We start from the raw sequence: 72,089 nt of genomic DNA, 5'->3' as shown, positions 1-72,089 counted from the left end.
CCATGCCCTCTACCTCGGAGGGGGTTTTGACGCAGCAGTCAACAGGTGGGACATTGCCGTGGGGGCAGCAGCCTTTCAGTCATTGGCCTGTTGGATCGCCTGCTGCCCAATGGGGCGAGTGGGGCTTGGCCCCGACGCCTAATGGCTCAGTACCCTTTCAGTCCCGACCTTTTGGGGACACTGCCATGCCACTGGGTGACCATTTGATGGTTTCTATCAGGGAAAAGATCTTGCGTGGAGAGTACATTGATGTTTATAGCCTTCTTTAGAGGGAGCTTGAGAAGAAGGATAAGGACGAGCTGGATGAGAAGGACAAGGAGAAACTCAAACGGAGGAAGGTTGATAGGAACTGGGCCAATTGGTTGCCCGGATTTTTGATATATGCAGGGGTAATAGCGCGGGCACAGCCTTTACGGGCTGCTCCGCTGTTTCAATACTGTGATATCATTTATAAGGCTTACACGGACTTCTCGGGTGCTGCACGGCTGCAGTATGACGAGGAGTTCCGTATGAGGGTGGCGTTGAATCCTGCAGTTCCTTGGGACCAGATTAATCAATAGCTGTGGCTACAGCTGATGTCCCTGGCTAAGCCCAATAGCAGGGATAGGTCAGACAGCGGTCATCTGGTGAGCAAACAGGCAGGTGTAGTTGGTCCCCGTGCTGCAGTGGGGCAGCCGGTTCAACCCCGGCTACTGTGCTGGGAGTACATGTCGCAGGGCATTTGTAACAGGAAAATCTGCAAGTATAAGCACGAGTGCCCGCTGTGTGGGGGTTCACATGCCTTGTCAGCGTGCAGTAAATCCAAGCCCAAGTCAGGGGGGAACCGGCCAGGCGGGGGTAGCGGTACCCAGTCAGCTAACAAAGGGACCCAGCCCCATCAGGCTGAGGGTACTTAATGAGCTTTTGGCTGATTACCCCAGGGCCTTGGATAGAAAGTATCTTGCAGATGGTTTTCTTTTTGGGTTTCATATTCCATTTCAGGGCCCTAGGGGCCCTTGTATGGCAAAGAATTTACATTCACTCCAAGGGATGGAGCAGGTGGTTCGAGACAAGATAGGTAGGGAGTGTGCGGAGGGCTGCATTTTGGGCCCTTTTGACAGTCCGCCTGTCCCTAACTTAAGGGTATCCTCTTTGGGCGTGGTGCCAAAGAAAGCGCCGGGGGAGTGCCTGCTTATTCACCACTTGTCTTTCCCAAAAGGGGGGTCGGTGAATGATGCCATTCCCGACTATTTATGTTCGGTTCGTTACACCTCCTTTGACCAGGTGGTCAAAGTGATTCAGAGTTGCGGAGTAGGGGCCGAAATGGTGAAATGTGACATCAAGTCAGCATTTTGCCTTCTTCTGGTGCACCCTGATGACTTTGAGCTTTTGGGGTTTATGTTTGAGGGCAAATATTACATGGATAGGGCTTTGCCTATGAGTAGCTCTATATTGTGTTCTGCCTTCGAGCGTTTTAGCTCCTTTCTGGAATGGGCCCTGTGTAGGAGGGCTGGGTCCGCCAATTCAGTGCACTATCTGGATGATTTTTTGTTTGTGGGCGCGTGAGGATCTGGCCAGTGTGCCCAGATGCTCCATTCTTTTTTGCAGCTGGCAGAGGACCTGGGGGTCCTGTTGGCTCACAAGAAGACCGAAGGCCCTTTGTGGGTTTTGACCTTTTTAGGTATCGAGTTGGACACCGTGAGGCAAACTTCACGGCTTCCTTCAGAGAAGGTCCAGGGCCTTTGGTTGAAACTGGCGGCTTTGAGGGGTAAGCATAAGATTTCATTACTGGAGCTTCAGCAGATTGTGGGCCATCTTAACTTTGCATGCAAAGTTGTAGGTCCTGGCAGGGCATTTTTACGGTGACTTTGTGATGCCATGGGCGGGTTAGGTTTGCCCCATCACTGGATTAGGATTAGCCAAGGCATGTGTCAAGATTTGGAGGTCTGGGAGCAGTTTTTGTCCTCATTTAACGGCGTTTCATTTTGGCGTGAAGATATGAGGATTGAGGCAGATCTTCAAATTACTTCTGATGCAGCCGGTTCCGTGGGGTTTGGGGTTTACTTCCATGGCCACTGGTGCGCGGAGAGTTGGCCTAGCGAGTGGTTGAGGAGCGAACTTTGTCGCAACCTTACATTTTTGGAGTTTTTTCCAATAGTGGTTGCGGTTCAGCTATGGGGGGCCAAGTTGGCCAATCATATTGTGCATTTTTGGTGCGACAACATGGCTGTGGTTCACGTTATCAACACTCTGACTTCCAAATCTGTTCCTGTTATGGGCCTTGTTAGGGCCTTCACTTTACGTTGTCTGCGACTGAACATTTTATTTCTTGCTAAGCATGTGCCAGGTGTTTGCAACTGAGTGGCGGACGCTCTGTCTCGCTGGCAGATGGAGCGGTTTCGACAGCTGGCACCAGAAGCTGACCTCCGGCCGGCACGGATGCCTCCGGAAATGTGGCGGCTTGGAGAGTTGAGGCCGATTGGGCAATGCAGTTAGCACTGGCGCCCAGTACCAGAAGGGCTTATACTCAGGCCATCAAGCAGTTTCAAGTTTTTAGGGAGCAGCTCAGCACCTCATGCAGTTCTGCGTTCAGTTAAAAGGTAAGGGACTTGTGGTTAAATCCATAAGGGCAAAGTTGGCAGCATTGTCATTTGACAGCAAAATTAAAGGTTTTGTAGATACCACGAACGATTTTCGGCTGCGCAAGATGTTAGAGGGTTGCGCTCGTGAGCAAAGCCCCCAGCCAGATACTAGGTGCCCCCTTTCTCCTTCAGTTTTAAGGGGCTTGCATGCGTTTTGGAAGGTAGTGTGTAAGTCTACTTTCGAGGCTTTATTGTTTCATGCTGCGGCTTTAATGGCCTTCTTTGGGGTGCTCAGAGTCAGAGAGCTAGTGCTTAGCTTGTGCCACAATTCCTCCGGTCGTGCCCTTCAGTCAGGGGATGTAAAATTTGAGGGTGACCAGGTATCCATAAGGGTACGGAGGTCCAACACTGATCAAAAGCAGAAAGGTATTGTGATCACCTTGGGCCAGTGCCATGAGCAGGGCATTTGCCAGGTGCTTGCATTAAAACAGTACGTGGCGGTGCGGGGTGATGAGTTGGGCTCCCTTTTTTGTCATGTTAACAGGTCACCGTTGACCAAGTTCCAGTTTTGGACGATCACCTCCAGGACCTTAGAGAAACTGGGGTTGGGAGGGGTCAGATTCGGTATCCATTCTTTTCGGATTGGAGCGGCTTCTACTGCTGCTGCTATGGGGTATCCGAGACCAATTATTCAGCGGGTTGGCCATTGGAGGTCCGCAGCTTATAAAAGTCATGTTCACTATTGGACGCTTGATTGGGGCTGATATGGGTGATCTTGTTACCATTGTTTCGTTCAATTGGTTGTTTTTTCTGTTTCTTAGGTGCTGTGGTGCAGCCTGAAAGGCACAGGATTTTGATCGCTGGCCACAGCATGGTGGTTTGGGCAGTCCACCAGGGTCGATGTTCGCCAATTAGATCTTAGTTGGGGCTCAGCGAGTGGGCTGTGGTCAAGTGGCAGGGCCGCCGTGGCCTCCGGTGGGCCGGGCTCCTGCCACTCTTATTCCTCTGCCACATATTTTGGTTATCCACCTAGGTGGCAATGACTTTGGTTTGCTGAAGAGGAGGGTCCTTTCGCTGCAGGCCATTGAGGACCTGCGGGTCATACGGAGCAGGTGGCCTGAGGTGCTGATTGTGTGGTCCACCATTCTTCCTCGCAGGGTCTGGAGGGCTGCATGGGATCCAGCTGGGATCCAAAGGGCCAGGCGCAAGGCTAACAGGGCGATTAAGAAGGCGCTTTGTCTAGGCCTGGGCATTTATTTGCTACACCCTGCGGTAAGGGCTGAGCTGGCGGACCTGTATCGGCAGGACGGTGTTCACCTGTCCGTGAGGGATAACAGGGCCTTTTTGCATGAACTGTGGCTGGGGCTTCAGTTGGCTTTAGGCCAACTGGTGGGAGCAATTGCCTAAGCTGAGGCTTGGCATTGTGGTGGCAGGAGTTTTATTGGCTAGTTAGGTAACCGGTGAGCACCCTCGGTTTATTCCCTGTTTGAGGAAATGTGGCGGGATAGAACGGCAGATGGGCTATAAGGCTCTTTGCTGGGATGCCTGCTATAGGGTTCCTTTCTCTGGCAGGCTGCTCTGGAATACGGCGTCTGGCCGGTGGAGGGTATACCTGGCCTTTGCCGGCCTGGCATTAACCGGTATTATTCGGCTACTGCCGGGGGCTGGGTGGCTCACCCCACTGGACAGGGAAGGGTCAGAGGTTCCCCTTGGCCTGTCCGGCTATTTAGGTTGCCCCATGCCGTGTTATGTTCAATAAAGTTGCCCTGTTTGTTTACCCATACACTTTCTTTGTCTCGTTCTTCCATCTGGAGGGGCAAAAGGAAATCTCTTTATATAGCAAGTGACTCAAATGTGGATTTCACTGCCAGAAGATATAGCCACAGACATAGACAATATTACAAAGCAATTAGACAAATCTATGGAGGATATGTTCCCCTCAGTCACCAGAGGCAATAAACCTCTGATTACCAGTTCTAGGAGGCAATGATTGGCCGCTGTGCAGGCCCATACACACAGGGGTGCCAATGATTGCCCAGCCCCCCTCCAAACAACCCAGCATTTGCCACATTGTTGCCTACTCATCCAGTTTATAGAGATCCTTCTGGAACTCTTCACAGTCATCCTTGCTTTTCAGCATCCTGAATAATTTTGTGTCATCTGCAAACTCGGCCACTACATTACTCACTTCTAGTTCCAGATCATTTATGAACTAATTAGATAGTACTGGTTCCAATGCTGATCATTGTGGGACCTCACTGCATACTTCCCTCCATTATAACAACCTTAAATTTGTTCCTACTCATTGCTTCCTGTAATTTAACAAATTTTTAATCTATCAGAATACCTGTCCCATGTCCTACCCCCAGAAAACGCTTTCTTAGGGGTACCTTCTTTTGGGAGGTCAAAGCTTTACCCTGTAAGTTCAATCGTCACCAAACTTGGAGTGCTAATAGAGGAGAGTCAGTCAGAGATCCCCTGTGAGTTTGATGGCTCTAGCAGACCGGGGGACTGCTAACTGAACCCATTTGTGACACAGCAAAAAGTATGTGATGGTCCCTGGTTTGTGAATGGGGCATGCCACTAACCACAACCCAAATTAAACTGCATTTTTTATGTTTCATGCCCATCTCTAAGTCTAGAATTTCATTTTTATCACCTCACTTTCACTCAGATCATTGGACTTCCTTCCTGAAAATAGGGTATGTGGTGTGGGTATGTACCCCATACTGTCAACAGTAAACACAGAACCAGAAAATTTATTGAGTTTCTCTGCCATCTTTCCATTTTCCTTTAGCAATCCCTTTATTCATCAGTCACCAAAAGGTATAATTACTTCTCTGACAGGTTTCTTGATCAGGATATAGTTGAAGAAATTGTTATTGTTTGTCTATGCTTTTAGCAACCTGCACCTCAAATTCTCTTTTTGGAAGTCAAATTCTGACCCTTCTGTTCAATTCATTGGGGCTGACCTTTAACTTTTTAAAAGAAGACATTTTGCTTTTTATATCTTCCTTGACTTGTGTTTTTAACTATGCAGACATTCTTTTAGACTTGGCAAATCCTTCCTAACCTATAGCATGCATTCTATCTGGGCTTCAATAAGTGTGGTTTTAATTAGCTACCAGGCATCCTCGAGCTATTTGGCTCTCTTGTATTCCCTTTCAGCTTTCTTTTAACTACTCTCCTTATTTTGGTAAAGTTTTGGATTTTAGGGGTAACTTTCCATTGACTTGAATGCCGAACTTAATAGCATTGTGATCACTGTTCTCAATTGGTCCAACAACATCTAACCTCACCAAGTCTTTAGCCCTGCTCAGAATCAAGTCCAAGATCACTACCTCTCTTGTTTCAGTTCTCAGTTTCAGTTTATATCCTGCCCTTCCCACCGAAGCGGCTCAGGGCAGCTTACAACATATAAAATCTAACATAGAGTTTGGTTTTAAAATACATCAGTTTGCAACAATTTAAAACAATAAAATAGTAAAACATATAGAACAAATGATCTGCTAAAGTGCTACACTACAGCCTTCCATAAAGTTTCCAGTGTCAGTTAATTATAGGCCAGCCGGAAGAGGGCTGTCTTACAGGCCCTGCGGAACTGCCCAAGGTCCCGCAGGGCCCTCACCTCCCACCAGCAAAGAGCCGTTACTGAAAAGGCCTTGTCCCTGGTGGATTTCTGATGGGCCTCCTTTGGCCCGGGGATTACAAGCAGATTTTGAGAGCTCGATCTCAGTACTCTCTGGGGAACAAGTGGGGAGAGACGGTCCCTAAGGTAGGCAGGTTCTAGGCCATTGTTGGCTCTGTGACCAGCTATTCCAGTGTGCAATAATTTATGATGACTTCATTTGTCAGTATACACATGCTCAAGGGCACCTGTGTAAGCCTACTTGCCTGGAAGCACTTGGGCTTAGTGTTGCCAACCTCCAGGAGCTATGTCATCCCTCTTTTTTCCAGTGGTGGCAAAGATGGGGATTTCTATGATGGGAAGAGGCAAGGTGTAGGCTGGGTCAGGTTAGCCCTGAGTCACTCCAGGTATATCCCCTCAGCTAGTGGTATTGCTCTCCATGCAACTTGTGAGGATTCCATATTGGAGATGGGAAGAGGAATTCAATTACAAAGCTGTGCTTCATAGAAAGACTGTGTCAGTACAATATAGCATTTCCAGTGTGGCGGACCATTAGGAGGAGAGAAGGGATTCAACTAAAACACTCTTGGGCAGAATCTTCTTCCTCCAATAATCTCACATGTTACTTAGCAGCCTGTGGCTTATGCCCCCTCCTGGTGCCAGTTTGGTGTAGTGGTTAAGAGTGGCAGGTTTGAGTCCCCATTCCTCTACATTCAGCTGCTGGTGTGAGCTTGGGTCAGTCACAGTTTTTTCAGAGCTGTTCTCTCAAGAGTGGTTCTCTATGAGCTCTCTCAGACCCACCTACCTCGCAGGATGTCTGGTTGCAGGAAGAGGAAGGGAAGGCGATTCTAAGACACTGGGTGAAGGGTGGGGTATAAATCCAATCTCCTCCTCCTCCTTCTCCTTGAAATTAATATGACAAGAATCTCAGTACATGAAAGCCAACCAACCAACCATGGATCTGTCAATACCAAGTCAAACTCCTACATGGAGTATATGACCGACCCTGGCTTCCTACCTTGAAGGAGCCAGTTTGGTGTAGTGGTTAAGTGTGAGGACTCTTGTCTGGGAGAACCGGGTTTGATTCCCCACTCCTCCACTTGCACCTGCTGGAATGGCCTTGGGACAACCATAGCTCTTGCAGGAGTTGTCCTTGAAAGGGCAGCTGCTGTGAGAGCCCTCTCAGCCCCACTCACCTCACAGGGTATCTGTTGTGGGGGAAGAAGATATAGGAGATTGTAAGCTGCTCTGGGACTCTGATTCAGAGAGAAGGGCGGGGTATAAATTTATGGTCTTCTTCTTGATTACTACTGACCAAGATTTCTGATGTCATTCAGCATGAGTCCTCTCTTTCACAGTAATGCCAGGAACTGTTCTCTGCCCCAAACTCTTTTTCTGTCAATGTCCACCATCTTCTCTCTTGCCTTTTCTTTTATTTACTATCCCAGCCCCTTTCTTTTTAAAGCTCTCCAACTCCTAACACTAAGACCCTTCTTCCATGTCATAAATTTAATTTTTATTAAATCTATACCCAAGTCTGAAGATCCCCTCCTCTATGCTGATTTCAAAATGACCAAGCTCCCCATGAAGGCTAATTTTGCTTATTAATTCTTGCTTTTTTGTGTTAATTGCTAGCTAGCATAATTGCTGATTAAAATGCAGCCTGCACCAAGCTATCAAGGACTAATTATTGATATTGTGTAAGAACTGGCTCATAATAGATGAGAAGGAGGCATTTATACTTCCAGTGTTGGATTGGTGTCCCCTCGCCAACTAGGTCTTTTTCTTTCTTTTTTAAAAAAGAAACAAAGGCACAATCAAAGTGAGAGATGTATTTTATCTAGCTCAATTTTTCTCTCTATTAGCCAAGAGGCAGCTTATATTCATTAGAACTACTAGAAATACTTTTATTAAAGTCTAATAGCATAACATGGCAATATTGATTTACTATCCCACTTTGGTTGAGAGACTTTTCAAGCAGGATGCATGAACCTTAAAATTAAACCTAACTGCCAACTTTTCAAAATGTTTATTTAAAAAAAAACCCTTAAGAGTGGATTGGAAAAATAAATGACCTGTTGATTCTGTCAGCATGTCCAGATGAAATTTTCCATTCTTTTGCTTCCATGTTAGCCACTTTCCTGAGATTCACTGCATCTGGCTAATGCTTACAGGCCCAGCACTAAGGGTTCCAGTGCACCAGGCCAAAACCTGCACCCCATCCCCCCAATTGGTTTTTTCACGCCTGCTTTGCATGCACAGCTTGATGATGTCACTGGAAGTGACGTCATTGGCCATGCATGCTTAGCCATCCCTGTGCTCGGCCCTCTCCCGCTGCCATGTCCCCGACCGCCAAGGCTTGGAAAGCCTCGGTGAGGTCAGAAAGACAGCAGGTGCGCTCAGAACTGGCTCTGAGTGCACCCACTGTCTTCCTGACTTCGCTGAGGCTTTCCAAGCCTTGGCGAGGTTGGAAAGTTAGTGGGTGCAGTGGGTGAGGAGAGGGGGTGCCTCATAGTGCCCCTAGGCCAGGTGGTGCCCCTAGGCAGCCATCTACTTGGTCTACTCCCATGCTCTGGCCCTGAATGCTTAACATCTATAAGTATTCTGTTCTGGCTAGGGTTGCCAATCCCCAGGTGGGGGCAGGGGATTCCCTGGTTTGGAGGTCCTCCCCCCACTTCAGTGTCATCAGAAAGTGGGGGAGGGAAGGGAAATGTTTGCTGGGCACTCCACTATCCCCTGTAGAGACTAATTCCCATAGGGTACAATGGAGAATTGATATGTGGGTATCTGGGGCTCTGGGGGGGGCCCTGTTTTTTGAGGTAGAGGCACCAAAGTTTCAGCATAGCATCCAGTGCCTCTCCTCAAAACACCCTCCAAGTTTCAAATGAATTGGACCAAGGGGTTTAAATCTATGAGCCCCAAAAGAAAGTGCCCTTATCCTTTATGTCCAATGTCTCACCTATTCTTGGCCCCTTGCCTGCATCTGCCCACTCTGAGGAGTTAATGTGTTTGTGCCACTGTACAGAGTACATTGTTCTGGATGACTCTGATCAGGTCTGATTCAGGCACGCACTTAAGAAACTGTAGGCATCAAGTTAGCTTTCCTATACCACATCATGTAACTCCTAGCTAGAGGTATGCCTCAGTAATGCTATAGGTTCATTCTGGGTATATGACACAAGTAAATATTATTACAGAATCTCTACTTCCATTCTAAGCTTTTTGTTAATGCGTAACTATTGCTTTCTTATTACAGAGAAAACCCATAAGGTATCATATCATCCATCCTTCATTGTTACATAGATAATTAAAGGAGAGCAATTACATGAATCTATACAAATCTGTTAGTCCAAAATTAAGCAGATCACAAGCAAGGAGTCCCATCTGAGAAGAAGTTCTTGATTAGTACAGCTTCTCATATTCATGGGATTTTAAAATAATCTCCTAACAATAGCTGACTTTCCCACTTGATAAAGGTGCATATTCTTGGCTAACTCATTATCTTATAACTTCAAACACCATGCAGAGTTATCTATACTTAAAATGTTTTCTTAGAATTATCTTTAAAATGTTAGTTCATTCTTGCTACTTTTTATCCTAGCAAAGTCTATTTAAAAATAATTATTACAAGTTTCTCATACACATGAATATCTTTTGGATCACAATTAATACACCCATTCTTGAATAATATATTTATTTCTATGAAGCTGGGCATCCTTGCAGTTCTCAGATGCTTTTGGACCTGGGTCTAAACAGATTACATTTATTGATAATTGGTTAGTTGGCTTCAAGTCTACACAAAGCCATATGATTATTTTCACTTTGTCTTCTTCTTACTGATCTTCAAGGCTATTCTGTTCTGGGTATCGATACTCCCTTCATGGTATGCTTCCATGAGATGCCGAGTTTATTCTATTTATGTGTGCCACAACATCTTCTATGCAACTGTTCCACTATATTTCTGAAAACCATGTTTAGTTCAGTTTCCTTTTTATTAGTGCTTGAAGGGGCAAAAAAGAAGATGTTACCATTTATGGTAGTGCATTTACAATGAATATTCATGCCTTCTCAGAAAAGCACAGTTCAATGTTTGTTTATACTTTTCCGCAAGAGTGTTCCACAAGTGTTTTCTTTCAACAAGGTGAGCTGAACAATGTGTTAAAAGAGATTCTTCAGCTGAACCAAAATGAATATTTCAAATTCTTGTGCTTTGACTAACCTTCACAATTAATTTGTTAGGCTCAGGGAGACAACCACCCACTCCTAGCATCAAAGAAATAATGGTTTCATGTAATCACAAGTATCCACAGAAGCTTATGACTGCAGGAAATCAGTGACTTCTCTTTTAATTACAGTATCCTCTAGATCTGGGGTTTCAAACATGCAACCCGGGGGCAAAATCAGGCCCCTGGAGGGCTCCTATCAGGCCCTGAAGCAACCGGCTGTCACCTGCTTCCTTTTCCCTCTCTCTTGCTTCCTTCTGCATCACAGCTTGCTTTGCAAGGTTTGCTGAACTGCACAGAAGCTACAGAGTAAAACCTCTATTTTCCCCATTGGCTGAGTCTCCTCCCTTGGGAAAGAAGTGGGAAGGGAGAGCTTGCTTTGCCAGGCTTTCTCAATTGCACAGCAGAGCTACTGAGCCAAGCCTCTCTTCCTTCAGTTAGCTGAGGCTCCTCCCCCTCCTGGTCCCCTGGGGAAGGAAAGAAAGAACCAGACCTTCCTTTGTCCAGCTCCCTGGATCCCATGGGACAGTTACAAAGACCAATGAGTGCTAATGTTTTAAGCTGGTTCTATTTTACATTTTTTTTTAAAAAAAATCTGTAATTGTGTTGGTCTGTGTCCTTTATAAAGTTTATATCTTTGCTACCTAATCTCAAATAGGTATACACACGGCCTGGCCTGACATGGCCTGGCCCAACAAGGTCCCATTTATGTGAGATCTGGCCCACATAACAAATGAGTTTGACACCCCTGCTCTATACTACATTAAAAGTTTTATAATGAAACTGAGTGTGACACCTATTTAGATTTTTAAAAAATAAGCCCACAAATCTATGGGAGGACAGAAGAGTGATATTCATGGAATTGTATACTACCCAAAGTGTTTTTTGCTAATCTATCTTTCCATTTTTTATTTCAGTAGTAGATAAGATGTTTCAAATGTAATGTGACAATCCTCTAGCAATTACAGCTGTGATTGGAAAGACACTTTCCTACGAATAACACATGACTTACTTCTGAGAAAAATTCTTTAGGATCTACCTGTAACAGTGCAATCCTAAAGAGAGTTACACCAGTCTAAACCTATTCATTTTAATGGGCTTAGACTGGAGTAAGTCTCTTTAGGATTGTACTGTTAGAGACCTAAATTACCAACTGCTGGCTGTTTAAAAAAACTAGACTTCCAAATAATATGGAAGTATGCGTATCTGCTGCTTTCACGTTCAAACTCCAGCCAACGGCTGGCAGGTTTTTATCCCTACAGAAAAGAAACCGGTTACTGTTCTTGAAATTTAAAGGAAGCTCTTGGGGAAGGGCCATAACTCAGTGGCAGAGTGTCTGCTTTGTATTCAGAAGGTCCCAGGCTTAATTTCCAGTTTTGCCAGTTAAAAGGATCAGGTAATAGCTAATGTGAAAAACCTCTGTCCGAGACTTTGCAAAGATGTTTCAGGTTAGAGAAGACAATACTGACCATGATGGTTTAACACAGTATAAGGCAGCTTCGTGTGTCCAGGTGTCTCTAAGTTCTCCTACCTTCAGGTGTTTAACCCCATCCCCCCAGTAGTAAGAAGCTGACCCTGCTTCTATAGATGGGGAGGTCTCTGTGTGAAATAGTCCTTTCCATATGTCAGGAATTGACAGAGCTGACTGCTAAGATAGAAAGGGGGAAAAGGTATCTTTCCTTGCTGGGAGTTCCCAATTTCTGGAGTTTGCAAATGGTCTGCACAGACCTGTTAATTTCTATTGTTCAAAGTCTGGAATCTAGTTGGTAGCAGTGGCAATTTGTTTCACACTGATGGACCAGAGTTTTGGCTGATCTAACATATAAATAAGCTTCCTTGGCTATGCAGCAAACTTTCCTGCTGGTGTGCACAACTGGTTGCTCAGGACTGCAGTTTAATTTTGCATTGCTTGCCATTGTTTCTTCTGAGGTTTTACTAAAATCTTGCTCTGCAAAGCTTAGGCCTTCAAGTTTACATATAATGCCTAGGCCTTGATTCTTAGTGGCAAGGCTAATTCAGGCAGACAAGCTTATTGCTCTCACTTCTTCACACTTCAGCTCTTGCTTGTTATTTAAAGTGAAGATATCATGAACACTTTCAATGGATGCAATCAAAGATCTCTTGTGAGTATGTCCCCATTGTATTCCTGTGTGTGGACATGTACCTCCATCTATCCTTGTAAAAAAAACCAAAAAACCACAGGATCATGATGAACTATATTTGAATTTAGTTTTGATTATTTTTTGGCTTCTTGGATTAATCTTTCTGGACATTTTTTTTAAACAGCATGTTTATTCATTTTAAATAACCCATTTCATCTTCACCTTATATTGGGCCTCTGCTCCTGATTCCCTCCCCCCCCCCCAGGTTCACTTGCTTTGAAGAGAATTTGGGTCTTGTCCACCTACAATGGAGAGAGAAAGAGGAGGGTTTTTTGAAAGCAAGGAAAAATGAACAAAAGGGCAGCACCCATCTTGAACTTGGGTGAACTAGACAAGATGCTGGAAGATCCCTTAATGCGGGGGTGTCAAACTCATTTGTTATGAGGGCCGGGTCTGACATAAATGAGACCTTGTTGGGCCAGGCCATGTCAGGCTGGGCCATGTGTGTACCTATTTAAGATTAGGTAGCAGGGATATAAACTTTATAAAGGACACAGAAAAACACAATTGAATATTTTTTCAAAAAAAAGAAACTTAAAGAACATGCTTAAAATGTTAGCATTTCATTTTAAATGTACTTTCTTTGTATCTCTCCCATGGGATCCAGGGAACTGGGCAAAGGAAGCTCTGGCTCTTTCCTTCCTTCCTCAGGGGACTAGTGGGGGAGGAGCCTCAGCCAGTGGAAGGAAGAGAGGCTCGGCTCAGTACCTCTGCTGTGTGATTGAGAGTACCTGGAAGAACAAGCTCTCCCTTCCCACTTCTTTCCCAAGGGAAGAGCCTCAGCTGATGGAGAAAATAGAGGTTTTGCTCTGTACCTCCTGTGCGGTTCAGCAAGCCTTGCAAAGCAAGCTGTGATACAGAAGGAAGCAAGTGAGAAGGAGATTATTTTGATTATTTTTTTTTTGGCTTCTTGGATTAATCTTTCTGGACATGTTTTTTTAAACAGCATGTTTATTCATTTTAAATAACCCATTTCATCTTCACCTTATATTGGGCCTCTGCTCCTGATTCCCCCCCCCCCCCGCCCAGGTTCACTTGCTTTGAAGAGAATTTGGGTCTTGTCCACCTACAATGGAGAGAGAAAGAGAAGGGTTTTTTGAAAGCAAGGAAAAATGAACAAAAGGGCAGCACCCATCGTGAACTTGGGTCCAAACTAGACAAGATGCTGGAAGTTCCCTTAATGTAGGGGTGTCGAACTCATTTGTTATGAGGGCCGGGTCTGACATAAATGAGACCTTGTTGCGCCAGGCCATGTCAGGCTGGGCCATATGTGTACCTATTTAAGATTAGGTAGCAGGGATATAAACTTTATAAAGGACACAGAAAAACACAATTGAATATTTTTTTTAAAAAAAATAAACTTAAAGAACATGCTTAAAATGTTAGCATTTTAACAGCTGGTTGCTTCAGGGCCTGATAGGAGCCCTCTGGGGGCCTGATTTGGTCCCTGAACTGCATGTTTGACATCCCTGCCTTAATGGATCTCCCAGGAATTTTCCCAATATGGACAGGAGCTATGGCATGAAGAACAAATGACAACCTTTTCCCACACTCTTGTCCTTCAACGACTGCTATTTATCCCATTGGGGATGACACACAGGTCACTCCATACATAGGGCTTCCAACTTTGGGTTTGGAAATACCTGGAAATTTGGAGGGTAGAATCTGGGGGATGACAGGGTTTGGGGAGATATATAATTGGTATATAATTCCAAAACAGCAATTTTCTTCAAGGGAATTGTTCTGTCATCTGGAGATCAGCTGTAATTTTGGGACATGTCCAGGCTGTGTTCAGTGACTGACAACACTATAGGAGACAATGGTTTCCCCCCCTTTGGTAATTTTTCAGAAGGAAAGGCAAATCTTCACACAGGGAACAAGAAGTGACCACTAAGTAATGAAGAAAAAGAAGCTGGTGGTGGTTAGAAATATAATGTACTTGAAACGCATTAAGTCTTATAATAATGGTTTGAAGTATATCTTCAAATAGGTAAAATCTTGCTTGTTTCTAGCTAATTCTGAGGTTTCAGACTACCCAGAGCCCATCCTTTTTATTCTAAGCCAAAAATATTGGGTGGATGTCACTTAGTTTTGCAGTTCTTCCTCTGAGCAAGATCTTGCTGGTGGATTAGTTGGGAAAGGGTGACAAACAGAACAGATGCAAGGGTGAGCGGCGGAATGGCCAGATGCTGGCTGGAGAGCCAGTGATTGGTGGGATGGATTGGTTGTAATGCATTATTTTGTTTAAAAACAGTTACTAAAATCAATCCCTCAATACTACAAACTATTAGTGGTCAGCAAAAAAGCATGATTTCAAGAGAATATTGAGACATAAGGCACTTTTTCTTATTTTGCAAATCTCTCATACACATAGACACAAAATGTAAAGATGCCACATTTACTTAAAACGAATGTTACCACTTTACTTCCACATGAAGAGTGGATTTCTGTCATGACAAAATATTTTTTTCACAAGGCAGGCATTACATATAATTTAACAACAAAGCAACCATGGAAATGCAGTGCTAAAAACTTTAAAAAGGGAAAACAATGAAAATGCATTTATTTACGTTATACACAAATTCATCAAAGTGCTTTTTGCTTTCTGGGTAATTGTTGGCCATTTAATTACAGAGCATATGCTGAACAGCAAGTAGAAAATGAGATATAACTACAAATTACCTTTACGATTATTACTGTTGCTTATGCCAGAGACAAGATAGCTGTTATTTTGACAGAATATACTTTTGAAAGCTGTTAATTATATTAGCTACTTGAAGGCATTTGTTAAATGGAACAGAAACCTTATATAGAATGACTTATATAAATAAAACTTTACATTAATTGTCAAAGAAATTTTTAATCTCTTGCTGAAGTAGTAAATAGTTTTCTAAATAAACTTAGTAATGCTTAATTATTTTACAGATGATATTACAAAAGCCCCCCGCAACATACTGACACAAATTATTGTACATCTGTGACCAGTGAAATAATATATAAATGTAGGTTATCGCCTATTATCTAAATATACAAAAAAGCTTTCAAAACCAAAAAAGCTGTTTGAGTTACAAAGCATATAGGCAAGTTTAATGAATATACTTATTTAAAAATACATCACCATACATTTTGCTTCCATATTGTTAACACTGTACAGATATTTACAATGACTTTTACAAAACTTAACTGTTATTCTCTGCTTTTGATGCAGAAAATCAGAAATAGCATCAAAACCTTGCCAGCTGATTCTACAGCTACCCAAAAGGAACATTCCATTGTTTTATTGTTCAAATATTTTGAAACTATGTTGAGAAGGAGGAGACATTAACTCAGCATAGAATATGGATGAAGAGTACCCTTCTATTCACATCTTTTTGTGAATGAAGCCTTGATCCTAGTGAAATGGATCTCTTCAGCAAATGAGGATTTCAGTCTCAGCTAAGATAATATACTGATTTTTCTATCTCAGAGGTAGCTTGGAAATGTGGTTACTGCAGCCAGGTTTTTTGCACTGTTTTTTCTTCTGAGAAAGATGTGCTGGCAATATTTTTATGGAAAATAATCCTGCTTAACAAAATAACTTTACATAAAAAGGATTACTGAAACCCTTTTGCACTGGATATACTACTGCTCTTTTTCATTAAGTGGTAACTGCTGTCAGGGTAGCATTTTCCTGTATCTTGAATATTTGCTTTTTATGAAATTTTGTTCTGTAAGCTGGATATTGTATAGGGCAGTCCCAGTAACTGTACATATCTTGTGGCTATCTTTTAATTTACTAGAGTATGAGTGTAACATTTCCATGACCATATTGTGTGTTACTTGCTTTTGAGGTGAATCATGGAAATTTGCCATTTAGGCAAATCATTCTGATGGATCTTAAAAGCAGGCACTTGCCTTTGGTTGGGAAAGGGAGAGGAAAATCAGTTTCCTAAACATTCCCACTGCAAACAGTGTGGCCACTCAGTGGCACTGGCTTGTGGCTGCTACATGGCAGGAGGCCCTATCACGGCAGTAGTGTGGTTTTCAGCTTCCAGAAGTTCCAACTGAAAGGAAAGAAATACAATGAGAAATGAGCTAATTCCCCCAGCCAGTTGTCTTCAAACCATGTGTGGTGAATTTGGTTAGTATTTACTTCTCCTGTCTCAGTCAACAAAGTGGAATAAAGTAGTTCTGCATAGGCAAGAATACTCATTCGCATTACATTTGGAGCTGACAAAGTCTGAAAACACTGGGGCAGTTCCAACATAAACATGGATGTTTCATCACCATGGAAAATGAGCAGCACCAGAAGTGACTGATTTACTTTCTTAATATTTATGAAGACATTTTCATCCTGCCTTTATCACCATAAATATGAATAAATATCATCCAATGGATGGCTTATTGGATGACCTTAGATTAAATCCCCACAAACCCCAGTGTTAGTTACTCCACTGAAACAGGGCTGTTTGTGATGCTGAATGAGCTAAAATTGCAAAGCAGTCTGCCTGATTAAATTGTTATATGAATGTTAAGTAGCAGTAGCAGAAGGAACCAAGTAATTGAGTTGAGCTTACTTCCTTATCCCAGATTCCAGTAATATATGACCCACCTTTCACATCAGGTTTGAAGGCACCCACAGATCATTTACAGCCAATATAATATCAGTGATATGGATGTAACATGGATGAGGACATGGCAACATGAATAGCATGGAATATAAGTATGGTTCACATGTTGCAGTGGAAGTATAGACAACTTCCATGTACATGCATACACTTGTTTGTAAGAAAGATCCAACACACGTTCATTTTAAAAATGAAGTTGGATAAATGTAGGGTTTCAGCCACACATTCAGCTGAATATGTGTTGAATATAACATGATAGTCACTCAACACGTATATAAAGAACAATCAAGTGTACACAGTATATGGATTGTTCATGCATTCACTGTTAATTGTGATATATTACTCATGTACACTTGGAATAAAATATGTTTCAAAAAGAAAATTAGATATGAAATTATTACTGGAATTGAGTCATTATCACAGAAAAAGTTGACATCTCACAGGCAATTCCCTTTTTTCAAAACTGCACTGATTCTACAGTAGACCTTCAGTGTTTCTGAACCCATCTGAAGGGATTGTCAAGAAACCAGAACATTACTCCCTTTCTAATGTTCAACAAGCCTCAAGTGCTCTGCTGTTTAACCCAACTTCCCCCATCTAACTCATCCTTCCATTTTCATCAACTCCACTGAGCTTTCCATAAAAACTTTCCAACACTTCCTTTTTCTGGCTACATGCTATCTTACCTTGAATTATCAGACTCTGGTTGGAAAAACTCACTCATACAAACTCACTGAATGGTGTGACTGAGACCTTTGACTGTTCAGCATTTGGTTCTAGGGTTCATCTCAACACATGTACTTCTATCACTCTTGAGACCTTTAGAAGGTTCTCACAAACAAATAGCAAAAACATAGGTGGGACTATCCACCCAAAGCCTGAATGGGATAGATCCAATTCATATAAACCAGCATACTTCTACTGGGTGTGGGGGTTGTTTTATATTGGCAGAGTCCTAGTGCCACCATGGAGGACACATGTTTTGTGGCAAACATGAGCCTTATTGCTGAAGAAACTTTTCCTCAGCTTTGATAAATCTTTAGAGAAATAGTATATGCTATTTTAATAGTAAGGTGAAATATATTACTTCAGATTTCATTCTTGGATGGAAAATGCCAGCTTCAAAGGTGCATAGTCTTCAAAAAGGCAACTCCTCATTTTCTGTTTATTATCTGCCTTCGGTTTCCATAATGAAGAAGCCACACACTATTTATCTTTTCTTCACAAAATAATCAAATAATCAACTGGTCATCCCCCCCTCCCCAAGTACAATAGTTTGAAAGCTAAAGAGAATAAAATGGTACTAATGGCCTATTTTATTTGATATCCATAGTATCCATAGTAGGTTGCTCTTCTACTAATAAAATCAAGAAGACTGTCTTTTTAAATAAATAAATGACAGAAGCATGTAATAGAATTCTTTATGAGCTTTCCTGGAGTTCTCATGTAATTTAGGTCTAAATTAGACCTAATTAATTAGATAGCATTTGGTCTACAGAAATTACATGACCAGAATTTATATGGATTTTGGGCCACATGAATGATGCTCCCACCATTAAAAAAGGAAAGCATTCTAGAGCAGGGGTGGCCAACGGTCGCTCTCCAGATGTTTTTTGCCTGCAACTCCCATCAGCCCCAGCCAGCATGGCCAATGGCTGGGACTGATGGGAGTTGTAGGCAAAAAACATCTGGAGAGCTACCGTTGGCCACCCCTGTTCTAGAGAGAATGCAACATACTGGAACACATGTAAACTTGTAGTACACTGATGCTCTTTTGGGGGTTCCATACCAAACAGGTGGCAAAGGTGTCTCTTTTGGTATTGGGGGTGCCATACCAAACAGTGAACCCTTGGCAAGTTTGTTTCTTTGGGTAGACCTCTAAGCCTGAATCTCAAGACCACTTTCAGTACTATTTTAATGAACACTGTTTCTACAGGTCTCCAGTTTATGGGAGCAGTTAGTGATTGGGTTTTTAAATCTGCATTTACATTCTCTCTCTCCAGAAAATCAGGCACATGACTTAACCCCTTTCATATTGCTTTTTATTCAGGAATGATTTTCAGGAGCATTTCTCTAATATAATATTGTAAGCAATCATCAGACAATGAAGGTTTCATTTTGTCCTCCATGATGTTTAGCATTCACATGCATGAAGCCAATGGTAGAGATCACCAGGAGATCTGGAGCGGTGTGTTATCGATTTACTGATGATCAGGGGTCATTTTGTCAAAAAATAGGTGGCGGAGCTCATCCAGGGATTGTTATGCAGCTGCAATACTATTAAATGGACAGGGAAGTGGAACTCTCAGAAGGAGGAGGTGGTACTTTCAGAAACGTTCAGGAGCTGCGCTCCTGTAAGCTCCCACTGAATCTGAGGCCTGCTGATGATACATTGTTCTGTCTCTCAAACTAATTCCAATGAAGTGGAGAAAATGCTGAGCTGGTGCCAAGAGACAACCAAGGATTAAATGAAGGTATATTAACTGAAACTTAATCCAGATAAAATGGATTTTTTTTTTTTGGGTCAGGAATAATGATGTCATGGATACTGGTGTACAGCTTGTTCTGGAAGGGGTTGTACATGCTACAAAGATCAGGCTTATAATTTGAAGGTGCTGACAGGTGGCAAAGGTGTCTATGGATGCTTTTTATCAGGTGTGGCCATTCCTGGAGTTGTAATGTGTTCTATGTGGAACTGATTTTGAAGAGGTTATATTTGGACACCTCAATTGTTATAAAATGCAATGGCCAAAATGACACCAGAGGACCACCACAGTATGTATACAAACTACTATTATACAACCAGCTATGCTAATTTTTAGCTTGTTTCTAGGCCTAATTGCTTTTTAAAAAAATCTTTAAAGCCCAATTACTTTGACCCAAAGGACCTGAAAGAACATTTCCATCTGTCTGAATTTAGAGGAACCTAAGATCACCAAGAGGGACTTGCTGCTTTTGGAAGTTCATCTAGTGGGGCCTCATAGGAAGGCCTTCTTGGCTGCCACCCTTAAACTGTGGAATTCCTACCTGAATGAAGTATGGTCACTAGTGTTATTGTTATAGATCACGTGAAGGTATCACCTGAAGACAGATCCATCCAGATATGACTTTTAATTGTTCCTAGGATTTTAATTATTTTAAATTAAGGTCCTATTTTTTATTTCTTTTGTGTTTCATTCTGAGAATCACTTTGGGTGTTCCTGAATGGAAAGGCACCATAGAAATATAGGAACCAAATACAGTTATAAACAGGGGTCGTTTTGTAGAAAAATAGGTGGTGGAGCTCATCCAGGGATTGTTATGAAGCTGCAATACTATTCAATGGACAAGGAGGTGGAACTCTCAGAAGGAGAAGGAGGAACTCTCAGAAAGGTTCAGGAGCTGTGCTCCTGTGAGCTCCCACTGAATCTGAGGCCTGGTTATAAATAATACTAATATTCAAACACATGATTAAACATTAGATCATTGATAGGCCTTTAGAAGGTAGCTATATGTCCAGTTTTAGAGTGGTTTGAACTTGTTTGCCTCCTAGAATGGGCTTTTCAGTTCATTCACAATTCCAGACAGGGCAGTAGTTCTTCATTGCAGAAGATCATGGAAACAAGATTTTATGAGATCTTTCTTATCATAAATGATTATGGTTGCCAGGTCCTAGGGTGTCACTGGCAGGAGGTGATAAGGAGTTTTCTGTAAGGGGGTGGGGTGATATTGCCATGTGCAATGCCCCAATGTGATAATATCACACAGAAGTGACATTCTAATGCCAGGGATGTCATGTGGTGATGTCTGGCATTTTGCCAAACACCAGAGTATCACCATATGACATTCCCCAGTATGATGATGTCACTTCTGTGTGACATTATCACATTGGGGGACATCACGCTGGGTCATGGCTGTTGGGGTGGGGGGTTTTCTACTGCCAGCAGCTGCCAGCTGGCTGGCAGGGGGCATGAACCTACAAAACCAGGAGATCCCCCCACTGCCACCTGGGGGCTAGCAACCCTATAAAACGATCAGTTTCTGAGGGTAGTACTAAGACAATGCTATGCTTGTATAAAGGTTCTCTTGATATGCATCAGGATTTTAAAGTATAGGTTTCAATATATTTATATAGGGACAGACCCTATGAACTGTGAATGGAAGGTACTCACAGAAATGGACATTCTTCATCTTCTCCTTCAACCAACAGTCCCTTGTGATTCTAAAAAAAACTAATGCTGGTCAGGGGAGTCATGAAGGCAAAATACTTTCTTGAAGTCACAAGAGGCTGATGGGGAAAACAGGGAAGATCTGACTCTATAAACAGCTTCATCTTGTGATTTGCAGAATCCATCCCATTTGTATTAACATTCTTGTAGCTGAAAATTCTTGTACTGGCTTTCAAGGGAAATATATAACTTATTCTGTTTGTATCTGAATTTTTCTAAGATGTACTACCTACAATTGTACCTATATCTTAAATTGCATGAAAATATGTTGGATGGCAATACACATGACTAATCTGAAGAGGAGACATATGAAAATAGTGATAGAAACAAGTGCTGCATGTATTAAGGTTAAAGTTGTTGCCAGTTATGGATAATCCAGCTATTTGTGTAATCGGCGGGGTAATACTAGAGCGATCATGCCACAGCATCTGAATAATCAAACAAGGAGTAGGAATACAAGTCCTTAATTACTCATGGCTGCCATAGTTTCTTATTACCATAAGTACTAATTTCATTTGTCATCATTGGTATGACAAACAGGATAATACTATATTTCTACAAAACAATTTACCCTTTGGGGTTATTTTTACTATTTTAGAGCAGATTTGAAATTGTTCTATGCTGCCTTCAGAAGCCATCTAAAAATATTAGGCAAGACTGTCTCGGGTTTGTTTAGTTAAATAATTTTGCTTTTAAACACAAAGTGAACATAATGGAGAAATTGTATATTCAGCTCATGCAAGCTTCTTCACAAAAGCACTCACCAAAGTGTGTTTATATGAATAACTGCCAGCCAGATAGGTATCTCAGAGTAATTTTACTTCTTAATTACATTATCATGGACATCCTGAAGACACTGCTAAGAAAATGGATTATCAAAGCCTATCAAGGTGTCAAAAAGCAATCTAAGCAGCAGGACAGTCTGAGACCCAACAGAGCTGATCATGAGACTGGCTGAAGGTTAGAGCTTGATAGCTCATGTTTATATGGACCATGGTTCTGATTTGAAATGTCAATATATACAGTTCTAGAAAACTGAGCAGTAACAAACATTCTGTGAGTAAAAACTATCAAGGCATTTCCTTCCTTATCTAATTAGTCATTCTTGCACTTATATACACACCCAGGCCTGATCTTGTATCTGGGAGCTTCCAGGTTTCCAGAAGCTGATGGGAACTCAAGCTATCTAACAAGCTTCTTTCTCTCTATAAAAGCCCAGTTAAGGAAGATAAATCAAAAGGGCATTGCAAATATTTCAGAAGCTATATATCAGCAAAGACTGTAACTTCAGAATTCATGTCATCACCCGGAGGAATTCCTGAATCCAGAGATGACATCTCCACTGCTAGTCATACCTGATGGTTAGTCCTATCCACTGTGTTGGCAGTGGAGGCACGTTCATGAGTGTTTTGTCGAATGCGGGTGGAGTTTTGTTGTTCAATTGTTGAAGTAGTTGGGATGCAGAATTCTCTGAAACACCTTTTGAAGTTTTCATCTAGAAATGCATAAAGCACGGGATTAAGGCAGCTATTTGTGTACCCTAATGCAATGCAGAAGTGCCAGGATACAGTTTGGAAAGTTGTTTCTGGAATACGGACCAAGGCATTAATGATAACATAGATATGAATGGGAGTCCAGCACACTATAAAAACAGCTACTACCACAAGGACCATTCTGGTGATCCTTCGGAGATTTCTGTCTTTCTCCTTGGAGCCAGAAAGCATTCGGACACTCTTCAGGCGTAAAATCATGAGTCCATAGCATACTGTGATGATGAGGACTGGCATGACAAAGGCAAAAATGAAAACACAGATTTTCAGCAGATTATCCCAGTACCACGTTGGGTGAGAGAATGCAAGGGTGCAATCAATAGATCCTGTGAAAACAAAAACAAAGTGATTTTAGTGGATTATTGAATTTTCTCAAATGTCTGTCCTATATTCCATATCACATACAAGTTCCTAGTTGAATTATAATTCAAAATAAGTATGTTAAAAGGATTGCTAAAGTGAAGCGGTCATGCTGATATGTTATTTTGCATCAATATTATACTGGCTGAGGAAAAGATCTTCTGTCAAGGGATCTGTGAGTGACTCCAGTTGTCTAACTGTATAAACAATGAATGAAGTATACATGAATTCTTTTTGGTATTTTTTCTTTATAGATCAAATTGACCTTGAAAATACTCAGGGCTTTTTTTTAGCAGAAATGCACAGGAACACAGTTCCAGCTGGCTTGGCATCATGGGGTGTGGCCTAATATGCAAATGAGTTCCTGCTGGGCTTTTTCTACAGTCCTCCCCCCTCCGGGAAAATACTTAATGCAAACGTCTACTTGTTTTGCCTGGTTGTAGTCTATGACACAGGCTCTGGTGAGTTATTTTGAGTGGATTTTTTTTCCACATAGCAGCTATTTGTATAATAGTATTTACATGGTGATTTTTAAATTCTGTCAGGACAGGGCTGAGGAGGATTTCCCTGCTGGGTACTCAACCTCCACAGGAGCAAAGATTATGAGGAAAAGGAGGAAAAAGAGATAAATAAGCTCCCTTCTTTCTGGAGATGAGTCCCCCCCCCCCCCCAAAAAAAATTGATGATGAACTGGGAAAAGCAGCCTTCAGCATTCCTATACCATTTCCCCTTCAGAGAAGGGGAAGAAAGAAGTTTATAGTTTAGATTGTAATGTAATATAAAGAACAGTAGAATGCAATGTAATTTGGAATGGTAGACTGGAATATATTTCTCTGGTTTGGAGATACTCTACATAGCCAATTGCCCCACTTCAACTACCAACCCATCAAAGAAGAAGATGCTGTAAGGTCACCTCCATGCTTGAGAAGAGATGAGTGGAGCCTAATGGCGGGATCTCAGTCAATTACTCTCAGCATTCCACAGTTAAGGATACATCTGCCCATCAATCTCCAGTTTTTACATATTTATTTTGTTCACTATGTTTTCCTCCAGAATTAAACCCAAGCAAATGGCAACCCTATAACTAAGCTTGTTATTCCTGTTTGGTTCTTGAATCTGTTAAACATCTTCATTATGGTGCATGCTAATTTGCTGCTCACCCTCTACCTATATGTATGGGCTGGTAATTTCCATTTCATTGCATCTGAAGAAGCTTGAATAAAACTTTGTTGGTCTTAAAGGTTCCACTGGACTTAAACTGTGCTTTGGCTGAATCAGGGATGCTCTCTGCTTAGTCTAGGCCTTAGAAACCTTGCACAGGAAGAAGGACCACCTGTTCTTGAGCTCAAAATTGGAATATTGGGATTGAGGGGTACAACTTATTTAAAAGGGACAGACAAATAAGGAAGGATGGAAGCATAGCATTATATGTTAAGGAAGTATATACTTGTGAGGAAATTTGTCGATCTGAGCATGGCAATTCAGTTTAGAGTCTCTGGGTAAAAATAAAAGGGGTAAGAAATAACAGTGATATTATGCTGGGAGTCTGCTATAGACCACCAAGTCAGGCAGGGTCTCAGTCAATTACTGACTTAGATGAGATACTCCTACAACAGACTGCAAAGTTCTCAAAGAGAAAGAACACAGTGGTCATGGGAGATTTCACTTACCAGGACATCTGTTGGAAGTCCAACTCTGCTAAAAATGAAAGATCAAACAAATTCCTGACTTGTCTTGCTGACAACTTAATTTTCCAGAAAGTGGAGAAGGAAACAAGGGGATCTGCCATCTTGGACTTGATTCTCACCAACAGAGAAGAACTGGTTGATGAGGTGAAAGTGGACACCCTGGGTAGTAGTGACCATGTGAATTTGGAATCTACAGTGTTGGTGAAGGGAAAAGCTGTACATAGTCAGACATATAGGTTGAACTTCAGGAAAGCAAATTTTGACAAACTTAGAGTGATGCTGGGTAAAATCCCATGGTCAGAAATACTTGAGGAGAAGGGAGTTCAAGAAGGGTGGGAGTTTCTCAAAAGGGAAATACTGAAGGCACAATGAGAAGGAAAAATGGGAGAAGCCCAAAGATGCCAATGTGGCTCCATAAACAGTTCTCTAAAGACTTGAGAAATAATGACACATTTAGGAAATGGAAGGAGGGTCTTGTAACCAAGGATGAATATAAACAAATAACCAGTGCTTGTGGAGAGAGAACTAGGAAACTAACGTTCAGTATGAGCTTAGGCTAGCAAGAGATGTTAAAAACAAGGGGGAAATGTTCTTTTCTTATGTACAAAGTAAGAAAAAGAACAAGGACATGATAGGCCCCTTGATGGCATTTAACACACATCCACATCTTCATGCTCTTGCTTAAATCCCACTTTTCAAGCTCTCATAGTATCTAGAGGTCTATGTCCTAAATATCTGTACGGCAGGTGAATGCATTTGGCATGACAAACTGGAGTAGTAGCTCTAGCATACTAATTTTGTTGGGTAAGCTTGTACAGGTGCTCAATCATAATTCCTCTGGCTATAACTTCATCCCCTTCTGAAGTTCACATACTTGAAATTGCACTATGAGGTCATTACTGGTAAGACACTCCACTGACAGAAGGCTTGACTCTAGTTTGGGTGAAATTTTCACAAGGAGTTTTTTGTGTCCCCCTTAGATGGCATAGTGCACCTTAGAATTCATAGCCAATTGTTACCTCATCTAACCATCTCCAGTTTTTCATCTGCTTGAAGGTCCTTTCTGCTATTGCAGTCATCCAATAGTTTCCTTTAACCCATTCCAGTGCTAGATCTGCTTCTGGCTTGGTCTCAAAGACATTGATGGGGGGCGGGGGAATCACACAGTTTTGTGACACTACATATTAACAGGGCAGCTATGTGCCTGTCTTTTGTTTCTTCCAGAAATCCACATAGTTGTTCCACAGTTTCTAGCATGGCATTTACATGTTCACACATACACTGCTCTCTGGTTTGTTGCATTTAACTTGCATAGTCTCATCTAACTTCCTGTTTAGGTTTGAACATGCATGCAGTTTCTGAAGTGCATTCCATAAACCTTTAACTATGCCTACTTCTTTTCTTATGTAGATCAAATGATCATCTTCCACTACAGGTCTATGATTGCCTTTGCTTGCCTGTTTTTCTGATCTCATGTGCTGGATTATCAACTGATCTGTCACTGCTTAAGACATCCCAGAGGTTATATTTGGATAGCAGCATTTTTGCTTTGAGTTTCCAGAACTGATAACTGTCATTATTCAGTGTGCTCACTGCACTGCTTGCCATCCTCCTCTGTATAACTGGATATGCTTTTCCTTTCTCATAGATCCACAGCTATAGCTTTCTTTCAATGGGAGCTGGATTCATAACCTGTTATGAGAGTTGAAGAAATAGTCTGTTTCTACACATGCAGAGTCGCTTTCAATAACATTTACAACAACAATAGGATTTGCATTAACTAACGCTAGGCCTTCCAACTGCAAACAGACCTCTAGGATATAAAAAATGTACTTACAAGCAGAGAGAGGGAGCACAACAAGAGTAGGGTGGGGTGAGGACAAGGGAAGCATTTTGTAGGCTGGGAGCAGTACAGTGTATACAGTACAGCTCCCCCCAGAGTTCAAATGGAGTAAACAAACCCTGTATTAGTTATACATTAAGTAAGTTTCTCATATGATACCATCTCTCCAACAAGCACTTTGTTTGGAACTCATCTGTGTTTGGGAAGTGAGGGAATATATCATAGTATATCTCTTTTATTTTTTTTTTTTACCTGTTTGCATTTTAAATTTTCCAGAATTTCTGCTAGTTTATTGAATCTTAGAATCTTTTGTTGATTGACTTTAGTCATTGTTTACATTTTAATCATTTACTTGTTTATTGTAGCATTTCCATTTTTCTGCAAGTTTTATCAAGAACCATAGCTAGCTGAGATTGTGTGATATTGGTATCTAAAATAAAGATATGCACAGTTCCTGTGCTTGGATTCTATAACTTTTGAGTTGCTTCTATGAGTCAGCAGTCCCAGACCCTCCACTCCACAGCTCCTTTTGTTTCCTTGGTGTGGGGGGGAGTGGTTTATATGGGCTGTTGAGTGGTGATACTGGGGATATAAGGTCACTCTTAGCCATGATTTTTGTTTTGTTTTGTTTTCCTCTTGATTGTTTGGATCATAGAATGAAGTTAGCATAACTTCTCCAAATCTTATCTTGTATTGTTAACATCTTTAATATATTAACCTGGAATTAATGAGATTAATCATTTATCATTAATCACTTTCCTGGGAGTAAGCTAGGGTTGCCAAGTCCTCCTGGTTACTGGCTGGGGATGGGGGGATAGGGTTGCCAGATCCCGGTTGGGAAACTTCTGGAGAATTGGGGATGGAGCCTCAAGAGGACAGGGACCTCAGTAGTTACAATCTCATAGAGTCTACCTTCCGAAGCACCCATTTTCTTCAGGGGAACTGATCTCTGTTGCCTGGAGATGAGCTATAAATTTGGGAGATCTCCAAGTCCCACCGGAAGGATGGCATCCCTAGCAGTAAGCTCCACTGAATAAAATGTGATGGCTCCCTGCCTCTCTTTGCTACAGAATTCTTAAAGTAGTATTCAGTGGTAATAATGAAAGCTCTAATTAAGGCAGTTTAAAACTATTAAGCAATGAAACATCAAGAAAAAGTAAATCAGCATCAGAATAAAGTTCTGATTTTGTGAACATTTGCTTACTTCACAACTCTGGATTAGTCCTTTTTAATTGGTAAAAATCCAACATATTTTCATGAAACAGTGAGAGAGAATAAACCCACCACCATTTTTTATGCAGGCCAAATGACCTGAACACATTTACTGAGATTTTAGCAGATTTTAATAAGAGTACATTGCTTTGAGTCCCATTGACTGGGAGAAAAGTTAGATGTAAATAAACATCTAAGTATCAAATATTTAAACAATGAAATCAGAAGGCAAGGTTTCTAAGTGATTTTCAGATGGACTGGAGTAATATTGATCACAGCTGATAACTGATATGTTTTGAATAACTTGGATAGTGTAATGGAAACATTTATAGATGTCTTCATTCATATTCTGTCAGTTCTTTTGTGTCAGTAGAAAAAAGGGTGAGATAACTAGCAACTTAATACAAAAACATCTGCCACCTGTTCCTATAAGAAAAAGTCATCTTTCCTATTCCCCTGTGCATTCTCTGCTGTAGAAGCAGATTCAGTACAAAATGATCTCAAAAACAAACAACTCTTCTTTTGTACTTAACAGTATCTTGATTTATAAATAGTTTTCACTAAGTAATCAAGCAAAGCCTTTTTTACACATAAAGTTTTAAAATATAAATGTTTGAATAAAATAAAACAATACATTTATTACAGTTGGCTGCTGCCTATAGAGAGAGTTATATACATACTTCTCACCACATGTTAGTAAACTGTACTAGCATTCTGTATGTATAGAAACATGCTTCTGTCTGATGATAGAAAGCCCCCTCTTTCAAATCCTAGTCTGACTGAAGTCTGTGAAGACATGATAAAAGCCCAACAGTCCATATCACATATCACCTCTCATGTCCTAGCTGAAATAATGGTTACAGTTACAAGTAATAATGGTCACAATTATGAGGTTAAGTTTGTTTAATAGCTAGGTGTAAAACTGTCCTATTTTGAAGCTTTTCTAATGATCAGTATGTCCTGATCTACCAAATTCACATCAAATATTAAATTGAATTTCAGCTTTCCGGGTGGGGTGGGGGCTGGAATTACACAGACAATTTGGAGGTATGCATCATTCCATGTTGCTATATCATAGCTTGCAAATGTCAAGTTTTTCTAGTGAGCAGGAGGTCAAATGCTGAATTTCAGCTAGCTGTTAGTGTACAAATAGCACCATTTTGGAAAGCATTTGGGATTCCTATTATTATTATTATATTTTAGGGATTCCAATTTTGATAGAAATTGATTATAGTCAAAGTTTTGGATGTTTCTAATAATTGAGTTGCCTTGAAAAGTATCATAATAATTCAGATGCCTGAGTGAGTGATGCCCAGGTATCTGTCATATACTGAGATAGATGGAAATGGAAGTGGAATCCTTACTTACCATTATTTTCTTTTGTGGTTGCCATGATCATAACTGGGATACCAATAGCTGAAGAGACAATCCAGTTGCAGACATTGACAATTTTGGCATTTCTGGGAGTGCGGAAATCAAGAGCCTTGACTGGGTGACAAACTGCTATATAACGATCCACACTCATAGTGCAAAGAGTGAAAATGCTTGTGAACATATTGTAGTAGTCTATGGAGATAACAGTCTTACAAATGGTTGTACCAAATGGCCATGTTCCCAATAGATAATTCACACTTTGGAATGGCAGTGTACTTGTTGCTAAGGCATCTGCCAGGGCAAGGTTGAAGATATAGATGTTGGTTGCAGTCTTCATTTTGGTATATCTAGAAAAGTCAGTAAAGTAGAACAATGAAAATATGTACCAAGATCAAATGAAAACAAGTCTTAGGAGTAGGAAATCTTCATAGAGTAATAGGGTTGGATCCCAGGCAAGGTCTCCAGTGACAGAAGGAATTTATTTCCCTTAGAGTAAAAGAACATCTCTGATTCCTTCCTCATCACATTGGGCACTTTTGCCCACAGCCTGGCTCACTGGAAGAAAAAGTGTCTGTCCTCATGGGAAGATTCAGCTGCTACCCTGAATAGCCTTTTGGTTTTTTTAAAAAAATACCCCCCCACACACACTTTATCTATGGCTGGGAAGACTGGTAAAGTGCAAACATGACTGCCCCCATTTTACCACTAGCATTAGTAATTAAAAATAATCAAAACGTATATGGAGTCTCCTTTGGGAAATAAATGTCTAAGTTATGTTTATATGCAGATGATACTGCTCTTACTTTAACTAGACCAATACTATCTGTGAGGAAAAATCCCCTTACAGAACATCATGATCACCAGCTTGGTTGCCAGAGCACCTGGAAAAGTGACTCACACATGTCTGGCCAGAGAGTGTGAGTAAACCTATCCAGGTGCAAAAGGGACTTATGCAGTACTAGCAGCCATAACGCTACAAAGGCACTCTAGACTGGTACAAGAGTGCCCACCAGAAGAACAGATGGTTTCCCGTCATTCTGTATGACGTCCATCCCAGTCATGAAGCGGGGGAAACTGCGCCACCAGGAGCTATCCAGGTGAATGGTTTTGAAGTTCTGACCATGGAATCCACCGTGGAGGGCTAACACTGCACGCAGCTATCTTCCTACCAGGCTTGACTCCATTCCAGTGAAGCGGACGGCTCACATACACAGCAGATGTCACCTGTGCCTGCAAGCAACCTACCCACCCCAGGAGTGGTTAATCATCCAACCGCCACTTTCTTTGTTTGATGGAACTCAAGATAAAGACTAGGGCCAAGGAGAAGACAGAAGAAGAGAAGACCATCTTCAGCCAGAGCCAAGTTTCTTTGTACAAACTGGGTGTTACCTAGGCCATGATTTGACTCTCTATTGTCACCCTTTAGATAAGTCTAATAGTCCTAAGTATCTCCCCACCCAAGTAATCTCTCTATTCTTCTTCCCAACTGCCATTTTGGAGCCTCCCCTTGGTCCATTTCAACCTGAAAGTTCACTCAGGCATCCAGGATCCAGGCTAGTCCATTGGTCAAGAGCAAGCACCCAATTAGGTGCCACCAATGAACTTTCTATTGGTTGTCGCAGTAGTCCAGCCCTTATGGTCACTGCAAAACCTCCCCTTTTCATGAGGTCATGCACCAGCTGACCACCTTCCTCCTCCCTCGTACCACCCATCCCCTAAGGGCTCAAGAGAGTTCTTATAATCTGTGGACTAGCTACTCACAGGTGTACTTCTATCAGTATCCCAAATTCCGCTGCATAGATCCATCCCTGATTCCTGATCAGTTTCAGGTCCCTTCCCACTTCCTCAGTCATTGCCATTGGAGCCTTCCTTGAAGACTACAATCGGTAAATATCACCCTGTTCATCTACCTATGTGTTCCCCTATCCATCTATCTATATTTCCTAGGACTGTATGAAAGATTTATGAATATTGTATCTTGTATGGAAGCCTATATTTTTCTTAATAAATTTTAACTGTTTTACTTAATTAGAGTCCCTAATATTTTAAGCATTACTTTTCTGGACGTGGTAATCCTGTATACACAGGTAAAAAGATCCTGAGTGAGCCAGGTGCCCACCTGACAATTCCCCAACCTCGTTTTGAGGGCATTTTGGCTTACATATCTGTAATTGAAATCTGGGGTGCAATCTCTGTGTTTGGTAAGAATTCAGGATACAAAGATAATTTAACTAAATTAGAATGGTTAGGTCTTAATATATCTGATGCTTGTAAAAATAGTATTTCTGAGCTGTGTTTGATTCCATGGAAAAATCAACCTGTTGGGGTCTGAGTTCAGCAAAATATAAAAGTTTTACTGTAGTTTAATCATCAGAAACTTTTTCTTGAGCTCAAAGAGGAATTAAAATCTTGGGGAGCATTGCCTTTATCTAGGATGAGTAGGATTATGTTAAAGTGAATACTCATCCAAAAACCCTTGGCTTATTTATTAATATACCATTGAATCCAGCCCTTTTTCACACTGGAAAAAGTTAATAAGAGATTTTGTTTGGTTAGACAAGCATCCTGGAATTTCTTTAAAGTGCTTATGCAGCCAGTTGGTAAGAGAAGTCTACCAAATTTGAAATTATATTACAGAACTATTAGATTAGCCGATCTGAAGGAATGAATTTTCATTTTTAAGGAAACATTCATTTTGGAATATTACTGCTAGATATTGCTTGAAAGATGTAATTCGATTTCAGCAAAGAAATTTAAATATGGATAGTCCTTACTTAAAAGCAGTGTTCCTAGGATGGTATAATGTGAAACCTTTAATGTTTCTCTGGACTTTCTCTATTGACTTCCCTTTTCTGTAATGACCGATCACATCAAATCATGGTTTTAAGTGATTATAAGCTATAAAGGTATGGATGATAGAATATCTAGTTAGTAATGAGCTGGTTTTGAGCTATGAGAAAATTACTTTTACATTGGACAAGAAACCCTGTTTGTTTCAATTTTTTTCCAGTTAGACACATGCTTAATACTCTAATAGGAAAATATAGTGGTTTATGATCTAAAACCTTGTTTGAGGTGATAGTACAGATAATATATTTAGAGGATCTATTGTGAATATCCCTTTTGTTTGAAAATATAGAGGTCTCTTTTAGTTACCACAATAAACGGAATAGGGGTTTATAGATAAATATCAGACCAAAGGAGTGAAAATTATTACTAAATACCACCTTGCCTAGACTTATGTTCACAACTTGAGGCAGAATTTCTTAAAATGTTTCTTTTAGTGGAATCTTACTACACATAAGCTAACTATTATGCATAAGAATTTACAAGGAGATCTGGATCATTTGGTGCCAATTTTGTTCATATTTTTGGAGCTGTGCAAACATATAGCAATATAGATTTTGGGGGATTTTGTAATCCACTTCTTTAATGGTATATTAAATATTAGTTTATTTCATGATCCAAGGATTATATTACTGGGCTATATTAAAGATTGTGCCATTTTGGAATATGTCATTTTGGAACTTGGAATATGCCTTAACCCAGGGGTGTCAAACATGTGGCCTGAGGGCTGGATTATATTACTGGGCTATATTAAAGATTGTGCCATTTTGGAATATGTCATTTTGGAACTTGGAATATGCCTTAACCCAGAAGGCTCCTATCAGGCCCATGAGCAACTCACTGGGCGTTTTCGCACTGACCTTCAAGTAGCGCGACCACCCTCTTCACACCGGAGGATCTGCCCGGAAGGCTCCTATCAGGCCCATGAGCAACTCACTGGGCGTTTTCGCACTGACCTTCAAGTAGCGCGACCACCCTCTTCACACCGGAGGATCTGCCCGGATTTCGCACAAGAAGCGCCGGCGCACCCAAAAGAGCCGGCTACTTCCGTTGCGAAACCCGCTCAAACGGAAACCGCCAAGAAGCAGGAAAACGTTTGAGCGGGTTTCGCGACGGAAGTAGCCGGCTCTTTTGGGTGCGCCGGCGCTTCTTGTGCGAAATCCGGGCAGATCCTCCGGTGTGAAGAGGGTGGTCGTGCCACTTGAAGGTCAGTGCGAAAACGCCCACTGTCATCTGCTTCCTTTTCCATCTCTTGCTTCCTTGTGCATCACTGCTTGTTCTGCCAGCCTTGCTGAATTGCATAGGAGCTGCAGAGCAAAGCCTCTGTTTTTACATTGGCTGCACATGAAGCAACTTATGTACAAAAGCTCACAATTCTCAGCCATTTCATATTTTCTCCATGAGATTTCTGTAATGAATGTCAATAAATCAAAAGTAGGTTTGCAATTTACAGACACACCTGAACAACACCTGGACAGCATAGTCAAGATTGCTACAGCACAGACATTGTCTCCAGATTTTGATGCAGTAATTCAGAGCAAGAGGTGTCAGTTATCAGAAACTGTTACATAAGCAAAATATTGCAAGTATGCCAATCTTTAAGCATATTTTAAGTTTTTTTAAAAAATCTTTAATTGTGTTTGTCTGTGTCCTTCACAAAATTTATATACCTGCTACCTGGCATTACATTTTATGACACACACGGCCCTGCCTGATAGGTCTCATTTATGTCAGATCCGGCCCTCATAACGAATGCATTCAATACCTCTGCCTTAACCCTTCTTGGAACTGCTAGAAAAATCCTTTTAGAGTGGGTGGTGATGGAACTAGACTCTCAAACCCAGAGATTGGTTGAATTGTGTTTGGGGAAATGTTTCACTTATTAAATTAAGTTATCACCAAAGAACACTTAGAAACTGTCTGCTATTTCAAATAAGTTTATGGCACTTGGGCTATGCTCATAATGTTCTTGAATGATAAGGCTATAGGGAATATTGTCTTATTTTTTCTAAGAGCTACTGTGAGCAAACTTTTAAACTGGTATTGGTATTTTTTTTTTAGGAATTATAGAATTATTGCTACTTAAATCATTATCTCCTTATTAAATAACAAGTATAGCTATGAGTTACTTTTGTTGTTTGTGAAGATAAGAGGATATTATTTTTTATCTGTATGGGCAAGCTAATCAAGACATATTGTTTATATTAAAGCAATTTAGTGAACTGGTAAATTTTATTTATACACTGCTTGTCTCATTGGATTATGAATCAGGATATTCTTGTTGAATCAATGTTATGTGTTAAATAAACAATGTTATGTATTAATCAAACAAAGAGATCTGTATTTTATATTTTGTATATGTTTATGTTTCAAAATAATTTCTTTAAGTACCCCTGTGCCTTGCTTTATCCATGACTGGGAAGACTTGTAAAGTACAAGCGTGGCTGCCGCATTATACCTAGTTTGGCACTTGGTGTTCTCAGAGGTCAAGAGAAGGCCCAGGCCACTTTCCGTCATGGTAGGCTTCCCAAATCCCCCGCTTGGCCTGGAGACCCCCGATTTGGAGCCTCCTCCCCCCGCGCGTCAAAAAAGGGAAAGCGGGAGGGGGGGAGAATGGCAGCCCTTTGATCGCAGCAGCCAGAGCTCTTCCATTTTCTCAGGCTGCTTCCTGCCCCCAGTCAGCTGGCCGATGAAGGGAGGGGAGCCCAGCCCCGCCTCCAAAGGACCATGTGCCTTTGCATCTCTGGAGGTGAGTGAGTTCTGCCGGCTTCCTATTCCATGCCATAAAGTGCCCAGCTGGTGTGCCTGTGTTGCTGTGAGAAGCTGGCAGCAACTCGTGAGTAGAGAGGCCAGTCCCCTGCATCAGATTTGCCAGAAACGGGGGGGGGGGGGGGCGGAGGGGGAAGGGGGGTGAAGAGGGACATGTCTTCATTATTCCCTATGTGAAGATCGATTCTCATAGGGTATAATGGGGAATTGTTCTGGAGGTTTCGGGGGCTCTGTGGGAGCTGTTTTTTGAGGTAGAGGCACCAAATTTTCAATATAGTATCTAGTGCCCCTCCCCAAAGTATCCCCCAAATTTCAAAACGATTGGACCAGGGGGTCCAATTCTATGAGCCCCAAAAGAAGGTGCCCTTATCCTTCATTATTTCCTATGGAAGGAAGACATTTAAAAAGGTGTGCTGTCCCTTTAAATGTGATGGCCAGAACTCTCTTGGAGTTCAATTATGCTTGTCACACTCTTGTTCCTGGCTCTGCCCCAATGTCTCCTGGCTCCACCCCCAAAGTCTCCTGGCTCCACCCCCAAAGTCCCCAGATATTTCTTGAATTGGACTTGGCAACCCTACGTCATGGCCTTCTCCAGCTCCAACTTCTTCCGTGTAAAGATCTGAGTCATCATGACATTGCAAGTGTGTGTTTACTCATTCTCCACCACCAGTTCTGGTATGGCTCCTGGTTTTGCTGCAGCTGATGAAGGAGAGTATTAATTCTCAGTGTGCACTACAGGTGTAGCCTGGTAATGGGACACAAGTGTGAAGTTGTATGATGAATATATTCTTTCAGTCCTGACAGTGTATCTCTTGTGAATGTATGCATAAACTTATACAGAGTTAACATAAACATTCTAAATTTGAGGCCCTCCATGAATGTGAGGCCTGGCCAAACGGCCCTCCTTCACTCCCCCTCCTCAAATAGGCCCTGTGTTATGTATTTATTTAATTACTTAACTTATAGTCTGCCTTTCTCACTTGGAATGAAGGTGGATTACACGAAGAGTGTTGATACAGCCAACAGGATGGGACGTTCAATGAACAATGCAATAGGAGTAGGGATTATAGAACCAACCCAAAGTCTAAAAAACAGAACTGAAGCAAAGCATAAGTATTTACATGACACATTGAACAGTGCAGAAATTGCATAGTAGTATCCTACTTTCAGTTAGGTATATACAGTAGTATAGAACACAGTCCCTAATAACTGATCAAAATAGCTTTCTGAATCATTTTGTACAGTGTAACTCTAGTGTTTGTATAGAAAAGCTCTCTTGGATAACTCAGTTTTACATAGTTTGCAGACCTCCTCTCTTTTATAAGGCTAGGGCCACAACCAAGAAGGCATATATTTGGGCAGTTGTTGATTTTGTCCATTTGCTGGTTTTCACCTGCAGAAGGCCTGGTTCAGATGACCTAAATAGGGGGAGAGGCAGGCAGAGGTAATGTTGGTTGGGAAGGTGGAGATCTTGAAGGACATTGTACTCTCCGCTTTTGATGGTGTTCAGCCGATCCTTGCTGATGCAAATAAAAGTCTTGGGGTTATAGTGGACCCAGTGCCATTGCTGGAAAAGTAAGTTAATACAGCTGCAAAAAAGACTTCATTTCAACTCAGTCTAGCCTGAAAGATGGTTCCTTACCTTTATATGGCTGATCTGACCATGCCATGGTAACATTGAGACTAGACATTGGTCTTTCCTCAAAATCAATTTGAAAACTCCAGTTGGTGCAGTGTGCCACTGACTGGCTATCTGTGGCTGCTTTCCATTTCTGTTTTCTCCTGCTCTTCGAGTAGATAGACTGCCTCTGTGTTTATGAACCAGACTAGGGTTTGAGACCAGCTCATCCAGTTTTAAGATCCTGCACTCATGAAAGATCTTTTCAGCTGCCTTCTCAAAGGCTATGGAGTACAACCACCCTGTGCAGATGGCCTGTCTCCTTTGGCTTTCAGGTGCAATTTAAAATTTCATTCTTCTGAAGGTCATTTGACATTACTTGGGGGTTTTTTTGCTCGCATTTGAGTGTTGCTTTGGCTTTTAAAACAAATTTGCTACTTTTAAATGGATTTGTTGCTGCTCGTTGTGTTTTTTAAAGTGAGTTTTATTGTAATTTGCTTTTTAATAGTTCTGTAATGTTGATTTGATTATTATGGTTATAAAGCACACTAGGTACTCTGAGTAGTAGAAAGGTGAAATATAAAATGATTCTAAATAAATGTTTTTCACTCACAATCCTTCCAATTGAAACTACAAAATTATATATCTCTTGCAGTTCTAAATCTTAGGCCTTTTAGTCTAAGAAATTAATGACATTTTACATACAGACATGTGCAGCAAAGTAAGAACAGATTATTCAAGTACCCTTCCCTTTCCTTCCATTCCCCTCCCCCATACTCTGTACCTGGAAGTCCAATAAACCTATTAAACCTACGAGAACATCTTATAGGTCATTTACGTGGACCTATGAGATGGCAGTCTGGGCCACAAAGAAGGCTTACTTTGTGTCCCGGATTGCGTCTACGACCTCACGCCCAGCACAATTGTTTAGTATAATTCAGTCATTAACAACTTTACAACAAGGTAAACCAAACGTTAGAGAATTGGAAATTGGCTATGAGGCTTTTGTGAGTTTTTTCGCAGATAAGGTCTCATTGCTCTGACGTGACCTTCCCGTCATAATTGATACAGTGAAAGAACTTGGGACACCGAACATGTCTTCTGATCCAATTCTAGATTCCTTCAATCCATTCAACCTGGATCCTTTTCGCTATAGCCAGGCGCTGTTACGTGAGCCACTACAGGGTATTGTCAACAGATCCCTGGTAGAAGGGATCTTTCCCACACCTCTTAAAGAGGCTGTGGTCCATCCCCCTTGAAAAAACCATCTGCAGATCCGGCTGTATTGGCGAACTATCAGCCGGTATCAAACCTTCCCTTTTTGGGTAAGGTTATAGAGTGGGTGTGGCAACTCAGCTACAGGGATTCCTGGATGACATTTCTGCACTGGATCCATTCCAGTCCGGCTTTTGACCAGGTCACGGGACATAGATGGTTCTGGTCGCCCTCATAGAAGACCTCATGCGACATCTGGATCGGGGTGGCTTAGCGGTGTTGTTATTATTAGATCTGTCAGCCGCATTTGATACGGTTGACCATCAGCTACTGACTAGCTGCCTTGCTGACATGGGGATTCAGGGGTCTGCCTTACAGTGGTTGGCCTCTTTTCTCCAAGATTGGGGACAAAGGGTGGTGATAGGGGAGGAATCATCCTGAAGGCACCCACTTATATGTGGTGTGCCACAGGGTGCGGTTCTGTCCCTGATGTTATTTAACATCTATATGCGCCCCCTTGCCAGATGGTCAGGTGGTATGGGCTGGGATGTCACCAATATGCAGATGACAACCAGCTCTATCTATTGATGGGTGGTCAATCCGACTGTACCCCAGAAAATCTAGACCTGGCTCTTCAAGCTGTAGCATCTTGGCTTAGGCTGAGTTGGTTGAAGCTGAATCCGACGAAGATGGAGGTTCTCTACCTGAGCTGGGGTGGTCCGGGGGGGAGATCCCTCTGCTGGCTTTTGACAGGGTGTCACTAATACCAGCCTCTAAGGTCAAGAACTTGGGTGTGCTCCTTGAGTCCTCTCTTACAATGGAGGCCCAAGTAGCAGCCACTACTAGATCCGCCTTTTTTCATCTTCGGTGGGTGCGGCAGTTGGCCCCATTCCTGGACCACGACGACTTAGCAATGGTGATCCATGCTACGGTCACCTCAAGAATTGATTACTGTAATGCTCTCTACATGGGGCTACACTTGGCATTGACTCGGAAACTACAGCTAGTGCAGAATGCTGTGGCACGGCTGTTAATAGGGCTCCCCCGGTGGGAGCACATTCGGTCGGTGCTGAGAGAGCTGCACTGGTTACCTATTGTGTTCCAAGTCCGTTTCAAAATGTTGGTATTGACCTTTAAAGCCCTCTATGGTCAGGCGCTTGTCTATCTGCGGGACCGCCTTTCTCCACATGTTCCCCAAAGAGCACTGCATTCAGGGACATATATGTGCATTCCTAAAACACTGCCAGAAAGCTCTTAATGTGACTCAGTGTTAGTGCTCTCTTGCATGTGTGTATTAATAATACAGAGGGAAAGGCAGAGGATGGAAATAAACAGAAAAAAGCAAAGATTTTAGTAAATTATGTGCTCCGTACAATATTCCGAAAATTTTTTTAAAGGGGCTATGACAGACTCCATTGGTTTTGTTTTGGAAACAAGACCAGACAATTTGAAAAACCAAAATCTGGAGAGAAATTTGAATGACAATGTCTGCAATAAGTTTGCACTTTTATCTATTTTACTTTCACACACTGTACACAATCCATACTTACGTTGTGTATATGTTTTGTCACTTAAACTCAATATTTTTTATCCTGCTCTGACCTGGATGGTCCAGGATAGCCCAATCTTGTCAGTTGCTAGAAACTCTAAAGAAATCTAATAAATACTTCCTCTAAAGAAGTTTATATAAAATCATTTCTGTGTAGTTCTTGAAATTTATGCACTTATGCCATTACATTACTTCCAATTCATAAAACAAACTTTTTACTCACATACATCCAAGTCACAGAAATGGATACAAGCATTCATTACTATACACAAGCAGTTGTTATGGTAAAATCAACAACATTTACTGTGAAGAAAGTCCATAAAACTTCTGTGTGTCTTCAATTATCATCATAATCAATTGTGTGCCACAAGAGACCACTGATGAGTCACCTAGGTCAATTTCTCATTGCAGAAGTTCTTCATCAGAGTGTATTCTCTTTAATAGCACATCAGTAACTGAACCGGAACCAGCATTTATGTAATAATCCTATCTAAGCCATTCATACTCGTTATCAAGATGTTCTATGTCTTCTCCTTATACAGTTGACCATAGGAGAACCTTTGGCAGGATTATTATAATAAGGATTTGTTAGATTTCTTTAATGTTTACATGCACAGTATCAATCAGTTTATATTAGTTGTGTTACACTGTGTGTCTCCCTCCCCCCCCCCCCTTTCTCTTGTCCAGCTGTTAGAAACACAACAGGGTTGGCCCTAGTTAGTACTTAGATGGGAGACCACTGAGGAAGTCTAGGGTTGCTATCAGGAGTCATTTCACAGAAAAGAGGTGCTGGAACTCATTAGTACAAATTATTAGCATAACTTATTTGCATATGCCACACACTCCTGACATCACTGGAAGGTGTAATAAATTATATTTATTTGTAAATATAATTTAATAAGATGGAGGTCCTGTACCTGGGCTGGGGGTGGGTGGGTATGTGCATCCAGCTCCCAGCCTTGGACAGTGCCACATTGGTGCCAGCCCAGCAGGTGAAGACCTTGGGAGTGATCTTGGATGTCTCCCTTTCCATGGAGGCCCAGATCACAATGGTTGCCAGGTCTGCCTTTTGTTCTCTTCGGCAGATCAGGAAGCTAGCACCATATCTATCCCCCCAGGACCTGGCCACAGTGATCCATGCAATGGTCACTTCCAGACTAGAGTACTGTAACTTGCTCTATGTTGGCTTGCCCTTGAGAATGGTCTGGAAACTGTTGCTGGTGCAGAATGTAGCAGTTCGCTTGCTGACTGCATCACCTTTAGGGGTGAGCATTTGGCCAGCGCTCTGCAGTCTGCACTGGCTGTATTGAGTACAGGGTCCATTTCAAGGTTTTAGTTTTAATGTTTAAAGCCATACGCAGCCTGGGGCCAACATACATGCGGGACTGTCTCCTCCCATATATGCCCGAGAGGTCATTACGTTCAGCCTCCCAAGATCTGTTGGCCAGCCCCAGCCCAAGAGACGCCCGCCTTGCCTCAACTAAGGCCAGGGCTTTTTCAGTCCTGGCCCTGACCTGGTGGAATCAGTTCCCTATTGAGATTGGTGCCTGTAAAATGGAGCTGTTCCGCCAGGCTTTTAGTTGAGGCTGTGGGCATCTATTTCTTGATCTGGTTGGCCTTCCCAGTCAGTATTATCATCTGTGATATAAAATGGAATACTATCTGCCATTTTTATGGGATAACATCTTGTCATGATGTAAGATGGCCAGGCTGGTCAATATTGTGATGATTGGAAATTTTCTGAGTGCTGTTGAGCTATCTGTTCTTAAAATGTTTTTATTGTATTTTATTGTTTTTATGTTATGCTCTGCCCTGAGTCCTATGGCGAATGGGTAGAATAGAAATATACTAAAATAAAATAAATACATCAGCTCAGCATCTACCTTAAAATGCTTCATTAATTATAATTCTCATAATAAAACCTTACTCCTATCATACTTTTTAAATTACTTTCTCCTATGTGGCTAAGATTTCCATCTGTCTGCTTAATCTGTTTTGGTTATTTTCCCAATTTCTGTGGTGAAAAATATTAGAAAGTTTGTCAAATCTTAAGAGCTCAGCAAACTTCTCACAGTGGGGTTGAACAATGGAGCCCAGAAGCAAGCATTTTTTGGGAGGGGGGAGTGGTAAGAAAGAAAGAGCACAATAAAATGTAGTGGTTCTGGAGCTCTGCTCCCATGAGCTTCTACCCAAAATGAGGCCTGACTGCTATGTAGAGGCAGGCAATAGCAAACTACCTCTGTTCATATCTTGCCTTGAAAACCCTATGGGGTTGCCAAAAGTCAGCTTTTGATGAAACTTGATACAAACACTTTTATACTAAAATTCAAAAAATCAAGAAGTTAAGCAGGTCATCTATAACTCTGTACTCTGTATTGCTGTGATAACCAAAGTCTAAAGTTCCTCCAAATCTTTTTCTAACCAAAACCGATCTAATTATGTTTACATGTGGCTCATGAATAGAGGTGTGTGCCAAAAAAAAGTTATAATATAAAGATAATGGCACCAGATTTGCCCGTAACAGACTTCTCCTTTTAACCTTAGATATTATATATTTTAATTGGTTTTTAACTGTTGATTGTCTTTCATGATGTAACCCACCTTGAGCCTATTCTACTGGATGGGTGGTCTAAAAATCAAATCAAATAAAATAAACCTAAAGACCCTCTAATTTTCTAGCAGATTGAACAGTGGGGTTCAATTTTACAGATACCCAAAGCAGGTGACTCTCTGCAAAGCAGCACTTTTTTGGTATTTATTCCTAAAATGGCAGTCAAGCAGCAGTTTAGCAGGGGAGCTCTAGTCAGCCATAGCATTAAAAAAGGCTGCATTTTCCTACTCATATAGTGACCGACTGGCAATAAAAGTTTCTTACCTTTCCAGACTCTGCATTTGACGTCCTTCCTTGTTATGGTATGTTTTACAAATTTGAAGGACTGTCTCTTTCCCTATGTCCCTGTGCACCCTCTATGGTCATCAGGCTGCCATTTATGATGGCCTGTCTGGCACTGACCAGAGCCTGGTCCTTTTCCATCATGGCTCCAGCTCTGTGCAATGGGATACCTTAAAAGGTGAAAGGGCTCCCTTCCTTGGAGATCTCAAGGAGGAGCTGCAAGACTTGCCTGTTTGCCAGGGCTTTTGAGAGGGTTTGAGCAGCAATCATCTTTCAAGAGGGAGAGGAAGGAGAGATTTGGGGCTTGTTTTTTTCCTTTGTTTTTAGCTGGAGATATTTCAACTATTATGTAGACTGCCATGAACCAAGGGGAAAAGCGGGATATAAATGTTTTAATAAATAAATAAAGTGAAAGTGGCTTCATTTTCAGACCAACCCCCCCAATCCCTTTCCATTGGTTTGCCATTCTGGAATGGCTGCTTTTCAATCAAAATTACAGTAAAATTGCAGTGGAGTGAGTGCTGCTTGTCCACTAAAGAATCACATTTCAAGCAAATTGAATCAAAATCTATAGAGCCCTGAACAAAGTACCCCCAGATCTCTATTTTCCAAGCTACAGTACTTGAAAATAACAAAAGGGCCCTACCCCCACAAAGGATGGAAAGAAAGAACTATATCTCCATGCAGTTTATCTCTGAAGGTGATTGACTGGAAGAGCTCTATGCTCCTCTCTTGCACAGATATGAATAGAAGGGAGAAATGCCATTGTTCAAGAAATCAGTAGAAATAAAGAAAAACAGCCACATACACTGAAGCTGGCCAGCAGCACCTGAAGCAAAAAAAAAATGTTGAGTGTTTCAGTAGGGATTTTTAATAATATCCCAAAGTCTTGAATTTGTTATCATTCCAGAAAATCATTGTAATGACCTACACCAGTTTTTTTCATCTAGATCTTTGGCTTAGGAATTTTGTTACATACCACTGTTTGTAAGTTCCTCATTCCATTAATTATTGTGATTGCTCTGACTACATATTCCATTTATGAATAGTATTCATGAAAGTCCTGTGGAAAAGAAGCACATATACCAGCACATCTTTGATCAAGTCTCTTGTATCTGCTACTTTGGCAAAACCACATGTTACAAACAGCTGCCACAGCCAGTCACCTATGTCCTTTCTTGTAAGTTTAATCAATAATAGATACAGGACAATATAACAAAATTCTGTTTATCTTCTCCACATTGCAGGCCATATTACATTTTCTCCTCTATTTGAAATGAAATTGTCTCATTTTTTCCCTAGGGGAAAAAACCCATGAATATCTATTTATGAAAGACTAGTAATAAGGCCTGTTGGGAGAAAAAATACAATGGCCTCTAGAAAGAGGGTCTGGGCAAGTATTCTTCCACACCATTGCTGTGTTTTCACCCATCCACCCATGTGAAGGCATTCATCCCCCCCCCACCCTTGGTGTCTTCCCACCCCCCACCCTCCAACTTCCCACCTCCACCTCCAACCACCTCTTCCTCTCAACTACCCCCCAGTGGCTGTTTTCTGTAGGGGAAATGATTTGACTTTAGCTTTCCATCTCCTCCCCCCTCCCTGCAGTCTATACCTAGAAAAAGTGCAGTCTTTCTCTACAGTGGGGATCAAAGCAGGAGGGAAGTGATCTCAGCAGGGTATAATGACACAGAGTCCATCCTGCAAAACAGTCATTTTATCCAGGGGAAATGATCTCTGTCACCTGGAGAGCAGCTGTAATTCTGAGTGATTTCCAGCCCTCATCTGGAGATTAGCAACAATGGTTTCCCAGAAGAATATGGCTGGTTTTGGAGAGTAGCAACTATGGCATTATACCTGTCTGAGGTCCCATCCCTCTTCAAACCTCACCCTCTTCAGGCTCTATCCCTCAGATCTCCAGGAAATCCCCAACCTAGAGTTGGGAACCCTATCTGCTTCTCAGCAAAACATGAGCTTACCTTGATCTGCCCTTCAGACTTTAGCTTTCCATCTTCTCTCCCCTGCAGCATCTACCTAGGAAAAGGCAGTCTCTCTCTGCAGTGAGGACCAAAGCAGCTCACATCATTTTCCTTTCCCCCTTTGATCTGCACAACAACCCTGTGTAGTAGGTTAGCTTGAAAGTCTGTGACTGGTCCAAAATCACCCAGTCAGCTTCTACAGCAAGAACCTGGGTCTGGCTCTGAAGCACTAACTCCTATGCTACAATGGCTGTGATAGGGGGGCTGCTGCTGAACAGTAGCAAGCAGCCAGGCCTAGTGTAGCCAGCCTCCAGGTGGAGCCTGAAGATCTTTTGGTATCATAACTGAACTCCAGAGAACAAATCTCTCTTCCCTGGAGAAAATAAATGCTTTGGATGGTGAACTTGATGGCATTATATTCAGTGGCTGCCTCTTACTTTACTGACAGAACCAAGTTTGTTGCCTAGCAACAGCCACTGCCTAGCAGCTTCCCCAGTGGCCCAATCCTTGTGTGTCCTGGGATGAGGCTGTGGGGAGGAAGGAGGGAGGGAGTGGTGGCCTTTGAGAAAATGCTCCCTGTGGGCTAGGCCTTGCCACCTAGTTGCATTACTACCTTTGTTTTATGTCTCTTCACTGTCTTCCCACCACCTGCTTTCTCTGCCAAATTCCACAGACAGTTGGAAGGCAACAGCAGCTGGGAGAGGACTCAACCAATGGAACTTGAGTGGCGGTTGACAGGCCAACAGCTGATAAAGTACACACCACAGCCCATGAGAAACCTGGAAAGTGCCAATACACTTGCACACACACACGCACACACACACACACGATTTGTTTTTGTTACTATATTGTAGCACAGCTATAAAAGGAAAGATAAGGAACTCAAGAATCATATTCTAAATGAAACACAAACTAGTTTCAAAGGTTTTAAAAAATTATTTAAGGTTATTTTTTTCTCTGCCACTTTCTTGTAATTTTCTTCCTAGAATTTTTATTACATATTATTGATGACATAAGCCAGAGTCAGATGAACAAGGCAATATGATTTTTTTTTAAAAAAAAATCTGTTTCTTTATTGTAAACCTGTCAGTATTATTGGAGACACTAAGCAAAAAGATTTCTCTCTTTCCACCCCCCTGTTTACCCTACAGTATAAATTCATAAGACACTGTAGTGAAAATTCTCACTGTGATCTTTTAGTCATGGCTATTAAGAGGACTTTTAATTTAAAAGGAAAGTAAAGAAAGTAAATGTTCAAGTACAAGAACAAATTACTGGCACACCATTTTGCTAAAGTCAACAGCTGGAGCATTAAAAGCTGGAGGCATAAACCTAATAAGTGGTTTCCCAGAGGCTGGAGGCTAGGATGGAGTGAAAGGGTCCATCACACCTAAGCACTGAGGCTTTATGGGTAGGCAAAAGAGCCCATGAATAATTGGAAGTTGGGGATGGAACCAGCTCCATCACCATCTCCTCCCATACTGTCCAGCCCACCTGTTAAGATCCTCTTCTCAGGTTCTGCTCTCTATGTCCCCACCTGTGGAAATGAGGTGTGTAGTGACAAGAGACATGGCATTTCTTGTAGTAATTTCTCACCTTTACAATTTTCTCCTCCCTGAGGCTTGCCTGGTGCATATACATTTAGGTGCCAGGCCACAATATTTCTTTTTATGCAGACTGTTAACTGAAGGGCTTAATCTTTTCTAGGATTTTTTATGGCAGGCTTCTAGCTGAAGGGCTGTTTTTTTTTTAAACACACACACACACATTGTTTTAGGCTGCTTAGCGTTTCTTCTATGCTGTGTTTGGACTTGGCTTGTTTTAATGGCTTGTTTGGTTCTGTTGCATTGTTTTCATTGTGCGCTGATTAGAGCAGGTGTTTGGCGCAGGTATATGCATTTTCTAAATAAACACATTTTATTGCAGTCCTGCATGAGTGGATAAGATGAGACTCTTGAGGACAGAAGCAGGTTCTCTGGCCTGGTGAGTGGAAACAAAAGAATGGTATAGAAAGGCAACTCGCTAGTAGGGAAAGGACTGGAATTAAAGACTTCATCTGAAACTGACAGATGCACTGCTCACTTAAACATTCTGCAGTAACACATGAATAAATTGCACATAGGATATACTTTTTTATTTTGGATGATATTGGGAGGGATCAGACAAGCTGGTTACCATGGCAGCCTCCTGGCTTTAAAAAAGCTGATCCAGGTTGAGGTGCGCCATAGCAATCAGACGGCACCTGCCTGGTGGCTGAGACATGCATCGCATTCACACAGCTCCTGTGCATGCATGGTGCGCCCAGGCTGAAATGCACCACAGAGGTGTGGCAAGGACTTTGCCACTGGGAAGTTCCTGACTGCTATTTAATGTGTGTGGAAGTCATCCTATGATGAGATAAGGATGAGCGGGCCATGGGGAACAGATGTGCACATGTGATTTCACACATTAAATCTGGGGGTAGGGGTGGCTATGGCATCCCAAAAAGCCCGTCTGATTGCAACCATTGGCTTGTTCCTTCTAGCAGGATTAACTAAGCACTCACAAACATTCCTAGATACTGGACGCAGTGAGTGAATGAATAAGCAGATTTGGATCCAGAGGTGATGCTAGTGGGTCTCAAATCCTTGATTGAGTGGTTATGTCTGTGACAGATGAGCTAGTGATCACCCACCTGAGCAACTTGCAGCCTTGCCTGGACCCTTCTTTGTCCCTGGGTAAGCAAGCTGTGATCATGGTTAAAAGTCTGCCTGATTATCTATCTCTGTTGCTCATCCTCCATCCCTTTTTGAAGGCATGGGATTTTGCCATACTGAGCCATGATTTTCTGACCTGTCTGGGGGACTTCCTCTGATGACAAGTTGGAATCCACAGGAAATGCAGTATTTTCCAGCTAGTTTCAGCTAGTTTAGTTGTCCCCTGTGCAAGCACCAGTCATTTTCAACTCTGGGATGATGTTTTCACAACGTTTTCACGGCAGACTTTTTAAGGGGTGGTTTGCCATTGCCTTCCCCAGTCATCTACACTTTCCCCCCAGCAAGCTGGGTACTCATTTTACCAACCCCGGAAGGATGGAAGGCTGAGTCAACCTGTAGCTGGCTACCTGAACCAGCTTCCGCTGGGATCGAACTCAGGTCATGAGCAGAGGGCTCTGACTGCAGTACTGCAGCTTTACCAGTCTGTGTCACAGGGCTCATGGCACTCTGCGCCACGGGGAGTAGTGAGAGACAAAGACAAATTTATCTGATTCTGCAACTGGTAAAGTATGAGATTTGGGGTTCAATTAAAGGTATTAGTGCTCACATTTAAAACCCTTCATTGTCTTGGATTGACAAGCCTCAGAGACTGTTTCTTTGAATAAGAACTCCTCCTAAAGGTCAGTGTAAAAGGCCCTGCTCTGCAAACACTCATTGCATTAAAAATATCAGTTTGCAGGGCTTTTAGAGCAACGGCCTGGATCTTTGGAATAACTTCCCTAATGAGGTCAGTAACTAATGTTTCATTCCTTTTGGAGGAGTTAAAAATTATTTATTTTGAAAAACTCCTTTGGTTGCTGAGTTTTGAAGACCTTTTGTTTTTGATGCTGTATATTTTAATTGTTAGCTTGGATCCACTGGAAATTTCCTGCCCTCACTCCTTCCACTGCAGTCCAAAATACCCCTCAATATGCTGCTCCTTGGGGAGAGAGGACCCCTTTGGAAGATCATGAGTAAGGCTGCAGCAGAAACATGGAAAATATCCTTGACAGTTCTCTCTGTGATAATATTCCATAGGATCCAAGGGCTTATTAGAAAAGTTTTATGCTTGTGTACTTACTTAAATGATATTGCTTCAGTGACCTACTGGTTACAAGCAGTTTCACAAGGAAACAACCCTATATCATCCCCCTTCATATTTAATTACCACTGACAATTTTTTTTTCTACTAATAACATGATCCTACTATCCATAACTAATAGTAACATCTGAATTAGACTCTGCAAAAAAGATAAAATTTATAAGGTATAAACTGCCCTAAATATTTTTCTTAAATCCTCTCAAAAATGACAGAACAGCAAAATATGTTTCAAAGTCTCAATATGACCACCCCAGTCCCCCACACTCACATCTTCTATCCAATTAAGAAATGCCTGCTTAATAGTCCTCAGTAACCATGACAGAAAGATATTTAGCCTAGCCAGCATAAATGCCCTTCTATACCGGGGCACCATTAAATAAAAAAAAAACATATTGTGGAATAAAATTAAAGGGGATTAGGCTGTGAGTGGCTTACTGTGCTCTCTCCTGCATACTTTTTATTTTATTTATTTATTTACTTTAGATTTTTATTCCGCTTTCTCCGCAAGCGGACTCAGGGAGGCTAGCAATCATTTTAAAACACAATTTCAGATTACAATTTTAAAATGATAAAACTTAAACAATTAAGCAATTGTTTAAGTTTTATCATTAACTATATAGTTGATGCTACTAAAATAATGTATACAGGCAGATCACAGCTTTCGTTCTTCAGCAATCTAATAATAGTTTCTTCTGTTATTCTGACAGTGGTCATTCTGATGGTCCTAGTTTTTTGTAACTGGCATTGCTCAGCAGCATAGAAGTGGCAGCCCTCTCCCATTTCGATATTGTGGGCCAGTTGGAAAAGTTCAGTTTTACAGGCCCTGTGGAATTGGGAGAGATCCTGCAGGGCTCTTATGACCTCTGGGAGGGCATTCCACATAATTGGTGCTGCCACTGAGAATGCCATGGCCTGTGTAGAGCTCAGTATAGCTTCCTTTGGTCCAGGAATGGATAGCAAATTTTGTGTTGACAAATGCAGTGCTCTCTGGGGAACATATGGGGAAAGGTTGTCCCATAGATAGACAGGTCCTTGACCATATAGGGCTTTAAAGGTCAATACCAGCACTTTGAAAACACAATAGGCAGCCAGTGCAGCTCTTTCAGCACTAGGGTGACCATAATGTCTGAAGGCCAGCCAGGGACACCTGGGGGGGGGGAGGAGGTAGGGGTGCGCACGCGCGAAGTGCGCGCGCCGCCGGAAACAGGAAGTGACGTCACTTCCGGTGACGTCACTTCCGGTGATGTCATGCCACCGCCGGAAGCAGGAAGTGACACCACTTCCTGTGACATCATTTCCCCCGCGTCACCTGCCGGAAACGGGAAGTGACATCACTTCCTCTGACATCACTTCCCCCAAATGACATCATTTCCCCCAAATGCCACTGCCGGAAACAGGAAGTGACTTCACAGCACTTCCTGTGACGTCCCCAAAAATCCCCCAAATATCACCGCCGGAAACAATTTTGTTCTCAAATCCTGTATATACTTCATCAGTATATGGGATAAGGCACTTTCTCAACTGTGCTGCATAATGCAGCCTATTTATTTTGTCCTGTTTGCTCTGTTGGCTCTATCTGCGCCACCTTCATCACTTTCGGGGTGTGGATCCCCCAGTGGGGTGGTCTCCCGACTCCCTCCGCCGGCTGTTTCTGATAGCCCTGCGCCCCCTCTTTCATTTGATATGTGTCCCGTGCGGGTGCCACCCTCCCGCCGGGAGATGCCGCAAAATGAGCCCCCTTGAGGCTTATGGCGGCAGGGCTCGGGGGAAGCGAGCTAGACTGCTGTTCTTTTGAGGGGTTATAGAGTGTTTCGAGCCCATCCCTGTGGCATCGGTCTCATCGTTGTGGGACCCAGGGGGCCGGCGCAGCGGCCCGCCGAAGCAGCCTGTCACTAATAACACAGGTCGAGATGCAGGACAGGAACCCGGAAGTGACCGACAGGCTGCTTCAGCAGGCCGCTGCGCCGGCCCCCTGGGCCCCACAATGATGGGACCGATGCCACAGGGACGGGCCTTTCCGACGCCCTCCCGGGGGAGGAGGACGGGGGGTGGGGGTTGAGAGCCCCGGGGAAGCCTCGGAAAGGCCCGCGGGGGTCGCTGGAGGGCCTCCAGCGACCCCCGCGGGCCTTTCCGACGCCCTCCCGGGCGGAGGAGGACGGGGGGTGGGGGTTAAGAGCCCCGGGGAAGCCTCGGAAAGGCCCGCGGGGGTCGCTGGAGGGCCTCCAGCGACCCCCGCGGGCCTTTCCGACGCCCTCCCGGGGGAGGAGGACGGGGGGTGGGGGTTGAGAGCCCCGGGGAAGCCTCGGAAAGGCCCGCGGGGGTCGCTGGAGGGCCTCCAGCGACCCCCGCGGGCCTTTCCGACGCCCTCCCGGGGGAGGAGGACGGGGAGTGGGGGTTGAGAGCCCCGGGGAAGCCTCGGAAAGGCCCACGGGGGTCGCTGGAGGGCCTCCAGCGACCCCCGCGGGCCTTTCCGACGCCCTCCCGGGGGAGGAGGACGGGGGGTGGGGGTTGAGAGCCCCGGGGAAGCGTCGGAAAGGCCCGCGGGGGTCGCTGGAGGGCCTCCAGCGACCCCCGCGGGCCTTTCCGACGCTCTCCCGGGGGAGGAGGACGGGGGGTGGGGGTTGAGAGCCCCGGGGAAGCGTCGGAAAGGCCCGCGGGGGTCGCTGGAGGGCCTCCAGCGACCCCGCGGGCCTTTCCGACGCCCTCCCGGGGGAGGAGGACGGGGGGTGGGGGTTGAGAGCCCCGGGGAAGCGTCGGAAAGGCCCGCGGGGGTCGCTGGAGGGCCTCCAGCGACCCCGCGGGCCTTTCCGACGCCCTCCCGGGGGAGGAGGACGGGGGGTGGGGGTTGAGAGCCCCGGGGAAGCGTCGGAAAGGCCCGCGGGGGTCGCTGGAGGGCCTCCAGCGACCCCCGCGGGCCTTTCCGATGCCCTCCCGGGCGGAGGAGGACGGGGGGTGGGGGTTAAGAGCCCCGGGGAAGCCTCGGAAAGGCCCGCGGGGGTCGCTGGAGGGCCTCCAGCGACCCCCGCGGGCCTTTCCGACGCCCTCCCGGGGGAGGAGGACGGGGGGTGGGGGTTGAGAGCCCCGGGGAAGCCTCGGAAAGGCCCGCGGGGGTCGCTGGAGGGCCTCCAGCGACCCCCGCGGGCCTTTCCGACGCCCTCCCGGGCCTCCGCCGCCACCGCCGGGCCCCGTGCGCGGGCGGGGAAGGCGGCGAGTGAGGGAGGGAGCGTCCCTGCGCGTGCGCAGGGCGATCTGCGCACGCGCAGGGTCGCTCCCTCCCTCACTCGCCGCCTTCCCCGCCCGGGCGCGCGGCCCCTGGCTCTCTGGCTGGCTAAACCGGGACCTCTTAATGGTCCCGGTATACCCAGCCCGGGAGCCGTGAATTGGGGGCCAGAACCGTGAAAGTCCCGGGAGACCGGGACGGTCTGGCCACCCTATTCAGCACCTGTTGAATGTGTTCCCATTGAGAGAGCCCCATTAGCAACCATGCTGTAGCGTTCTTCACTAGCTGCAGTTTCTGAGTCAGAGTCAAGCGCAACCCCATGTAGAGGGCATTACAGTAGTCTTTTCTTTAGGTGACTGTAGCATGGATCACCATTGCTAAGTTGCGGTGCTCCAAAAAAGCGGCCAACTGCCATTGCCCACCAAGGTCGGAATAACGAGTCGGACACGATGCATTGGATTTAAATTGGGCCACTTTATTAACTTACAACATGAACAGCAAGGGAACCCCACCAGCGGCCTGGCCAGGGCTAGGGGTCACCGCGACCGCTCCCCTGCCATTAACGGGCGAGGACCCAGCCCCCCTTCCGGAGCTGAGCTGCTCAGCTCCCTCCAGGCAGGCCCAGCAGGGAGGCCCGCACCAGAGGGCCCAAACCCAGACGCACGTCTCGACGGAAAGGCACCCTCTAGCCGAGCCTCCTGGACAGTCTGCATTCTCCAACCCGGGTCTCCAAACCCCAAGGCCGATCATGCCAGTCCCCAAAATTTCCCCCAAAGTGGGGGATGCTTCACAGTCCTCCCCTAGCCGCATAGTGTCCTAAACCCCTAAAACCTGCCACTAATAAGGCCAAGTCTCTACTTAGGGCTTAGTACCCACCGGGAGGCCCAAAGCCACCCGCAACCCTTGCTGCAAATCTCTCAGAAAAAGCACGTTACCCTTTTCCGAGAGATGCACCCCATCCCCTCTGTAGAGGTCAGGACATCTCGCTGAAATATCCGGATGGGGTAAATAGTGGCCCAAACCCTTTTCAAGTAATTTTTTAATTTCTTTATTGGCTTTATACCTGGCTCTTTCTAAGGCTGCAGGGTCCACAGCATGACGCCACACTTGGCGGGGCAGCATGGCTGACCACACTATCGTGGTCTCTGGCCAACGCTCCCTGATGCGCTGGAAGTCATCCCGGGCTTGCCACACCAAGGCCTTACCCTTCAATAACCCCAGATCATTACCTCCCAGGTGAACAATTAAGACCTGTGGAGGAGGACCCGCTCTACCTCTGAATAACAACGGCAGCAAGCCTGGCCACTGGAGGCCCCGGCGCCCCTGCCATTCGATAACCGCATGCTGGCTGAGTCCCAGCTGAGAGCCGACCACAGTTCTCCGTGCTTGAAGACCAGCCCAAAACACGTAGCTATGGCCGCAGATGAGAACTCGGCACCGGCTCCTCTGGCCAGGAACAGCAGCATCTAAAAAGAGAAAAACCGTTAAACACAAACGGAACCAACTCATGCACACAATCCAATGCACTCATTGCCCGCAAAAGGGGCGGATGTATGCCTTATAGGCTGAAGAACGCCAACGCCCCAGCCTCTGAATAGAGGTGGAAGGCAACCCCATAGCAGCCGCTGTCGAGGCCGCCCCAATTCTAAAGGAGTGTGTACCAAACCGCACCCCTGATAACCCTAACTCACCCAGCGCCCTAGACGTAACCGCCCAGAACTGGTGCTTCGTTAATGGCTTACCATCCATGTGTATAAACAAAAATCCGTCCTTGGGCCCGCGCACTGCCAAATAAGCAGCCAACGCATTAACTGGACACAACTCGAGCTCCGAACAACTACCCAGCTCAAGCACAGTACCCCGCTGCATCTGATCCGTCTTCGAGCGACGGACAGTAACAACCGCCTTAGGCCCCAACAACCTCAGGTCCCTGAGCTGCAAAGCCCTACCAGAAACATCGTTCCTAGACTGAGCAACCAGCTCACTCACCCTAAGCGCCCCAAAAAAGGCCAACAAGGACGCGGCATGAAATAAACATGCCTCAAAAGGCGAGGCACACACCACGCCCCATACCCTCTTCAACCCCTGCAGAATCGACGGAGACACCGGATTCCGCGTATCAGCCCTGGGCCCGGCTTCTCTAGCCCACCCCTCCAGCATCTTTCGAAGACGAAAATCTGCTGTATCTTCCCTATAACCGAGTGCCTTACTTGCAAAAGCCAATGCAGAAAGGCACCCCCTAATAGATCGCACGGCCAACCCCTTACCTCGCAAAGACACACAGTAATGGAGCAATTCCTCCACCGGGAGGGGCCAAACCCTGCGATACCCTACCTCAGCCCGAAAGTCTTCAAACTGCCGCACGGCCCGCTCATAAGACTTCCGAGTGCTGGGTGCAATGGCTAGGCCTATCGCTCTGCAGGCCTCGGCTCTCCAATCTGCCATAGCTCCTGGGGCATTGGCACCGGCTCTCCGTCTGCCTCCGGGGCCAGCTGACGAAACCTCTCCATCTGTTTACGAGATAGAGCATCAGCCACCCCGTTGCTCACCCCAGGAACATGCCTGGCTAAAAACAATATGTTAAGCCGCAAGCAGCGCAGAGTGAAGGCCCTCACCAACCTCATTACCCTCTGCGATTTGGATGAAAGGGAATTAATGACGTGGACTACTGCCATGTTATCACACCAAAAATGGACAGTGTGATTGGCCATATCCTTCCCCCACAGCCAAACCGCAACTAAAATGGGAAAAAACTCGAGAAACGTAAGATCTCGGTTCACCCCTACCTGGGTCCAGGAATCGGGCCAAACATCCGCGCACCAATGTCCGCGAAAGTAAACGCCAAAGCCTAAAGATCCTGCAGCATCAGACATGACCTGTAGTTCGGCCTCAAGCATCAAGTCGTCCCTCCAAAAGGAAACCCCGTTAAACGACTCCAAAAATTCCAGCCAAACCCTCAGATCATCCCTCATGCTGCAGGTAACCCTAGTTCTATGCTGGGGCAAGCGTAACCCTGCCATAGCATCACACAGTCTCCTGAGAAAAGCCCTTCCCGGAGCAACCACTTTGCAGGCAAAGTTGAGGTGCCCCACCAACTGCTGCAATTCCAGCAGAGTGACCTTCCTCCTATGAAGAAATGCCTTGATCCTATCCCTCAACTCCCCCAATTTCTGCAAAGGCACCCTAGACAACTGATCAATCGTGTCAATCTCAATCCCCAGGAAGGTCAACCTCTGGGTTGGACCTTCCGTTTTTTCCGGTGCTAAGGGTACCCCAAGTTCAGTAGTGAGCTCGGCAAAACCGGCCAGCAGCTGGCCACACTGCCCAGTCCCTACGGGCCCCACAAACAGGTAGTCGTCCAAATAATGAACAACGTCCTGCAACCCCACTTTCTTTCGCACAGCCCATTCTAAAAACGTGCTAAAACGCTCGAAAGCGGAACATGACACAGAGCAGCCCATTGGCAATGCTCTATCCATGTAAAATTGGCCCTCAAAAGAAAATCCTAAGAGATCAAAGTCACCGGGGTGGACGGGCAAAAGGCGGAACGCAGACTTAATATCGCATTTCGCCAACTCAGCCCCCACCCCGCAATGCCTCACCACGGCGATAGCCTGGTCGAAGCTGGTATACCTGACAGAGCATAAATGCTCTGGGATCCCATCATTCACTGACTGCCCCCTAGGAAAAGACAAATGGTGAATCAAACGAAATTCACCAGGCGTCTTTTTGGGCACCACACCTAACGGCGAGACCCTCAAAGTAGGCACTGGAGGCTGTGAGAAAGGACCAAGGATCCTTCCCTCTGCCAACTCCTTAGCGATCTTGTCTCTAACAACCTGTTCCAAACCTTTAACAGACTTAAGATTCCTAGACATAAACGCAACTCGAGGCCCCTGAAAAGGGATCCTAAATCCAAACTTAAAACCCTCCAACAGGTACAAAGCGTCCGCCCTCCTAGGATACTTAGCTAGCCATCGCTTAAGCGGTCCCACCCTTATCGGGCTGGGGCCCTTTCTTGGCTGGAAAAGCTCCGCCCCCCCCGCCAGGCTTCTTTTGATTCCTGCGCCCCCGGGCTCTAGGGCAGCTGTCAAAGGCGTGGGATCCACCACACAAGGGGCAGGCGTGCTTGAACTGGCACGCCTTTCTATTACACACCCCCAGGGATCCAAAGTCCCAGCAGAGCAAGCGGGGTTGAACCGCCTGCCCCGCTGTACCGCGGGGAGAGCTGGACGAAGCGGATGAGGACGCCCTACTCACTAAGTGACCACTATCTGATCGGTCACCCAGGTTAGGCCTAGCCGGAGACATAACCTGCAGCCAAAGCTGCTGGTGAATCCGATCCCACTGGATGGACGGATATAGGGCAGCCCGCATTCTAAATTCCTGGTCATACTGTAACCAGGCTGATCCACTAAAGGCAGTATAACCTTTATAAATAATGTCCAAATATTGGAATAATGATGCCGCCCGCCACGGCTGCGCCCTGGCAATTACCCCAGCATAAATGCAGAACCCAGGCAACCAATTAGCCCAAGTTCTGTCAACCTTTCTCTTCCGCAGCTTCTCCTTTTCCTTTTCATCTAATTCCTCCTTGTCTTTCTTTTCCATTTCTCAATACAGAAGGGAAAATATGTCCACATACTCTCCCTTCAAAATCTTCTCCCTTGTAGCAGGAAGCAAATGGTCCCCGAGTGGCAAAGCAACCTCCCCAAAAGGCAAGTCTGTAAAAGGCACCATCCCATACTGCGATGGTGCGCCCAAAATGGGACTAGACCAACTCATCTGCCCTGTACCCGGATGAACACAAGGTGTGCCCTGCCCCCCTGGCCAAGCCCAATTCTGCACCAGCCCAGCCCCAGAAGGAGTAGGCACACCTAAGCCTGTCCCTGAGGTGCCAAGCCCGGCTACTGTAACAGGTCCCCATGTTCCCCATGGCCACACCTGCCCAGACCCAACTTGCAAACCATCACTGGACCTACCTCCAAGTCCAGCCGGCACCACCGGCAAACCGAAGCCTGACGTCCGCGCCTCCTCCACAGCACCTGCATCAGGGCCACTGGAACCAGCATCCTTGCCAAGCACGACTCCACCAGACCTGCCCTCAAGAATGGACAACCTGGTGAGAATGTTAGCCTGTCTTGCCTTCTTGGATTGCCTAACCTCGCTCCCTTTACTCAAGGAAGGAACACCCGCCGCCTGCTCTAAGGCCTGCAGTCTACTTAGAATACTATAATCCACCGTCCCTTCACCCTCCTCATCCGAAGAGGATGACGGAGGTGGTGGCCTCCTAGCAGGAGCTTTAGATGGTCTGGGTGCAGGCTTCTTGCCCTTAGACTTGCCTGAACCTTTACCCCCAGACATTTTGTCCACCTGCTTTATAAAAGGGGAACCTAAAATGGCAGCCCAACTGTCTTTCCACCCCTTTCTCAAGGAACCTAAAATGGCTGCCCAAACTGCCTGGCAACAGCCCCAGCTATCAGCACCTCAAAATGGCCGCCCAACTGTCTTTCTGCCCCTCTCTCAAGGAACCCACAAAATGGCCGCCCAAACTGCCTGGCAACAGCCCCAGCTACCACGGCCTAATGCTACCCCACAATAACCAAGGGTGGTGCGGGGTTTTCGACGGACTCCACCTCCCGTGAAGACCAATGCAACCTAAAGCCCCTCACCTGGACCAAGCTTCCACCCGGATCTAACTCCAAATTTTTTGAGTAGCCAAACTGCACACTGCAGCTTTAATACTCTGGGCCACCAAGCCCCTGCAACATACAACTATTGAACACAAAATGCAGGAGCGAGGAACCCCGCCGACCATCCAAACTCCACCAGGCCAGGCTAACCACGTTAAACACCCAGCCCCCAGAGTAAATCAGCCTGCTGGGGTCAGCAGCCCCACAATGAAGCCAGGAGCAAGGAACCCAGGCAACCACCCCAACCCCACCAGGCTGGGCTAACACAGATAAACCCACAACTCCACCAGGCTGGGCTAACCCCAATGCTAGGCTGGGCCAACCCCAGTTCCAACCAGGGCCAACCCCTGCCTAACTACTGCGATCTGCCGGGACCGGCTATCCTGCGCTACCCAGTTCAGGGCCCTTGAACCAACCAGCCCCCCAGAACAACTCAGCCTGCCGAGGTCGCTCCGCTCCAGAACTCAGCCGCCGCCGCCGCGCCTCCCGAGGAGCACCAAAAGCCGGCTCGCTCTCCCCCGCCAGAAGCCAACTCGCTCTCTCCCAGCTCAGCCGCCGCCGCGCCACACAAGGAGCTCCCGAAGCCGACTAGCTCCCTCTCCAGCGACCCGCAAAAAGCCGTCAACGAAAACGGCCTCCCGAAAAGGCTCCCGGCGACACAGAGCCTCCCTAACGAGCTCCGATCGACGAGGGACTGGAGAGAGGGACGGGGAGCTAGCCGTTGGCGCGGCTAAACCCCGCCCCCTGTCAAGCGCGCTCAAACAGCGCACGGACCAACTCTCCCGCCCTGGAGGGCAAACAAATCAAAGCAGCCTAGCAGCTACGCTGCAGGCTGCAAGATTACGATTCCTGCCGCAGATGAAAAAAGGCAGACTTGGCAGTGGTTGCTACCTGGGCTTCCATAGTTAGAGAGGACTCTGGGAGCACTTCCAGGTTCTTGACCTTTGAGGCCAGTATTAGTGGCACCCCATTAAAAGCCAGCAAAGGGATCACCCTTCCCGGACCACTGCAGCTCAGATAGAGAACTTCTGTCTTCATTGGATTCAGCTTGTAACTGAGTTGATACTGCCTGCTCTATAACCTTACTCAAAAAGCCAGGTACTTCTAAAAATCACTGGTATATCACTGCTAACGTGATTTCTTTTGTCTTGTATGCTTTTTTTGGATTAGAGTCCAACAACTGAAGCTTGTTTTCCCCAAGAGTTCAGTAGCAGATCCTTTCTAATAGGAGCCCCTAATTAGACATGAATATACAATATAACAAAAATGATCTTCCCACACTAAATTCCAGTGATTTCTGATTTAATTCCACTCTGAGGGCTACCCTAAATACACTATTTGCCATGCCTGATATGCTACAGAGAAATTGTGTTAAAGGTTGGTCAATTGTTTCATCTACCACATCAATCAAAACCCCAATACCATATGAGGAATATGCTTGTATATAAATCACTGTGAGCACCCCAAAAATGATAAATAAATATTTTGAATAAATAATGTTGCTCAGCAACATATGACTGGTTTTTTAAAAATAAATATGCATTCCATTTGGAAGAAAATCACTGAAAAGATCACCTTCGACTATGCACTTCCTTCATGGTGCTTTTAGTAAAGTTTACTAAAGACAATGTCACTGATTGCCTCCATAGCAACTAATGCAAACATTCCAGTGATTATCTGCACACAACACTGCTTGATCCTGTGCAAGTACATCAGTGGCTGATATCATTCGAGATGAAAGTTACTTCCTCAAAATATTCATTTGAAATGGAAAATGAATCCCAAAGACTCTTCAACAGGTTCTCAGATCCAGCATGAGCAAAGTAACAGGAGAGAATTTAATCTGTTTGCTTGGAGCTTGAAATCATTTTAATGGCTTCATAAACCAACACATTGAGGCTAACCGAATGTTTCTGGTTGAATTATTTCCAAACCTCTTGACATCTTGCTACTCTGATTTTCTGGTTCTTTGCAGCTGTTTGCTAAATATAAATATGCTTTCTCATGCCGTAATAGTGATATATGAATATGAGTGTAGCCAACAAATGAGACCATGCTCATGTGTTATGTAAATTCCCTTAAGGTGTAAAAATACGTGTCCATGATGTGGATCCTTGGCTCATTTAGAATTAAACAATTAGTGATGTGCTCTGAATTGGGCAGCAGAATCCAAGTATAGCCAGTAGTGACTAGGCAAATGTTGTGTAAAGAGATCATTCTTTTCTTCTGTGGAAGCAGAAAACCTCCAAGGTTTCCCATTGAAGCCAATAGGAGTTTTGTTTTAAACTTGCACAATAGGGAAAAGGGGAAAATTTCATTTAGAAGTATCTGATAGCAAATGTCATTTAGTGCTTCTTTGCACATATTCTGTTCTGCCAGGGGCCAGCATACTTTCAGGACCACCTCTCCCTGAATGAGCCCCGTAGGTCCTTATGAACAGCAACCCAACAACTTTTGGTAATACCCAGCCCCAGAGATGTTCATCTGGCCTTGATGAGGGCCAAGGCCTTTTCAGCCCTGGCCCCTACCTGGTGGAGTGAGCCCCGCCACAGAGATCCGGGCCCTGCGGGATCTGCTTCAATTCTACAGGGCCTGTAAAACAAAGCTCTTTCACTAGGCTTTCAGTTGAGGCAGTGGGCATTACTTGCTACTGGCCTCCCCCCCTCATTCCATCCCAGCGCTACAAGATCTGCTGGACCTGGACAATGGGTCATGTCTGTGAGGTGGAATCTGCCATCTTAGTCTTTGTAATTTTAGATTTTATATATTTTAAATTGGTCTTTTACTGTTTTTACTGTTGACTGTTTTTATGATGTAACCCACTCTAAGCCTGTTCTACGGGAAGGGCTAAAATTGAATTAAATAAATAAATTTATTGTGATCTATTAATATTTGGTAGATTGAATGAAAATAATACTGAAATGTGGGATCACAAAGTCAAGCTAATTTGAAACTGGTTCTGGACAGACAAAAGGAAGTATGTGTACTAAAAGGAAGTACTAATTTGTGAAAATCACTGTCAGACAGCTTTTTTTGAAGGATTGATCATATTTACAGAGGGGAGGATTGGTGTACCAATTCCTGTTATCCCTGATAATAAAATTGAACCTTCATATTCAAAAGCCATATACCCTGATTGTTAGAATGTAAACTTCATGCACTCTTTTAGGGCTTGTCAAAAGTATCTGATGCGCCATTGTTGGACCTTGTTAAACCCCAGACTAAAGAGATTTATCCATGTCCGAGTGCTCCTCGACTCAGGGTGCACTAGAGACATAATCACGCCTAAATTGGTGGAAGCCTTGGGACTCCATAAAAGCCCCTTACCTCACCTAATACAGTTTGAACTAATGGACAGAACTATTATTAGAGGGGAGCCATGCACCGAGCAAACCCAAGAAGTACTGGTGGGAATAGAGAACCACTGGGACACGGAAATATTTGTGGTAGCCCCTTCCTCCTCTTTTGACATCGTACTAGGGTAGGGTGGCTTGCCAAACACTAGCCCGACATAAAGCGGGGAGAGCAAACCATAGACTTTACTGATAAAAGATGTGAACACCATCACTGGAACAAAGATTGGGGATCAGATCCACCCCCTAGGAACGAGAAACTGTGCTTAACCATTGAGGAAATACGGTCAATCCCTAAGGAGTACAGAGACTTAAAATGAGTGTTTAGTGAAGAAGAAACCAATGAATCCCCCCCCCCCGAAATACTGATTGTGCTATAGGACTAATCCCAGGGCAGGAGCTCCCAAAAGCTAAACTGTACTCCATGGGGTGGGCAGAAAAAACCGATTTATGGAAATTTTTAGATAAAAATTTAAAGAGGGGTTTCATAAGGCCCACTACCGCCCCTCATGCTGCCCTGGTACTTTTCCGGAAGAAGAAGGACGGGGGGCTTCGGCTTTGCATGGATTTTAGGGGGATTAATGGGATTTCCACCTTGAACGCATACCCCATACGGCTAATAAAAGACTTACTCAGCATGGTGTCAGCAGGAAAGATTTTTACCAAGCTAGACTTGCGGGATGCTTACTTCCGGGTGCGCATAAAGGAGGGAGATGAGTGGAAAACCGCATTCAATACACCCTTGGGACAATTTGAATACTTGGTCATGCCGTTTGGATTAAAAGGAGCCCCGGGGGTCTTCATGAACTTTATAAATGAAGTACTACGCAAGTACCTGTACAAAGGGGTAGTAGTGTACCTGGATGATATAATTATTTATTCTAAGGATTTACAATCACATGTGAAGCTGGTCCAGGAAGTGCTAAGCACCCTTTACGAGAATCAACTGTACACCAAACTATCTAAATGTGAATTCCATAAGACGGAACTTGACTATTTAGGGTATAGAGTATCGGGGAGAGGGCTGGCCATGGATCCAGCCAAAATCTAAGCAGTACTAGATTGGGAACCCCCGAGGACATGTAGACAGCTCCAATCTATTCTCAGATTCGCATTTTTTTTATCATAATTCACGCAGGATTTGCGCAGACAATGTTACCCTTGACAGATCTCTTGAAAACAAAGGGGAAGGGTCCAGATGCCAAGCGGCCGGGAGCCAAACTAGAATGGACGGCCAAATGCCAAGAGGCATTCAATAAGTTAAAGAGACTGTTCACTAGTGAACCTATTTTAATTCACCCAAATGAATTAAAGCCCTTCGTGATGCAACCCGATGAAGAGGAGACATTAAAGCCTTGCACCTACATATCCAAAAAATTCAGTCACAAACAGAGGAATTGGTCAGTTTGGGATAAAGAAGCATTTGCAGTAACATTCACCCTAAAGACATGGAGGTCATGGTTGGAGGGAGCAAGGGTTCCCTTTGAGATCTGGACTTATCATAAGAACTTAGAAGCTCTCACAGGGCGAAGAAAGCTAACTGAGAAACAAATCCGGTGGGCAGGATTTTTCGCCAAATTTGATTTTACTTTAAAACATATCCCAGGATCTCGAAATTTTCTAGCTGGTGCATTGTCCAGACTCCCTCAACACAACAGTCAAAAAAGAAGAAGTGGTTGACTCCCTCATTCCCCCAAGCCAGTTGGGAGGGGCCGTAACTACCCGCTTCAAAGCCAAGCGTGAAAATCTTGGAGAAAAGTGGGGTGGGGAATGATTAATCAATGAGGTAGAAAAAGAGGGAGACCACAAGCCAGAGGGGTCACCAAAGGAGAAGGAGGGTTCTGGTACAAAGAGGGTAAACTGTATGTACCTGAAAGCCTCCGAAAGGAAGTCCTGAAGTTCTGTCACAATAATAAACTTTCAGGACACTTTGGGTATGTGAAAACACTGCACTTGGTGAACAGACAATTTTGGTGGCCATTTATGAAAAAGACATTTCCAACTACGTAGCATCGTGCCCAGTGTGTATAATGGCTAAGAGGGGGACCCCCCCCCCCCCGGACTATTACAACCTTTGGAGAGCGCCACCTGACCATCGTCGGTAGTCTCAATGGATTTTATTGTAGAATTACCCACGTCATAAGGGAAAACCATAATTCTGGTAATAGTGGACACCTTCTCTAAACAAGCACATTTCATCCTGTACACTCAAATCCCCATGGCTAAGAAACTAGCTCAATTATTTTTTCAACATGTGGTCAAACTACACTCATTCCCAGACAAGGTAATTAGTGACCGGGGCCCACAGTTCGTTGCCAACTTCTGGCGGGAGTTTTGCAAGTTGACAGGGATCAAACAAGGATTAAGTTCAGTTTACCACCCTCAGACCGACAGCCAGACGGAGAGGATGAACGTGCTATTAGAACAATATTTAAGTGTTTTGTGAATTATCAGCAGTCGAACTGGGTGGAACTCCTGCCCTTCGCCGAGTACGGATACAATAATAGTATGCATAGTTCCACAAAAACCTCTCCATTCTTAGTAGTGAATGGGTGTAAAGGAAAACCCTTTCCACTATTACCGGGTGGAGCAATCCTGGAAGAACGTTCCTCATTTGAACAATGGTGGGGAAAGCTGGGAAAAGTTTGGAAAGTTATACAAGAAAACCTGGACTTAGCCAAAGAAACAAAGAACATTATGACAAGAGTCATACACCGGTGTGGGATTTCAAAGTGGGAGACAATTTTCCTCTCTACCAAGAACTTACCTCTACCACAGCCTTATAGAAAACTAGCATAAAAATTCCTGGGGCCTTTCAGGATTAAAAGGGTGATAAACAAAGTGACAGTAGAACTCGAGTTACCAAAACTATTTAGTAAAATACACCCTGTTTTCCATTGCAGTCTACTACGACGAGATCCTGGAGCTATGTCTTGGCACCCTTGACCTCCAGCTCCACAACCTATCCAGATTGGGGGTCAGAGTCATCATGAAGTTAAAGAAATCCTAGATACAAAATTGAGATGGGGGGGTTTGTACTTTTTGATTCGATGGAAACATTTTTCAGCGGCCCATGACGAGTGGGTCGAGAGCTCACATGTCCGTGGGTCGAGAGCTCACATGTCCGTGCAAAGGACTTAATTAAAAAGTTTTATAATACTCCCCCTTCAAAACCCAGAAGAAGATCTTAAGGGGGGCAGTATGTCAAGCATGCTATTTCTAAGTGCTGGTTATTCAGACCTTTCTCCTCCCCCCCCCTTTCCCCCTCTCTTTCATCCATCTTCCTCCCCCCCGTCCCTCTGGGTGCATAATAAAACCTTCAGGATGTGTAGAGTAACCTCGTAAGCAACAGTGTAAAATGCCTCTCCCCCGGATTCAGCTAGCAGGGAATGTGTGAGAAATGGAGATGTGAACATTCCTTAGTAATAAAGAGATAGTGACAAACATCCTTTGAACCTTCATCCCTATTTTCATCTTTATGTTATTCTTTTGAAGTTCTGTAACCCTGCCTTTTGAACTAACCTATAAGACTCTATGCAACTCTGTATTCAGTATTACTTCCAATGAATCCATCCTTGTAACAAGTCATAGAGTTTCAATAAAACAAGTTTTTGATTTACAACAAAAGCTTGATTATTTCAAAATATCGATGTTTGACAGAAAAAAGGAAGGAAGGAGGTTAACTGGCCATTTCTGATGTCATAGTTTTTGATTACTTCTGAAACCTGTTTTACATCTGTCCTTTCATTTTTGCAGTTTAGGGTTTAGTCTTCCCTTTTCTTCCATTATGGATAGGTATATAACATGCTTTAATAACAAGTACTGAGGACTTACTGTCCTAGACATTTACTATGCTTCATTCAACTAGATGATGAATTCATGCTTACATTCCCAAACACCATTAAGGTATTTCATTGCTCTGGAGTCTCTGCAATATGTCAGTGCATTCCAGTGAGGATTAAACTGCTGCTGTTCATTTTTGCTGTAGTTCATTGGAACTTCTACTGACTATCCTAATTGCATTGGCTATTTGATTATCTTTACAAATGAGTAATGGTGCTAGTACCTTGACAAAGAGCATGCAGGCCTTTTTTTCCTTTGGCCTCTTTTCCCCATCCTCTCACTTTGTGGTATCCTCCATTGTCAACTTTTAGCTTGCTGGGAATGTTACCTTTTAAAATCATTTTGCCAAGCATCCTGGTGTTGATGGTGTTTAATGAAATATTGTTTAGCTCTGTACAACTTGCTCCAGAACAATCCTCACTCTCTTTCAAGAATCTTCATGCAAAGAGTAGGACATTATTGCTGGATCTCTCACCAGTAATCTAATGTCCAACTGGCATTCATCACATGTGAATCTTGCAGAAGTAGGGGCCTATCTTGTGGTAATTCAGAAGTGGATATATCCTTTAACTGGGTATGTCAAGAAACAACCTATGAAGCCTTTATGTATGTGAAGAAAGCATGAGCTGTATCCAAAACTAGGAGCCCTCCCATATATTGTATGCTTAACACTGCAGCTGTAGGCACATGCTCTATTGAGATGACATCTTAAACAGGGTCTTTGGAAATGTACCTGAACAGAGTTTGGAGCAACTTGTACTCTTCAAAGTGACTTCTCTGGCTTTCTAATTTTTCTCAGAAGTTTTCCTAAAAGCTGCAAGACTTACCTATTGCACTTTACACATTAATGCATTTAAATATGATTACAAATCCTGATGTTTAAAAACTGAATTACCAGTCTTGCCCCCTCACAATCTCAGTTTCTGATCTGTTCTTTATAATCTTTATAAACTGCAAAAGAAACACATTATTGAAATGCAGAAGACAGTTTTGGGCCATTGAGAGCTAATATTCTGTACTATTCAGAAGGTGCATGCAGATGCTAAGGAAGGAGCACTCTCTTTGCTGAGCCTTCTTAAACCCAACTGGTACCCCCAGGAGGTTGTGATTCCATCTTGACAGCATGAGATGGGCTGTCTCACGTCCATCATGGCCCATTGCTGCAGAACATTCCAGGCTCCAGACTTAGATGAATTTGCAGGCACAGAGGGTCAAGAAGCAAACAGAATCAGGGAGTAGAATTGTGAAGACCTAACAATGAGGAATATTTCAAGCAGATATGCCATTTTGTATTCTACCAGAAAGAAGAACCAAATCTCCTATTTGTACATCCACTGTCTGCATTCTGAAAAGAGAAGCAAATCTTACAACTGTGAGAAGCTTGTAATCTTGAAAATAATTCCTTATTGAATTCATCTATAGCCCACTTTTCTCCCTAATGAGGTCCCAAACTGGCTTATATAATTCTTTCCCCCCCCATTTTATGTGAGGTGGGTTAGAGTGAGAGAATGTGACTGGCCCAAGATCACTCAGTGAGCTTCCATGGCATGAGTGAGGATTTGAACCCAGATAAATGACATATGATTGTGAACATACAATATATTTTTGGAACTAAGAAAAACATTGTGGTCCAGGGGTTCTCTCCTGCCACCGATGTACAAAGTGGTCATAGACGGTAATCCTATGTACATTAAATTAGGAATAAGTTCCATTTAACTCAGTTCAGTAGCAATAAGCAAACAAACTAGTTCACAAGTTTTTCATGTGAAAGACAGTCTTAATCACTAGGGGATTATCAGTAATTTCTATAAACTGTTCAGTATGTAATGTTTCACTCTTACAGCAGTCCTATACTGGGAGACGAGTAAGATTTTCCCATCAGTCACATTCAAGTTAAACATGACACTTGGTTGCATAAAATGTTTCCCTGACTGTTTTTAAATATGAAGAGCCATTGCAGGAGGCCAAAGTTTTGAGCAGAACCCCATCAAAATTGCTTTTCTCCCATATCTTTTCTTCTGAGGGCCGGGAAGCAATGTGAGAGAGCATTTTGAGCGCAGGAATAGAAGGAAAAGACACCAGTATTCCCTTTCCCCACTCAATGCTCTGTTCAAAAAGACTGTAGCTTCCAACTGGTACTTTTAATTAAAGAAAAAGTTGCCCATGATCAACTGTCTCATGTTAAGCCTCCAAGAATGTTAAAATTAAACATAGATTGGAACTCATAGATTGCCCTACACCCAACTTTATTTATTTATTTAATTTATATCCCACCCTCCTCGCCAAAGGCAGGCTCAGGGTGGCTCACAAACCAAGGGTCGACACAAACACATTAGTGTGACCGATACAATAAGCAACAATAAAAACATAAAACATAAAAACTATTTAAAGCATTTGCATGTGCTACTATCATAATTTCGGCAGCGATTTAAATTCTGGTGGTTAGCTATACTCAGAGGTCTCAGGATCGCCATAGTGTAGTGAAGTAGGCCATTGGTGGTGTTCTTATGGGCCAGTCCCATTGCTGCAGATGTTACCATTCATGTAAATGCCTGGCGGAAGAGTGCCATTTGCAGGTCCTGCAGAACTGTAAGAGCTCTTGCAGGGCCCTAACCTCCTCCGGCAACTCATTCCACCAACTAGGGGCAGCAATGGAAAAGGCCCTGGCTCTCGTTGTTTTGAGCTTTGCTTCTCTCCATCCATTGCATCAAACTGGAAGACAGTCTATATTCTTTGCATCTGGAGCCTACCACACAAATTGGTTTTATAATTCCTTTACTAGCACAGCATATATTTATTTCACTTGAGATTTCTTTTTGTTTTGTGGATCTAGTAGACAATTTATGATCTGAGTTTTAAAAATGATCTTGTAATACAAATTGCTCATTTACAGAGGGTTCCTTTCTGCCTTTTGTTTTTCCTCAAGATGTATATATAAAAAGGAGTATTCAAGACCTACTAAAATCCATGATATTGTTTCCACTATGAACCACCCACAGATGGGAGCAAACAGACCTTCTGGGACCTGTTAATTGTCTCTTATTGAGCTCATATGGCTCAATCAAAAATTAAAGTAACCTTCTTTGTATGCTTTGGAAAGCATAAATATTATTAAATGATATGCATAAATGAATGGAACTTAAAATTCTAATTTAGATAATTGCAGTTAGCTGCATGATTCCAACAGCATGAAACATCATGCTTAAATAATCAGGATACAGTGTGGGAGCATAAATTTATGGCTATATTCAGTTTCTCCACTTCAAGTTTGTGTATCATGTATCATTCACTACACTTATTTTAAAAAGCAATGTACTTTTAAAAGGCTACTGGTAAAAACCAAAGGAGAATCTGGAATAATTAGTCCTATAGATGAATGAAAGGGTAGAGATTTGATAATTGGTTGTGTAGAAGATCACTGGGAATCCTATGTGAACCGTTTTGACACCCCCTCCCAATAGGAAGAGTAAGCAAAAAGTAAAGGAAATATCAAAAATAAAGGAAACATCTCAAAAGCAATTCAAATAACTTATAGTACTATTGAATATATACACAACCCAATATTTAAAGGGAAGGTTCTCTTGCTTTTCAGTCCAAGCAGGCACCATTGTAATCAGAGTTCTTTTCAGACAACACTCTATTCTTTACCATCTTGTTACTGCAATTTTAAAGAGTTATTCCAGTCTACACCCTAGGGGGACAATATACTAAATATAGGATTACATTGTGTGTCTTCAGGGGGCTTCTTCCATTACCCTCTTAAGACCAGTAGATAGCACTTGCCAGCATCCTCTTTAACATTTCCCCCCTTCCTGCACATTTGCTTCTTTTGTCTAATACCCTACCTGAGGATGAATTTTGCAGAATTCAAACGCTCACAAAAATACATTGCAAAATCATGGATGGTCCAACTAAAAGTATTGTTGTTTGTTATTTCTGATTTGCAAATAATCAGCAATCATAAATAACACAGATATACAAATCAACCCACAAGAGGTTTATAGCATTGTATAAATAACAGCATGAAACTTCAAATGTCTTTTACTTGTGATCAAAGATCTATGATTTTTATTTCTAGAATATACAGCATTTGTTTCCTTAAGACTCATGTCCAGGGCTTTTTTTTTTTTTTTTGGCAGAAAAAGCCCAGCAAGAATTCCTTTGCATATTAGGCCATATCCCCTGACACCAAGCCAGCTGGAACTATGTTCCTGTGCATTCCGTTTAAAAAAAAAAAAAAAAGCCCTGTTCATGTCATTCTGTGCTGAAAGAGTTAAGGAAAGGGGGGCAATGAAAGAGGCAGATCAGTTTCTAATTGCAGCAGATCCTCCCTTCAAACTGTGGCTCCCCAAAGCAATTTCCACCTGTTGTTATCAATCATTTCAATAGATGGTGCTATGCTCTCATTGAAATTGATTGTAATCTCATTTCTTTTAAATGTTAGCCCTGTGCTAGGAGCAAATTCGATTACTTTCCTACCTGACATTCATTAAATAAATCTAATTTAACACCTGTAAAAAGAAAACCATTTTACATGTGACATAAATGATTTTTTTTCTTTTTAAACAACAAATCACTCTTAAAGCTAAGACAGATGTTCATGCAGTAACTTCTGTCCAGGAACTTACTATACCTATGGAAGGAATTTACTTGCTTGAAACCCCCTCCCCCACCACACACACACATTCTTTTCATTTTAATGGGCTTGAATTGTTTCTTATTAGGAACAAAAACCCCAGAAAACATTTTAGTATGCAATTCAGAGAGAAGAGTGAAGAATAAAATAATTTGACAAATCAACATTTGCAGGTGACTAAATGGAAATATTTGGTTTTGCACTGTTTGTGTTTGGCTGATCATACAAAATTGCCTGAGTGGAAAATAAATAGATAAACTGATACGTGCACTAATTAAAGTGCAATTCTATACACGCTTCTTGCTTCTGAAGAAGTCCTATTGAATGCCTTGGAACTTACTTTTGAGTTAGCACTATTTGTTTTAACCTCAACTCTGCCTTTTTAAAAGGGCTGCTCAGAACATTACTACATCAATATAACCATGCTCTGCTTTAGGCAGTTTGGATGCAATATGGGGTGGTGGTTAGACATCTGTGCATGGATCTTGTTTAGAATCTCTCCTCTGCCATAAAGCTTTCTGGGGTGATCTGGGCTTAGTCACTAGCTCTCAACCTAACCTACCTCACAGGGCCATTGTGTGGACAAAACTATGTTTAAGTATGTTGTCCTGAGTTTCTGGGAGGAAAGTTGGCTTTAAAATGGAATACATGTGTAAATGTAGTTATTATTTCAAACATCATTTGAACATGGGAAGATCTCTTATCCTTCTTGGATGTGAGAAATATGGTCCAAAGTCTTGCCTTTATATTTCTCACTTACCTGTAACTAGAAAATTATTTTTGTTGCTCAGGAAGAATATTTATCCCTCTGACTCCTCCTCACCACCTGGTTTAGTTTCATGTTGAGGTCTGCTTGCTGCTAACTTTCCTCTTGCATTGCAAACCTCCTCTTGATGCCAACACAAACGTCAGTGCTCACATCAAAGCTCTGGCATCTAAACAAGAGGTACATGCCTTCTTAATATGTTTCTCCCTCCCACCACCAATCTCTCCATCTTTGTTCTGTTGACAGGGGATGCATATTGGGGAGAAAAAGCCAACCTCTGCAGAGGTGGGTTCCCCCCCTCTTTGCAAGATGTGGGAGAGGAAGGGTTGTAGCATGGTGCAGACTTCAGTGAGTTACTACTATGCTCTGTTTAGTCCACAACAGAGAAATGCCTCCTGTCTCCTATGAGCAGAGCAGTATTTCTGCAGATGATCATGCATGCCTGGAGAAGAATCACCACCTTTAAAAAAAGAAAAGCCATCCTTGGAGAAGAGCACTTCCCAATCAACCCTCAGGTTCAGTCATAAGGGGCCACATCTTCTCCTCTTTTTCTATAGCAGTGCTTCATGAGTGCCCTGGTAGGGAGGGACCATTGCCCTTGCAGTTTCACTGATCTGAGGGCACCACTGCAAATCACCCAGGACTCTTAAATCCCTGCCCTTGCCTGCTTGCATTAGCAGCCTTTTGTCGGATCCCCAACAGCTCCTCCCCCTCTCTGCGTGCCCCCTTACCTGATGATGACATACATGACCAAGAAGTTGCCAAAGAGTCCCACCACGCACACTATGGAGTAGAGAGCCATGATGATGACGGCTGTGATCATGGAAGGAGTGACCCCAGCGCTAGGACACAGATTGCCCCCTCTTGCCCCCTGGGTGCTGTTGGGGCCGCCGCAGGCCAGCTGGGTGCCGTTAAAATCGCTTTGGTTCCAGAATTCTCCTTCCATGATCCTGGGTTGGTTTCTCCCAAGGGACTGACTGGTCGTAGCAGATTGGAGCGGCTGCAGGAGGGAAGCTCGCAAGGACTGCAGGCACCGGAGTTTCTAGCCAGAGAGCTGTCCGTGGTGCTGGCGAGGCAGGTGCCGGGCACGTTCGTTGCGAACGAAGCCGCGGACAAAGCAGCCGCCGGGCACCCAAGTCCCATCCAGGGGACGTTTAAGAAGGGGAGAGGCAGCCCTGCAGCAGTCTAGGAGGCGTACCAGACCAAGCGGAGAGCAGTAAGTGGACCGGTAACACTCCGAAGCTAAGGCTTGGAGACCAGCCTTCTGCTGTGGGATCCCACCGCATCCCTTCCCAAGCGCGTAGAGAGACCAGGGGAGGGCGGGGGGAGCGAAGGGAGAAAAAGATAAGCTGGGGAAGAAATCAAAAGCTTTCTCTTCCCCCAGAGGTGCGCGCGCACACACGTGCGTTCACACAGCTGGCTCTACCACCAACACGTGTGCAAGTTGGCTGGATAAGCAGGGGGAGGAGGAGCCTTGGGCTGGTGGAGAGAGGGGGTGGGGTGGGGTGAGGTGCGATGCTCTTTTTGACTCTCCCTGTACAGTGTCAGCGCAGGGCTGGTGATCATGTGCTTTAAGACTGTGGGTGAACTGCAAACTGTCTCCTGGCCGCAAAGGCTGCACTACCTAATGCCCTTCGAAAACGAGGCTGGTATTTTCTAAAAGCCCGCTTGCTTTTGTACGTTCTTCGAGTACGTGAAAACATTACTCGAAAAACGATGGAAGGACAGGAAGGCTGAATTGACGGGAATTACCAGGCTGAAGCCAAGGAGCGGGAGGTTTAGCGACTGATTAATTGATTAATACCAAACATGAGTCACGGGATGCTCCTCTCTTGGATTATGTAACAAACCGGGAAACTTTGCTCATTCTATTTCCACAATTCTTCAACAGCTACAGAACATCTCTGTACTGGTGCTTTGTTTACTTGGGAGAAGTGGTGGTGGTGGGGAGGTCCGGAGGATCTGTGAATGCCAGCATGAGCTGTGTCTTTTTTCTCCTTAGCCTCACAAATCCTGAGCCAAAGGCAAACTTATGGTAATGAGTGCGGCTGTTTTTTTGCCATGGGCTAGTTCAGGGGTCCCTTGTGGGTGCTATGGCACCTGCCAACACCTGTGCTGGCTCTCACAAAGTCTGTTTAAACAGAGGGTAGGGCCAGGTGGGGCTTCTGCTCAGCAAGGCTGCTGATTGGACATTATAGAACTGATTGGCAGTGCAGATTTTTAAAAATGTTGCTTGATGGTAAGCTGTGGCAGCCGTGCCATGATTGGCTATGCCATTTCAAAGCGGTGCCCATCACATTGTGTCAGAATTCCAAAAGTGACCACCAGCTCGAAAAGCTTGGGAACCTCTACACTAATTTTATTGCTGCTGAGCACATTTAAAAAAAAAAAAATTCTTGAAGACAGCTCCAGCACTAGAGAGAAGGATCGCACATTTTCCAAATAACTACATAAA

The 72,089-nt window shown here is 43.8% G+C and overlaps 1 protein-coding gene across 2 annotated transcripts; it reads right to left on the bottom strand.

Annotated features, from left to right (window-relative positions):
- Window positions 1-16,091: 16,091 nt before the first annotated feature.
- On the bottom strand, window positions 16,092-70,787 carry OPRM1 (opioid receptor mu 1). 2 transcript variants are annotated; one of them, XM_060241029.1, is made up of 4 exons: window positions 70,366-70,787; window positions 29,411-29,763; window positions 22,745-23,265; window positions 16,092-16,617 (listed from the first exon to the last, which is right to left on the bottom strand). In XM_060241029.1, the coding sequence occupies exons 1-4, from the start codon at window positions 70,578-70,580 to the stop codon at window positions 16,558-16,560; spliced, it is 1,149 nt and encodes a 382-aa protein (XP_060097012.1). In that variant the 5' UTR covers window positions 70,581-70,787; the 3' UTR covers window positions 16,092-16,557. The 2 variants fall into 2 exon arrangements, with proteins under 2 accessions (XP_060097012.1, XP_060097020.1); XM_060241037.1 differs by having other exon boundaries at window positions 22,745-22,884.
- Window positions 70,788-72,089: the final 1,302 nt, after the last annotated feature.

Source organism: Heteronotia binoei, chromosome 1, assembly GCF_032191835.1.
Source record: "Heteronotia binoei isolate CCM8104 ecotype False Entrance Well chromosome 1, APGP_CSIRO_Hbin_v1, whole genome shotgun sequence".
NCBI lineage: Eukaryota > Metazoa > Chordata > Lepidosauria > Squamata > Gekkonidae > Heteronotia > Heteronotia binoei.
The sequence above is the reverse complement of the archived record's forward strand: the minus strand, read 5'-3'. Positions and strand labels throughout refer to the sequence as shown.

What these genes read in the sequence shown, in the direction of transcription:
- OPRM1 (XM_060241029.1), bottom strand. Translation starts at nt 70,580, where the DNA reads ATGGAAGGAGAATTCTGGAACCAAAGCGATTTTAACGGCACCCAGCTG. An exon ending in GTCATGTATGTCATCATCAG is followed by an intron (nt 29,764 to 70,365) that starts GTAAGGGGGCAC and finishes TGACTTTTCTAG; the next exon opens with ATATACCAAAATGAAGACTG. An exon ending in TGGATAGGACTAACCATCAG is followed by an intron (nt 16,618 to 22,744) that starts GTATGACTAGCA and finishes CTTTCCTTTCAG; the next exon opens with TTGGAACTTCTGGAAGCTGA.